Raw genomic sequence first — 72,089 nt, 5'->3', positions numbered from 1 at the left:
GAACACGGGGTATTTGAAGCCTTTGGGCTAATTGGGTGTCCATAAAACATCCACTGGCTCCTGAATCAATCATAACATTTAATCCATAAAACATCCACTGGCTCCTGAATCAATCATAACATTTAATTAAACTAAGTTCTTGTCCCACTGTAAAGAGAGAGATAAGGATAAATGAGCTTTTGAATATCTTGGTATTTGATTATGTCAGGAGGTTCACGCTGTTGCTTTAAATTAGGAGATTCACGCTGTTGCTTTAAATCTATCAACAATCCGATTGGTGGCTTTGCCTTTAAATATCCACCTCCTTCTCTAACCATTGCTTAGTAATTGTTTTCCATAATACTATTACTCGTGGTGTAAAGAACAGAACGAAATACTAAAGCCTCAAGACGTCAATTCTAAACATAAGATTTAACAAGATTCCTCCAAGCTTTACAGCCAATACATCTTCATACAGGAACCTGTGCATAACAAGCCTCTGCAGCTTCGCTGGGGATTACTGTGGCGACTCCACCTAAACCAAACTGACTTTCTATTGTTTTTCAGATCCCATTAACAGAACCATTGCGCTTTGTCTCACAACTAAAGCTCTTACCCTCAAAGGCCATCTGTGACAAGGAACCGTTCTAGGACCGGATTACGGTTAACGCTTACTCTCTCTCTCCTCCCTTCTCTGACGTCACACGCCACCGGACCGCGGGTAAGGAAACCTCTCTGTCATCTCTTTCCCACAGACTCGCACCTCTCACTAACTGTGATTCTGAAAAGAGATCCGATCAGCATAACTTCTCAGCCGCATCTCCACTGCTTGTTTTCCATCACCACAGGACTCTGAAACTGTCTCCAATCAAGGTAAAGAGTTACTTTGTTTCTATGAACTATCACTTTACTTTGCTAAATGAGTACTCACATAACATCAAGTTAAAAGGGGCTTTAAGTCTGCACAATTATTGCAAACTAAATAATAAAGGAATCAGAAAAAGCTTTGCATAACAAATTATTTCTCTTTATCCTACAACCTTACAAAGTCAAATTACGTATTGTTTGGTAATTAGAGTTTACCTCTGAAATAGGAGAGTAAATTTCACTTCGGTGTATGAAGTAATATACAGAATTCTCATGACTAACTCACTTAATAAGTATTGAACCCTTTCCTTTAATAAAGGGTTTTCACATTTATTCAGTTATACAAACTTAACTAAAGGTACAGCCGTTGTGTTCCTTAAAAGGAGTCCTTCCTTATAGATTAAGAGAAAAAAGAGGAGTAGGTTGCTTGCCCCTAGTGGTTTTGGGTTTAGTGGTACATTCTTGGACTACATGTCCAGGTTTTCCACAGTATAAACAGAGGTGTAAAGATCTTCTTCTTTGCTTTTCAGCATCAAAAGGGGACCCCTGAAACCTCCAATCTACATAGGTTCTTAAAGGGACATGAAACCCAAATGTTTTCTTTCATGATTCAGACAGAACATGCAAGTTTAAACAACTTTCCAATATACTTCTATTATTTAATTAGCGTCCATCTCTTGTTATCCTTTGCTGAAAGGTTTATATATGAAAGCTCAGGAGCAACAAAGAACCTAGGTTCTAGTTGCTGATTGGTTGCTGCATATATGTACAGATTGTCATTGGCTCACCCATGTGTTTAATTAGAAACCAGTAGTGCATTGCTGCTCCTTCAACAGATGATACCAAGACAATGGAGCAAATTTGATAATAGAAGTAAACTGGAAAGTTGTTTAAAATTGTATGTTCTACCTAAATCATGAAAAAAATGTTTTGGGTTTCATGTCCCTTAAAACAGAACTTGTTGGAGGAGATGAAGACAGAGAGGCATATTTATCAAGCTCTGAATGGAGCTTGATGCCCCGTGTTTCTGGCGAGCCTGCAGGCTCACCAGAAACAGCAGTTATGAAGCAGCGGACACAAAGACCACTGCTCCATAACCTGTCCGCCTGCTCTGAGCAGGTGGACAGACATCGCCGGAAATCAACTCGATCGAGTACGATCGGGTTGATTGACACCCCCCTGCTGGCGGCCCATTGGCCGCGAGTCTGCAGAGGGCGGCATTGCACCAGCAACTCTTGTGAGCTGATGGTGCAATGCTGAATACGGTGAGCGTATTACTCGCCGTATTCAGTGAGGTCTGTCAGACCTGATCCACACTGTTGGATCAGGTCCAACAGACCTTGATAAATAGAGGCCACTGGATGAACAAATTGTTTGTGTGGTGGAATATATGTAGCAGTCTTTTCCATACGTCTTTCCCTGAGATAACAGTTTATCTGGGTTGACAGGGAAATCAAGTCTTCCAGAGTTTTTGGGACTCCTACTCATGCTAACTCGTCCTTTAGAGTATCAGATAGGGCCAACCGAAACTGATCAAGAAGGGCTGCTTCATTACAGAATGTAAGAGTGGCAAGCTAGGGAAACTCTGTTGTATTCTTCTACATCTCTTAAGAACACGAATTCTTGCTTGAGCAGTGGAGGTCTTATAGGAATCTTTGTATTGTGTCTCAAGGGTTTTCAAGAACTGATCCCAAGACTCTAGGATGGGGCTATGATAAATATGGAATTGATGAGCCCATTATTGATATTTTCCAGTAAGGAGTGAAATGACAGTTTTGTACACTTATGAAATCTGAATGGTACGTATTTTGTTGGAGAGAAAATAATATTTGGCAAGAGGTGATAAAAGTTCAAAAGTGAGATCAATCTCCATCAAATTTTTCTGGTAATGCCACTCTTAATTCAGATACACTATTAGTGGCTGGTTCAGGTATGGATGCATTAGACATTGAGGTGGGGGAGCTAGGAACCTGTGGAGGTCTTTGAAATAGCTGCTCCAGTCTGTTCTGATTCTTTTGCAATGCTCTAACAGTCTGGGTTGCTGCGTTTAGTTGCTGAGTAAGGGCTTCAACTCCCGCGAGTTCCATGTTAAGACTGAATTATTCTGTGAGGGAGGTGTCTGGAACTCAATATGCAGGAATGGAAAAGCAAAACAAAGAAAGTCTTTTCTTGACAAACTTTACTGCAGAAATATTATGCAGAAACAAGTAAATTTTAACCATATAAAGATCAAACAAAATCTTTACAATGAAAACTTTAAGCACAAGTCTAGTTTTAGCTTTAGTGTAGTGTAGTAGACAACCCCAAGTATTGATCTAGGCTCATCTTGGTATATTTCATGCCACCATTTCACCGCCAAATGAGATCAAATGAAAAAAAAACATTAAATTTTTCACAATTTTAGGTTTCTCACTGAAATTATTTACAAACAGCTTGTGCAATTATGGCACAAATGGTTGTAAAAGCTTCTCTGTGACCCTCTTTGTTCAGAAATAGCAGACATATATGGCTTTGGCGTTGCTTCTTGGTAATTAGAAGGCCGCTAAATGCAGCTGCGCACCACACGTGTATTATGCCCAGCAGTGAAGGGGTTAATTAGGGAGCTTGTAGGGAGCTTGCAGGGTTAATTTTAGCTTTAATGTAGAGATCAGCCTCCCACCTGACATATCACACCCCCTGATCCCTCCCAAATAGTTCTCTTCCCTCCCCCACCCCACAGTTGTCCCTGCCATCTTAAGTACTGGCAGAAAGTCTGCCAGTACTAAAATAAAAGGTATTTAAAAAAAATATATATTTTTTTGCATATTTACATATGCTAATGTTTAGGATCCCCCCTTAGCCCCCAACCTCCCTGATCCCCCCTCAAACAGCTCTCTAACCCTCCCCCTCTAACGTATTAGTAGCCATCTTGGGTACTGGCAGCTGTCTGCCAGTACCCAGTTTACAATAAAATATATTTTTTTATTATGTTTTTTATAATTTTTCTGTAGTGTAGATTGCCCCCACCTCCCTCCCTCCGAGATCTCTTAGATCATTTTTAATATTTATTTTTTCCCCCACTTTCGGTTCTCATTTTTTCCGCAGTGTAGCGGCTCCCACCTGCTCCCTACCTGTTCCTGGCTCCCATGCGCGTGCCCTGTGCACGCGCGCGCTCCCGTGCGCACGCCCGGCGATCCCGCCCACAATCCCGCCCCCCTCCACATCACACGGCCCATCAATGGCCGCCCACCCGCCTCCCAGACTTGCTCCCACCCACCAACGATACCGGCCATCGATGTCCGGTGCAGAGAGGGCCACAGAGTGGCTCTCTCTGCATCGGATGGCCAAGGAGAGTTATTGCAGGATGCCTCAATGTCGAGGCATCACTGCAATAACCGGAAAGAGGCTGGAAGCGATAAGAAGCAATCAGGATTGCTTCCAGCCGCTTTAAACCCTAATGTTGTACAGGGTACGTCGCTGGTCTTTAAAGACCAGGTTGTGTGCGACGTACCCTGTACGACATGCATCGTTAAGGGGTTAAAGAGACATTCTAGTCAAAATTCAACTTTCATTATTCAGATAGGACATGTAATTTTAAACAATTTTCCAATTTTATTTTATCTTCAAATATGCTTTGTTCTCTTGATATTCTTAGTTGAAAGCTAGCAGGGAAGCGACCGGTTCTTTAGAGCGAGGCACAGTTAGATCATAGAAGCAAACGGCGACCACATTGCCAGTTAAAACAAAGGGAGTTCCTGCAAACAATGAGACAAAGAGGAGCTTAGATATCTGATTGCTGATATCGCCTGGAGACAGATCATTAACCCAGGTGCGGGACGGTTTGGATTTCTGTAAAGGTTACTTACATAATGACTACTCCCCACTTAATAGAGACACTATTATTCTATGACCCCTTTCATTCTTCTCTGTTCCTGTGAATGGAGGACAGATCATGAAGTCTCCCTTGTTCAAATGGATCAAAATACCATATAAAATAGGCGTAGGTTAAGAGGAGAACGATCAACTTTGCTTCACTTATCCATGCCTGCATCATAGAAATTCAGCAAGTCATGAAGACTGTATTGTTGGACATCTAGGGGATTTTCGGTTATGGACTCTGGTGTCCACAGAACTGTCCTATTCTATTATATGCTACAAAACTAAAATTATATTTTGTATGTGAGCCAGACTACATCTAACTAAAAAAATGAATACTATAATGTCCTATACAGAGCCTATCTTGTGAGTTGTTCTATCTTTCTTAAAATAAATGTCATGTAAATTAAATGATAGTATATTTGAGCTGAACAAGCTACATTGTGCCATATATATATTGCCAGACTCACAGGTGGACTCAATGGGGTAGATTTATCATAGTGCAAGCGGGCATAATACGATGTAGTGTATCATGTCCGCTGCACATCGATAAATGCTGGCAGCATACGCTGTCGGCATTTATCATTGCACCAGCAGTTCTTGTGAACTGCTTGTGCAATGTCGCCCCCTGCAGATTTGCAGCCAATCGGCCACTAGCAGGGGGTGTCAATCAGCCCGATCATATTCGATCGGGTTGATTTCTGTCTGTGGCCTCAGAGCAGACGGACATGTTATGGAGCAGTGGTCTTTTGACCGCTGCTTCATAACTTCTGTTTCCAGCGAGCCTGAAGGCTTGCTCGGAAACAGGAGCATCAAGCTTCATACGGAGCTTGATAAATTGGCCCCAATATCTTTTGCAGAAATCATTTTATCTTTGTTTTATATAATGGCAGATTTAAGATTTCACTAAGGTGTTTATTCATCTACCATAGCATTTGTGAATGCCATATCAATCATTGTTTGTGTGGCCACTTATTGTCCATATTGTCCAATACAAGTTGTTTGTCATGTGAGGTTATCCACAAGCCATTTTAATCTCTATATGAAATTATAGCTAATATACTTTAAGAGCCATATAACTCATATACAAACCCATAGACACATAATACATCCACATAGTATTTCCTTTTCCAGGTATACAACTGCTATAAAGAATAAAAATGAGTTTTGTTTAGGACAGAATCCATACCAGTTGGATTATGAAGCTCTAGACCTGAGAATTAAACTCCTTCACCTCATGTAGGTTCTCCTTTAACAGCAAAGAAATGTAATACTCTGTAATTTCAATAGTCTCCTATTTATAGTCCAGCTACCTTAACCAAACTATTCATATATACAATATGACAATATACTGGACCCTAGCATGTTGATAGAGAACTATAACATATTGTACACTAGTTATATATTATTTGCTTACTCTTTTTGACTTCTTTTTTTAAAATTCTAACATTTTATATAATATTAAGGTTACTGTACTGTTATTCTATCACTGGTCCATGAGTGACCGTTTATATCATTAGAATTCCTCTATGTGTACATTACGTTTGTATGGGTCCATGAGCGAGAGGAGTTAAAAATCTTAAAAAAAAGAGGTTCCAAAGCAGTTAATTAAGTGGCAGTTATTTTTACTGTGTACCACAGGTACTTGTTTCTTAAATCTTTGTTATTAGGATTATTGGCCATGTATAATGTCAAACTTACTATGCAACACTGTCTTATGTTGTTTCATGCTATATTACATCAAAACAACCTCAATAAAAATTGTGATTTTAAAAAACAAATGGTGGTAGAAAGTAAAAATAAAATAAAAATAGAGGGGTGGGGGGAAGAGCAGGAGAGAGACAAGTGACAAAAAAAAGATGAGTTCCTCAGAGGGTTGTAGTAGGACTTTAGAGTTTAAGGATCTTTAGATTAAGTTACCAGTGTATCCAAGTATCCCATACAGACCAGTAGGTTTCCATCTGGTGAATTGAATTATAAAATTATTTTGCCATTGTGGCCATGTAGTCAACTCTTGCGCTTATCTTGACTACTTGTGGGGGTTCTGGTCTTTTCCAAGCTCGGGCAATACATAATTTAGTAGCTGTGAGAATAAAGATCATCAGTCTCTTTGACGTGTTGGGTATACTGCCCTCTAGGACATGTAATAGGACATACAAAGGGGTCAAGGTTGAGGTAAGTTGTAGAGAATGTAGTAAAGATTTGATATGTGCAAGTCTGTCCCTATGGCACCACAGGTGCACCAGTATAAGGGTGAGGTGGTTGAAAACATTTTAACTAGCCGTGCCGGTGTTCTATGCCATTTTAGTAGCAGCTTTATATAGACTTCTAATATGGTAACGCAATGTACAGTTTTCTTTGTCAGAAGGATGGCTTTGTCAAAATCTTGATCAGATAAAACTGTCTCCAATTCTCTTCTCCACACTCTGAGCTGCCATGGCAGGCCAGTAGTGAGATCTGAAAGAAGAAGGTTGTAATGGACTGTAAGGGGTTTATAGCGTTTAGAGCCACTGTACCATCTGTTTTCCCATATTGTGCAGTTCCTGAGTGAATGCTTAGGGAAACCACAGTTCCTAATAAAACTAAGGACACAGAAACTTTCGAATTTGAACCAGGAAGTAACCAAATCAAACTGTTGAGCGAGGGAATTGGTGGTGGTTAGTGAAGTTTAATCATATAGATTAACTATAACTAGAAGGTCTTTCTCCTTCCAATCCCTGGCATGTGTATTGGTAAGGTCCCAGAACAAACCTGGTAAATGGTGGACTGGAGATAGCTGGGGGGCAATGATGCAGCGAGCTCGTAGCATTTGCCAGATTGAAAGGTTTTGTTTTATGATGGTGTTGGAAATACAAAGGGATAATTTCCGTGAGTTGGGGATCCATATAATATCAGCCAGGTCTTCACCTATGGATGTGGCAGAGTTTTCTAGGTGGTACCAGCCTGGTTTGTCACCTTTAAGGCTTCACTCAGAAATGTGTGATAGTCTGGCTGCTTCATAGTATGTAAAGATGTTAGTGAGTGCGGCTGTTTTGTTTTGATTGTGTTTCATTCTTTACATTATACTACACTTATTATTGCATAGTGAATTATATGTGCAGACATAGAGGGATATTTATCAAGCCTTCAACCGCAAATACACTGGAATTCCGCAGCATAATTGTGGCGAGCCTGATTCGCCCCATTGATCAAAGCCTACAGACTGACAAAAGTTGAAATTTGTGACGTATCATACGATCCGCCAGTCTCAATCCGACACAGATCGATGCTTACGTCATTACAGATGTTCCGAATATAAATTCGGCACTATCTGACAACTTTTGCCATTTATCAAATTTCTAACAGGTACGCTCGCCACTATTCCGGCCCAGCGTACCTGGTTTTCAATCCGCCACCCTGGAGGCCACAGATGCCATAGGAATCAATGAGAGTCTGAAAGCAGCGAAAGCTTATGTTCGATGCTGCCAGATACCCCATTGATTTCTATGCTAGAATAAAAGTTACGTTTATACCTAACACCCTAACATAAGCCTCGAATCTAAACACCCCTAATCTACTGCCCCAACATCGCTGCCACCTACATAATGTTATTAACCCCTATCTCGCCACTCCCCGACCCTGCCGCAACTAAATAAATGTATTAACCCCTATCCCGCTGCTCCCGGAGCCCACAGCAACTAAATAAATGTATTAATCCCTATTCCGCCGCTCCCGGAGCCCACCGCAACTCTAATAAAGTTATTAACCCCTATCCCGCCGCTCCCGGACCCGGCCGCAACTAAATAAATGTATTAACCATTAAACCCCTGGCCTCCCACATCATATCACATAATAAACTAAATTAAACTATTAACCCTAAACCTAACAACCCGCTAACTTTACATTAAATATTAACTCATCCCTATCTTATAATAAATTTAATCTTACCTTTAGAATTAAAATAAACTATATTAAACTACTAATTAACATACCCTAACTATTATACTAAAATACATTAAACTATATTAAACTATTCATTAACCTACCCTAACTATTATACTAAAATTACAATAAATTACATTAAACTATATTAAACTATTCATTAATCTACCCTAACTATTATACTAAAATTACATTAAATTACATTAAACTATATTAAACTATTCATTAACCTACCCTATTATACTAAAATTACATTAAATTTAGAATTAAATTAACTATATTACATATTTAAACACCTAACCATACACAAATTATTTAAATCTACTATTTAAAATTAGTAAATTACAAAAAATAACAACTAAGTTACACAAAATAAAAAACACTAAGTTACACAAAATAAAAAACACTAAGTTACACAAAATAAAAAATAAATGATCAAACATTTAAACTAATTACACCTAATCTAATAGCCCTATGAAAATAAAAAAGCCCCCCAAAATAAAAAAAAACGTAGCCTACACTAAACTACCAATGGCCCTTAAAAGAGCCTTTTGCGGGGCATTGCCCCAAAGAAATCAGCTCTTTACCTGTAAATAAAAATACAAATACCCACCAACAGTAAAACCCATCACCCACACAACCAACCCCCCAAATAAAAACCTTTCTAAAAAACCTAAGCTCCCCATTGCCCTGAAAAGGGCATTTGTATGGGCATTGCCCTTAAAAGGGCATTTAGCTCTTTTTCAGCCCAAAGTCCCTAACCTAAAATTAAAACCCACCCAATAAACACTTAAAAAAAACTAACACTAACCCCCCGAAGATCCACTTACAGTTTTTGAAGACCGGACATCCATCCTCAACTAAGTGGCAGAAGTCCTCAGCGAAGCCGGCAGAAGTCTTCATCCAAGCGGGCCGAAGTCTTCATCCAAGCTGGCAGAAATCTTCATCTAGATGGCATCTTCTACCTTCATCCATCCGACGTGGAGCGACTCAATCGTCAAGACATCCAGCGCAGAGCATCCTCTTCTTATGACGTCTTCTGAAGAATGAAGTTTCCCTTTAAATGACATCATCCAAGATGGCATCCCTTACATTCCGATTGGCTGATAGAATTCTATCAGCCAATAGGAATTAAGCTGGAAAAAATCCTATTGGCTGTTGCAATCAGCCAATTGGATTGAGCTCTCATCCTATTGGCTGATCCAATCAGCCAAAATGATTAAGCTTGCATTCTATTGGCTGATTGGAATAGCCAATAGAATGCGAGCTCAATCCTATTGGCTGATCCAATCAGCCAATAGGATAAAAACTCAATCCTATTGGCTGATTGCAAAAGCCAATAGGATTTTTTCCACCTTAATTCCTATTGGCTGATAGAATTCTATCAGCCAATCGGAATGTAAGGGACGCCATCTTGGATGACGTCATTTGAAGGGAAACTTCATTCTTCAGAAGACGTCGTAAGAAGAGGATGCTCTGATCCGGATGTCTTGAAGATGGAGCCACTCCGCGCCGGATGGATAAAGATAGAAGATGCCGTCTGGATGAAGACTTTTGCCGGCTTGGATGAAGACTTTGGCCCGCTTGGATGAAGACTTCTGCCGGCTTCGCTGAGGACTTCAGCCGCTTCATTGAGGATGTATGTCCGGTCTTCAAAAACTGTAAGTTGATCTTCGGGGGTTAGTGTTAGGTTTTTTTAAGGGTTTATTGGGTGGGTTTTAATTTTAGGTTAGGGTCTTTGGGCTGAAAAAGAGCTAAATGCCCTTTTAAGGGCAATGCCCATACAAATGCCCTTTTCAGGGCAATAGGAAACAGGTTTTTTTAGATAGGTTTTTTTTGGGGGGTTGGTTGTGTAGGTGGTGGGTTTTACTTTTGGGGGATATTTGTATTTTTATTTACAGGTAAAAAAGCTGATTTCTTTGGGGCAATGCCCCGCAAAAGGCCCTTTTAAGGCCATTGGTAGTTTAGTGTAGGTTAGGGTTTTTTATTTTGGGGGGGCTTTTTTATTTTCATAGGGCTATTAGATTAGGTTTAATTAGTTTAAATATTTGATAATTTATTTTTTATTTTGTGTAACTTAGTGTTTTTAATTTTGTGTAACTTAGTTGTTATTTTTTTGTAATTTAGTCATTTTTAATAGTAGATTTAAATAATTTGAGTAGGGTTAGGTGTTTAAAGGGACAGTTTACTCAAACATTTTCTCCCCTTTAATTTGTTCCCAATGATCCACTTTACCTGCTGGAGTGTATTAAATTGTTTACAAGTAGCTCCTTTACCCTTATATTGGCATTTGAAATTGTTAACTTAACATGTGGTATCCCCACCTATTCTGAAAGTTTGTGGCCGTGCGTACCAGCTATAGATAAGCTTTGTAAACACAGCCAGCAGAAGAAATTACACTCCCAGTGTGATAAAGCAGAGATAAGGTAGTAAAATGTTGATTTTCCATTGTTCTCTCAAAGTATTGGTGATTGTTTTATGGACAGATATACGATAAAGAAGCAGGTATATGTGCACAATGTGATACAGTAATGAGATCAGATTATACCTACAAGCTCAACCTATTTTATTAGGCTGTGGCTTCAAAACACAAAATCCGAGCTTTAATATCCAGAAATAAACCTTAAAAAGCTCATTTTCATACATTTTTTACTCTGCAGTTGGTAAAAAAAGCAATTGTAAACACATTAAGGGAAAAACTATTTTACAGTATACTGTCCCTTTAAATATGTAATATAGTTAATTTAATTGTTAGTTTAATGTAATTTTAGTATAATAGGGTAGGTTAATGAATAGTTTAATATAGTTTAATGTAATTTAATGTAAAGTTAGTATAATAGTTAGGGTAGATTAATGAATAGTTTAATATAGTTTAATGTAATTTAATGTAATTTTAGTATAATAGTTAGGGTAGATTAATGAATAGTTTAATATAGTTTAATGTAATTTAATGTAATTTTAGTATAATAGTTAGGGTAGATTAATGAATAATAGTTTAATATAGTTTAATGTAATTTTAGTATAATAGTTAGGGTAGGTTAATTAGTAGTTTAATATAGTTTATTTTAATTCTAAAGGTATGTTTAAATTTATTATAAGATAGGGATGAGTTATTATTTAAAGGGACAGTCTAGTATAAATTAAACTTTCATTATTCAGATAGGACTTTTAATTTTAATCAACTTTCCAATTTACTTTTATCATCAAATTTGCTTTTTTCTCTTGGTATTCTTAGTTTAAACTAAACATAGGCAGACTCATATGCTAATGTCTAAGCCTTTGAGGGCTGCCTCTTATCACATGCTTTTTAAATCTCTTTTCAACACAGAGACAGAAAGTACACGTGGGCCATATAGATAACACTGTGTTCAGGCACAGGGGGTTATTTAAGATTTAGCACAAACCAATGCTAAATTTAAGACAATCGATAGTAAGCAGTCACAGTCATGTGATCAGGGGGCTGGAAGAAGGTTCCTAGATACAAGGTAATCACTGAGGTAAAAAGTATATTAATATAACTGTGTTGGTTGTGCAAAACTGGGGAATGGGTAATAAACGGATTATCTATCTTTTAAAACAATAACAATTCTATTGTAGACTGTCCCTTTAATGTAAAGTTAGCAGGTTGTTAGGTTTAGGGGTTAATAGCTTAATTTAGTTTATGGCGATGTGGGGGGCTGGCGATTTAGGGATTAATAGGTTTAGTAAGTGGTAGTGATGTGGGAGGCCAGGGGTTTAGGGGTTAATACATTTATTTAGTTGCGGCGGGGTCCAGGAGTGGCAGGATAGGGGTTAATACATTTATTTAGTTGAGGCGGGGCCGGGGAGCAACGAGATAGGGGTTAATAACATTATGTAGGTGCCGGCGATGTCGGGGTAGCAGATTAGGGGTGTTTAGACTCGAGGCTTATGTTAGGGTGTTTGGTGTAAACGTAACTTTTATTCTAGCATAAAAATCAATGGGGTATCTGGCAGCATCGAACATAAGCTTTTGCTGCTTTCAGACTCCCATTGATTCCTATGGCATCTGTGGCCTCCAGAGTGGCGGATTGAAAACCAGGTATGCTGGGCCGGAATAGTGGCGAGCGTACCTGTTAGAAATTTGATAAATGCAAAAGTTGTCAGATAGTGCAGAATTTGTATTCGGAACATCTGTAATAACGTAAGCATCGAACTGTGTCGGATTGAGACCGGCGGATCGTATGTTACGTCACAAATTTCAACTTTTGGTGGTCTGTAGGCTTTGATAAATGGGGCGAATCAGGCTCGCCACAATTACGCTGCGGAATTCCAGTGTATTTGCGGTTGATGGCTTGATAAATATCCCTCATAGGATTGATTGTTTAAATATTAAATAATCTGCTCTTTAACCGTTCATGACTGTTAGATACTACTTAAGCTGCACACTGCAGCACACATTTATTTTATCTCCTTGTGGGAGTATCTGTGCATTTTGTCTTATTTAAAGGAATCCCTTTTTTTATACCTTTTTTTGCTTTTAGTATAATTTTTTACAGCGCTGATCACTTCACTTTTCTTTGCTATAATTAAAGAACTATGAGGTGTTTTTTCAATTTTTCCTTTTGAGGAATTAAGTCCCTATGAAGAGAACCTAATAAAGAACGTTTGAGTAAACCTTTATATTGGTTTGGTAACCATGTTTGTGCACTATGGGGTCAATTTATTAATGTGCGAGCGGAAATTATACGATGTAGCGTATCATGTCCGCCGCACATCGATAAATGCCGACAGCATACGCTGTTGGCATTTATCATTCCACCAGCAGTTCTTGTGAACTGCTGGTGTAATGCCGCCCCCTGCAGATTCGCAGCCAATCGACCGCTAGCAGGGGGTGTCAATCAACCCGATCGTATTCGATCCGATTGATTTCTGTCCGCCGCCTCAGAGTAGGCGGACAGGTTATGGAGCAGCGGTATTTAGACACGGGACATCAAGCTCCGTACAGAGCTTGATAAATTGACCCCTATGTGTATACTTTAACATTGTTTTTTGTTTTGTATTTAAAGGAAGCAATTCCTTGTGTTTTTTACTCAGAGGATGTGAAACAATTGATTATTTTATTATTAAATTAGTTAAATTGCAAGGCACAAAAAAATTTCAGAAAATATGAATTTCATGCATTTGAATCAGGTAAACACATTAAAAACTACTCTCTTTTGTTGGAGTTTTCATTGGGACTTTTTACAGACCTACATGGAAGCAAAATACAATAGATGAGGCAAAAGCAAAATATCACAACAAATTTATTCTGTGTTGATGATGACTGCCTAATATATTGCATTTTTTTTTCACTTAACCAATAATATAAATTTGTGACTACCTGGATTATATTTTGCTCTCATAACGCATAATTAGCCCTCTGTTTTTTAAAAGGCAGTTGTTGGTCTTCTTCCATTCCTCATTGAAATTGTTAACACAGCTGATTATATCCTCAGTGCCTCAGGGAGTGGTTGTCAAGTTGCATAATGTAAAAATTACTATATCCCTCTGCTGGTCCATTCAGTTCCCCAGAGTAAATTGCAGCACTTTATGTTCTAATAAAAATACACAAACAAATGGCTACAGCTGCTAAGATATTATAAGAATATATCTATACAGCTGTGCTATTAAAATTCTTTTGATCATTACTTCACTCTAAGTTAATCTGCATGTGAAACATGCATGTTTTCATATATTGCTGCTGCCTTCCATGTTGCTGGAGTTTCTGTGCTTCATGGAAGAGATACAGGAGAAAAGACTAGTTTGCTCTCTTAACCTCATTCCCTGCTTATAATAACATTACGTAATAGTAATTACCCAGGCAACAGAGCTGTTAATGTAGCTTGACCTGATGTAAGGTTTGTATATAAGTTTTAGGGCAGCCCATACCTCAAAAGAAGATGATCAAACATTCTTCTCAATATTGTGTTACCATGTTCCTTCAGTTAGTCCAATTTTTAACCCTAATAGTGGTTGAACCACCTCCCAAACTGCAACTGTTATTAATAACCAGCCAGATCTCTGTCCCTAGTGAACCTATCAGTGAACCAGTTCCACTAGTTTTGCCGGACTCCACTGCCAAATACCTCTCCCTGTGCAATCCCCCAACACTCAAGTGAACCTTTGTGCATTTATTCCACTGCCTTTCTGTCCTCTAATACCCCTTGAAACCCCTATGTGACCAACAAACAAGTGAATCCCCTCACATAAATCACCTCCTCTTTATGTAGGGGGTTAAACATAAGGGGAATTTTACAACAGTGTGGTTTGTGGAAGAGTCATCTTGCTAATCAATTGGGGTTTGATTAGTGAGGGTACTGTATAAAAGGGGTTGTTTTGATGTTATGGGGTGGTATTGTAGTGAAGAGGAGAATGTGTAGAGGGGTTTCTTGTGTTTTTGAGGTATTTAAGAGGTTGTCTGTAGTGGCTTAGAAACAGGCAGAAATGTAAAGTATATTAACCCCTTAATGACCGGACCATTTTTCAATTTTCTTACCCTTAATGACAATGGCTATTTTTACATTTCTGCAGTGTTTGTGTTTAGCTGTAATTTTCCTCTTACTCATTTACTTTACCCACACATATTATATACCGTTTTCTCGCCATTAAATGGACTTTCTAAAGACACCATTATTTTCATCATGTCTTATAATTTACTAAAAAAAAAATAATAAAATATGAGGAAAAAATGGAAAAAACACACTTTTTCTAACTTTGACCCCCAAAATATGTTACACATCTACAATCACCAAAAAACGCCCATGCTAAATAGTTTCTAAATTTTGTCCTGAGTTTAGAAATACCCAATGTTTACATGTTCTTTGCTTTTTTTGCAATTTATGGGGCAATAAATACAAGTAGCACTTCGCTATTTCCAAACCACTTTTTTTCAAAATTAGCGCTAGTTACATTGGAACCCTGATATCTGTTAGGAATACCTAAATATCCCTTGACATGTATATATTTTTTTTTAGAAGACAACCCAAAGTATTGATCTAGGCCCATTTTGGTATATTTCATGCCACCATTTCACCGCCAAATGCGATCAAAAAAAAAAAAAGTTCACTTTTTCACAAATTTTGTCACAAACTTTAGGTTTCCCACTGAAATTATTTACAAACAGCTTCTGCAATTATGGCACAAATGGTTGTAAATGCTTCTCTGGGATCCCCTTTTTTTCAGAAATAGCAGACTTATATGGCTTTTGGGTTGCTTTTTGGTAATTAGAATGCCGCTAAATGCCGCTGCGCACCACACGTGTTTTATACCCAGGAGTGAAGGGGTTAATTAGGGAGCTTGTAGGGAGCTTGTAGGGTTAATTTTAGCTTTAGTGTAGTGTAGTAGACAACCCCAAGTATTGATCTAGGCCCATTTTGGTATATTTTATGCCACCATTTCACCGCCAAATGCGAGCAAATAAAAAAAAAACCAACATTTTTCACAATTTTAGGTTTCTCACTGAAATTATTTACAAACAGCTTGTGCAATTATGGCAGAAATTGTTGTAAAAGCTTCTCTGGGATCCCCTTTGTTAAGAAATAGCAGACTTATATGGCTTTGGCGTTGCTTTTTGGTAATTAGAAGGCCGCTAAATGCTGCTGCGCACCACACGTTAATTATGCCCAGCAGTGAAGGGGTTAAATTAGGTAGCTTGTAGGGAGCTTGCAGGGTTAATTTTAGAGATCAGCCTCCCACCTGACACATCCCACCCCCTGATCCCTCCCAAACAGCTCTCTTCCCTCCCCCACCCCACAATTGTTCCCGCCATCTTAAGTACTGGCAGAAAGTCTGCCAGTACTAAATAAAAGAGGTTTTTTTTTTTTTTTAAATAAAAATAATAAAGTATTTTAGCTGTGATGGACCCCTGCCTTAGCCCCAACCTCCCTGATCCCCCCTCCAGCTCTCTAACCCTCTCCCCTACCTAATTACCACCATCTTGGGTACTGGCAGCTGTCTGCCAGTACCCAGTTTGGCCCCAAAAAACCCCCAAAAAGTATTTTTATTTTATTTTTACTTAAAAAAATATTTCTGTAGTGTAGCAGCCCCCCACAATACCCCCACCCCCACCCCCTCCCAGATCCTTTTATATTTTTTTTTTCCCCTTTCTGCCCTCATTCATTGGTGTCAGTGTGGCTAATGGGTGCACGTGCACGCGCGCACGTGCATGCTCACGTGCAAGCGCGCGCATGCGCACATGCATGCTCACGTGCATCGTGCACGTGCGCGCATCGTGCACGTGCACGCGCACCCTCACACCCGGCACTATCGCTACCGGTGCAGAGAGGGCCACAGAGTGGCTCTCTCTGCATCGGGGGCTTGTAAAGTGGTATTGCAGGATGCCTCCATATCGAGGCATCACTGCAATACCCTCAGAGCTGCTGGAAGCATTTGTGATCGCTTCCAGCACTCTGTTAGACAACTGACGTACCAGGTACGTCCATTGTCATTAACTGCTTGTTAATGCATGACGTACCTGGTACGTCAGTTGTCATTAAGGGGTTAATATAATAATGTTGGTTGTGCAAAGCTGGGGTATGGGTAGTAAACGTGTTATCTATCTTTTTTAAAAAAAATAACAATTTTGATATTGACTGTCCCTTTAAGTGACATGAACAAGGCATGTTGTCACCAGCAATGTAATTGTGACATAGCGGTACAATAGTTTTCTGTTACTAAACATTTGTGTGGCAGCTTCATTTCCATGGTTGGATTAGGATCTAGTCCTATTTACATACCCCATTGTTGCTAATAAAGTTGTCAGAAACAACGGCAGCAACGTAATATAAAACTCTCTATTATATTTAATCTTGAATGTACAATAGATCACATAGTGTATAGCTAATTGTTGCAAATTCACATGATATATACTTAAATATAATTCATAATATAAAACACAAAGGAAACAAGAGCGCCAAAATGGCCTAGCACAGTCTGTATCAAAACATTATGAAATAGTGTACAGAATACTCACAAAAGGAGAGCACCTCCAGGTGCTCTAATAACAAGCTGGAATGTCCCAACAACCCAGCTGACTGAGCACAGGTAGCAGGATACGAAGGTACTCCAAGTGACAGGATACACAGTAACGCCAATATTTATTCATCAGATGTCAACAATAAAATGGATCTTTGTCGCAAGGTGTAATTGCATAAAAATCTTTATTAAAAACTCAAATCTGACAAAATAATAACTACTACATAAAAACATCTATACATCCTACAAAAACGTTGTGTAAAATAACGATATTATTAATATAGGTGACTTGATTCACTATTAGACACAGTAGGGTGAACATTTCACTTGATATTTGATGCACTCTGTTCCAGTGTGCAGCTGATTTTGCACAGTTTTTACCAAGCAGTTGGCACAGTGAGTTTTCATTGTTAGAGTTATTATTCTCTGTACACTTTTTATTAATTTAAATTTATATTAACCTCACACTGATTGGTAGATGCTGTCTATGCTTAACTATGAACATTACCACATTAATGGTAGGTGTTGACTCTGCCATACTTGTAATACCGCTCACAATTTATATACATTTTTTAAATTATATGAAGCGTATAGATGTAAAAGTATATTAATATACTAATTATCATTTTTCATACAGTATCTAATTGTGAATCATGTCCCATATATTAATGATATGGTTATTTTAAGTTTTTAATAGGATATATAGATGTTTTTAGTTAGTAGTTATTGTTTTGTCAGACGTCATTTATACACTTCATAGCAAGTGTTATTTTTGTTATTTTTATATGCATATAGGACTAATAAAACAGCCCTGTGAGGCTGAGAAAAGCGTTGCCTTTTGAGATTTTAATACAGATTTTAATGCAATTACACCTTGCCTTAAAGATCCATTTTGTAGTTGACATCTGATGAATGAATATTGGAGTACTTGTGTATCTTGCCACTGCCTACTTGGGGTACTTTTGAATACTGTTACCTGTGATCAGTCAGCTGGATGGCTGGGAAGTTCCAGTTTGCTATTAGAGCACCTGGAGGGGATCTCTTTTTGTGAGTATTCTGTACACTATTTTATACCGTTTTGATACAGACTGTGCTAGGCCCTTTTGGTGCCCTTGTTTCCTTTATGTTTTAGATTTCTTTGCCATCAAGGTTCATCAAAAACCCTGACCAAGGAGCAGCTGGGGCAGAGAAGGATAAATGGTTGAACTTGTTGGACTTGTGCACTATTTATCCACTTTTGATTGATTGATTATTCACATTTATAACCTCTTTTTTTTTCTTCTCTTATTGGGCCAACCCTTTATTAATATTTGGTGTTTTGAATAATTCTTAATATGGTAAGAGAAAGAAAAATGTTTGTTAAAGTGTTATCCCACACTCCAAATAGCAGTTTGAAAACCTAGGTTATACAGTTTGCCTATTGGAGAGTGTCAGGTCTATGGAAGGTGGGACAATCACAGTTTTGTGCATGAAAGGAAGAGGTATTAAATGTCCCTTTAACTAATGTAAAGGTTTTATAATAAAAAAGGGCAAATTGAGCTGTTTCTGTGAAAAAGAGAGAAGAATAGGAACATTTTGACTCAGGAAAGGAATTTTCGTAAGGTAAAAGATGGAATTGGACATGTTGTGGGTGTACAAATATGTATAGGTGTGCATCTGAAATCTGAGGAAAGGCGCACATAACTCTTCTAAAGCCAGACCATATCATTCTAATCACTGAGAGGTAAAACAACTATCAGGCTTTCATCTTTCTAACATAAGTGAGTTGATCAGATTTACAGTAGTTAATTTCATTACTCACAAACAGAAAAAAAATACTCAGTCACTTGAGGACTGTATATGGACACCTCTGCTCTACAGACTGTATGACACAAGACCTGCATGGTATATATGAAAGATTAATGCAAACAAAAGACACACAAAAAAAGCATCAAGGTAAATATAACTATCTAAAAGTAGATATACTTCACTCTCAGGTAAGACCAAAGTAAGGTTGTAAACGTGGTCATCTGAGGCAACTGAGTAAGTAATGGCCAAAAATTTTGAAAATACATATGGCAAAGGTAATACTACTGAGTACTGATTTTACACAAAGATGTATGTTTTTTATTATGAAGGGATCAAACAGTGGGTATAGAAATTAATCAAATATGCAGGAATTGACAATCCAATAGGGAGGCTCAGTGCTGAAGATCTTATAAACAAGCTGACTATGGCTATATAGTGAATCATGTAAGTCAGTCTGGCAAAGCATTTGGAAATGTGGTTAAATATGCAGTAATGGCTGTAAAGTGAAAAAATGATAATCACATAGCATCATAATATGGCTTTTTGAAACCCTTATATTTATTGCCAGCAACCACATACAGTATGTCAGTATTTTTAGGTAGAAAACAATAAATCTGTTATCAATTACAGTCCTGCAAATAAAATATTGAGAAAGTCATGACTGGAATATCTTGAACACATAAAGTAAAATCAAACCTATTAAATGAAACCCATTTTAAAACAGTCACACATTTTATATTATATTTTTTTAGTAGATATTTTGGTGCACTTGGAATTTACAGCTAGCCCGTTTAGATACATTACAGCTGCTAAGGCCTCTCCAGTGTCTTCATTTTTTTCCACTTTCTGATGTCTTCACATCTGAGTAAGTTTTAGTGAATAGACTATACAACATTTTTAAACACACATAAATGTCCTAAAAGTAAGTGCTATCACTGTTGCCAAAATATCCATTCATACCTACATTTGTGAGGCAGGCGCTAAGATGAATAAACCATTTATTAGGAAATGCAGCACTTCAGGATAGGAGTATACAATTTAAAACTACTTAATATTTCTGGTCAGCATTAGATTTTTCATCAGTTTAATAGCTAGAGGGTTCGCTAAATTTCTAGGCTCCATTTAATAAGCTGCAGGAAGACAAGGGTCCCAGAATGGAAGCCTGACCACTCGAACCCACTGTAATTGATGCAAGCATCACTGGGGGAAGTTATGATTGCGCAAGACTGTTCTTCTGTTATCCTGCTCATTGCTCTCGCCCATCCAATCATGCAAGAGCAGGGGCTGTCAATCACCTTAGTTGCATTATAAATCAGTCCAAGGGATTTTAAGTCCCCACCTCTGAGGTGGCGGACAGCTTAGAAAGAATTGGTTTTATGACAGCTGATTCTTAACTTGCTTCTGCACTGAGTGTCACATGAATGAGCATGCATCTCAAGGGCTCTGAAGCTTCCTCCCCAACTTCATAGATGTATCATGACTATAATAGTCTCTTAAGGGTGTTGGTGTATGTATCAAAAAGACACTGGAAGCTTTTAAAGAAAACTGCATTAGGCTTTACTTGTACAGATGCATCAGCAATATCTGGAACATACCAAAAGACTTGTAAAACAATAGTCTGCACACACAGAGGAGGAAAAACACAATAGAGATTAAAGAACAACTTCCTTCCTGTATAAAAGAATGAACAAGATCACAGATATAAACAATCAGTAATCTAAACTGAACAGCGCCATCTACAGCATTAATGTTGTTCATACATATGGTATAGTACATGCTGTTGTATTTCCCAACACCCCTTCTCAACGGCATGTACATAATTACACTACATTCAGTTTCTTTTGAAGAAAACAATGCCGTTCCTTTGGCAACGGCATTGTGAATGCGTCTGCAGTCATCTCTTCCGATGGGCAGTATTGAATGTCAATAGTACCTTGTTCTTGCATGTCCCTGAGTAAATGATATTTTACATCAATGTGCTTGGTTCAAGGATTCACTCTTTCTGATTGTGTCAACTTTATACACCCTTGGTTGTCTTCAAGAATTGGTATGGGTTTAGACACATCCAGTCCCATGTCTTGAAAAAGTTGACAAATCCAAATTGCTTCTTGACATGCATGTGCTGCTGCTATATATTCTGCTTCCGTTGAAGAGAGTGCAACAGTCACTTGTTTTCGACTGGACCAACTTATTGTTCCTTCTCCATACTGGAAGATGTAACCACTTGTAGATTTGCGGTCAGTGGTATCTCCGGCCCAATCAGCATCAACATATCCAATTAGTTTTGGGTTTGATGTTGCTGGCAGTCGCAGCTTCATCCGAATTGTTCCTTTTAGGTACTGTATCACCCTCTTTACTGCATTCCAGTCGTGTTGACATGGTGTCGCAACTTTTCTACAGAGTATACCTATTGCTGCGGCAATGTCTGGTCTTGTCACTGTGGCAATGTATAGCAATTTTCCAATTGCCCTGCGGTAATTGTCATTATTGGGTAACAAGTTTTCTATTCCGTTGTTTTTCAGGTAATCTGGTTCCATAGGTGTTTTCACCTCTTTTGCATCTTGCATGTGAAACTGCTCTAATATTTCTGTAATTTTCTGACTTTGGTTAAGAAGATAGCTTCCATCCTCTTCCCTTTCTATTTGGATTCCTAAATAATAAGTGATGTTCCCTAGTTCTTTAATCTCAAAGTTCTGTTTTAATATATGAACTATTTGGTCACAGTCCCCTTCTTGTTCAAAACAAGTTATGATGTCATCAACATAAATTAGGATGTATATCCATTTGTTTTCTTGATGCCTTGAATATAGACATGGATCTGCTTTGCTTCTTGAGAATCCTTGTTTCATGAGTACTTCATTCACTTTTTCATTCCACATTCTCGCAGCTTGCTTTAGTCCATAGATGCTCTTTTGAAGTTTGCATACAAGGTTCTGTTCCCTCTCAAATCCAGGTGGCTGTTCCATGTAGAGATCCTCCTTGATGTTTCCATATAGGAAAGCAGTTTTGACGTCCAGGTGCCTCACTTGCATTCCCTTTCCGGCTGCAATGCTAAGGAGCGCTCTGATGGTGGAGTGTTTTACAACTGGAGCAAAAGTTTCATCATAATCTTCTCCAAATTACTGTGAGTATCCCTTTGCAACTAATCTTGCCTTGTATCTGTGGATATTTCCTTCTGCATCGTATTTTACTTTAAAAGTCCATTTGCTTCCTATAGCTTTGCGACCGGGGGGGAGCTTAGTGAGTGTCCAGGTTTTATTTTCCTGAAGTGATTTTATTTCTTCTTCGGCTGCTTTTCTCCATTGGTTGGCTTCCCTTTTTGGCAATTTTTCTATATCTTCCCAGGATGTTGGTTCGAGTGTTTCATGTGTCTTAGCGATGTATGACAGCTTGCGGGGTGGTAAACCTTTCGTCACCCGAGTCGATTTTCTGATTTCTGGTTGTTCAGTGGGTTCTATTGGTTTGTGAGTAGCTGTTTTTTCTATTGTGAGCTCCACTTCTTGCTCTGTCTCCTGTACAGCTTCACTTTGGTCAGCATCTCTTGCTGATTCAGTGGAGAGGTTCTCTTTATGGCTTTCGAGGGACATTTTTTCTGATGTTTGACTTTCATCAAAATAAACACTGCGGCTTATTGTGTTCTTGTTGGTCTTTGGATGAAGAATTCTATAGCCTTTACTCTGTTCACTGTAGCCCATAAGAATGCCTTCTATGGCTGTGTTCTCTAATTTGGAGCGTTTCTCACTTGGAACATGGGCATATGCTTTACATCCAAACACTCTAATATGCCCCATACTAGGTTTTGATCCATTCCACATTTCATATGGGGTGCTCTCAATAGTTTTTGATGGTAGCCTGTTCTGTAAGTATGTTGCAGTCATTATTGCTTCACCCCAGTACTGGTTAGGTAAATTGGCGTCTGAAAGCATGCATCTTGCCATTTCTATGAGGGTGCGATTTTTCCTTTCTGCAACACCATTTTGCTCAGGAGTGTATGGTACAGTTGTTTGGTGTATAATGCCTTGTCTCTTCATGTATGACTCCACTTCCTTACTCATATATTCCCCTCCGTTGTCGGTACGTAATGTTCCTGGTTTCCGTTGAAATTTATTGCTGAATGTAGCTATAAATTCTTGAAGTTTCTCTGATGTCTCACTTTTGTGCTTCATCAGATATGTTGTTGTGTACCTGGAATAATTGTCAATGAAAGTCAGTAAATATCTGTTCCTGCCGGGTGTGGGGGTTTTCATTGGTCCACACACGTCACTGTGTATGAGTTCCATGGGGTGAGTGGTTTTTCTTTGACTGGCTTGTGGAAGTGGGGTACGTGTGGCCTTTGCTTTGATACAACATGTGCACTTCATGAGCATGTCACAAGGCAAAATTATCATGTCTTCTGATAAACCTTCCTTTGCAAGTTCCTTTATGGCCTCTGGGTTTCAATGCCCTAATCGCCTGTGCCACAGGTGGATACATTTGTTGTGTGGATTATGAATGGCTGTTTTGGCTTGCTTCCTTTCAGTGATAAGTTTGTACAGGTGTTCGTTCAATCTTCCTTTTGCTAGGATTTGTTTCCTGTTTCGAATTGTGCATTCATTGCCTTGGAACTGAACTGTGAGTCCATTGTTAGCAAGAGTTTTCACTGATAGGAGACTTCCTTCTAAACTTGGGACGTACAGAACATTCTTTACTAGAATGCTTTGCTTACCTCCTGATGGTGTGATGCAAGTCAGGAACCCTTGACCATTACCTTCAGCTGTAATACTTTTCCGATTTGCTAGGAACACTTTATCTTTAGTATTGAAATCAATTTCTGTGAAGAATGTCTCATCACTTGTCATGTGACTAGTTGCCCCTGAGTCAATGCACCAACTGTGTGGTGTACTATTCTGAGTCACTTTAAAGCTGCCGCTCCATGATGCAGCTGCAGTTTGCTTTGTGGCTGCCTTAGCTCTCTCTCTTGTAGGTGGTTCCAACCTTCGCTGCTCAGCTTTCCAGATTGAGCAGTTCTTTTTCACGTGACCGACCTTTTTGCAGCGAAAACACATTCTGGTTTCTTTGTTTTGTTTTGTGCCTTCTTGCGCCTTCAGAGCTACCTCTGATCTCTCATTTTCTTCACTATGCATGTTTTCCTTTCTTCTATTATATTCATCAATTAGTTTTCCCTTAGCATATTCTAGTGTTAGTTCTTGTTCAGGTCTGGTTTCTAGAGCATTGATAATGGCACTATATGACTCTGGAAGGCTGCATAGTAACAATGCTACTATATGATTGTCTTTAATTTCTTCTCCAATTGCACATAGCTGTTCCACAATTTCTAGCATAGCATTCACATGTTCACACATTTCCTGGCCTTTTTCCAGTCTCATCTTATATAGTTTGCGCAGAAAATATAGTTTACTATTTAAGTTTGAACGCTCATGCAGTTTTTGTAGTGCAGTCCACATACCTTTAGCTGTGTTTTCTTTTCTTATGTGAATGAGTTTATCATCCTCCACTAACAGGCTTATAACGACTTTTGCTTGCCTGTTTTTCTTGTCCCATTCCCCTGGATTATCAGTGGGTCTGTTTGTATCCAGCACCTCCCATAAATCATCTTGGGATAACAGCATTTCAAGCTTAAACTTCCACAGCTGGTAGTTGGTATTGTTTAACTTCGCTATTGCATATTTCACATCTGAACCACTTGCCATCTTTCAGTAAATTGGATGCAGCTCTTGTTTCCTCACACAGTATTTGCTTGGATCATAGATGCAACACTAACTGACTTGTAGTTTTTTTTTCTTTTCAGTGCCTGGGCCCATAACCTGTTGGTGTATGTATCAAAAAGACACTGGAAGCTTTTAAAGAAAACTGCATTAGGCTTTACTTGTACAGATGCATCAGCAATATCTGGAACATACCAAAAGACTTGTAAAACAATAGTCTGCACACACAGAGGAGGAAAAACACAATAGAGATTAAAGAACAACTTCCTTCCTGTATAAAAGAATGAACAAGATCACAGATATAAACAATCAGCAATCTAAACTGAACAGCGCCATCTACAGCATTAATGTTGTTCATACATATGGTATAGTACATGCTGTTGTATTTCCCAACAAAGGGGTTATTAAAATCAACATTTCCATCTCAATTGGCTACTTAAAATAAAACAGCATAATACATTTATTATTTTTTGCATGCTTTTTCTGTAAAACACCTATGAAAACTATTCTTCTTCTACTTCCTCCCAGAGATGATGGAGTACCTATATCATATTTAAATATTATAAATTTACCTAAGCCTTCAACATTCTACACAATGATTGGTTAGTTCAGATCACTAACTCAATTACATCAATCTTTAAATGGACACAGCACAGGAGACCAGGAACATAGATTCCACTAGGGTTTTTAATAAGTATACTTGAACTACTTTGGATTTGCAAAACTTTGTAAATAGTGCTAACAAAAGGACATTGTTAAATGATTTCAAAACATTTACCTTATTGCTGACATATTTTGTAAGTTTAATGTCCCCTTTTCTTGTTTCTATGTTCTATTAGATTAATTCACTAAGTATTGTGCAAGCTTTAGTGACTGGGCTATATTGAATAACATAGGAATGAACAAACTGGAGATGCTAGTGTGCACTTATATTGAATCTAGTTAGGTATCTGGCAACCCCCAAATAAGGCATGTAAGATAAATTTAGCATTTATAAAAGTTGTACGATAAATGTAGCATTTATAAAACTTTATTTTAAAATGTGACTTTTTAATGGTTGTCCATATAGTTCTCAAGAAGAGTAAAATACACAGCGGTTTATCACAATCTTGCGCTTGTTTTTGGCAGGCAACAATTTCTGAAAATAACTGGTTTTGTTATTGTGTTATTTTCAGTAATCACAATCATAAAATGGATTTTGATGGTTAGTGATTAAATCACAGACTGAAGAACCTTTAAGTTTATTGATTCCTTTCAATAGTGTATAGTAACTCTAAAAGGAGACTTGTGCAATGAACCTGTTCTACTTCAAAACCATAGAGAGATGTGAGTATGTCTCTCTAAGGGAAGTACAGGGGCATCATCAATATAACCTGCATGGGTTTACTGAGTCCTTTTAGCCGTGGTATTTGGTAAGTGAAAAATGGCCCTTTATTTGCACAATTCATTATCGAGAATTTGGATTGTGATCAAATAAAAAGAGGTGTCACATGTCAGTAGTATAAGATCGTTTTTCACGAAAACAATTTTGAAAAAATGTGCTGTTGATAAACAATAAAAATCGCTAAAAAAAGGAGTGCTTGGCATTGCATTAACATCAAAAATAGCTCATTGGCAGCTGTTAATAAGACAAAAATTCTCAAACGATAGATTGAAATCAACCCCTGAAGGCTCGCGTGGAAACAGCTGCATTCGTAGCTACGTAATTCGGCCCCTTATTATTGTGAGTTGAATACATTCTGAAGTAAAATATCTTACATTTTTACATAGATATGTTCATGTGATATTTTCTTTTCAGCATTTTACAGTTATGCTGCATAATTTTTAAGTGATTTAGCATATGGGCATTATGTCCCTTTAACTCAGTGAGAAGCAGAAAAAAAACCATGTTTTAAATAGTTTGGCTAATTTATTCAGTATTAATGGTGACATGATGACTGACTAATGTGTTTGAAAGCAGGTCCAAACTTCCTGTGAAAATCTATCTGCTTGAAAAGTGTTTTCTGACGGACTGGAATACAGCTGTCAAATTCAAAACTCTACCTCTATCTTGCATGTTTTCAGAGTAAACATACTTAACCTGAGGTGGAAAAGACTGTGAATCTGGCCGTGCATGCTATATATTATTTCCCTTGCTTATCCCAGAACAAGCATTCTGATTGGATGCTTAAAGGGACATGAAACCCAAGTTTTTTCTTTCATGATTCAGATAGAGCATGTGATTTTAATAAACTTTTCATTTTATTTCCATTATCTTTATTAATCTTAAATAAAGTGTTTTACTGTGTATTTACTATAAATATTTCATATACTATACCAATGTTCTGCACATAGCAGAAAGTGTTCTAAGTTTTTTTAAATAGATATTCCTGTTAATATCTGTATATATCTATACCTATACAGTATATAAATAGAACATATTCTTCTATATGAAAAACATTGGAATGTGAAATACAGTATTCATATTTTCATGTCGGGTTATCGCACATTAGAATATGCAATTGGATTTGCGTGCGAGTAGGGTGTTTTATTTCTTCTACTTTTTTTACTCCATTGACTTCTACGAGGGAATGGGTTATCAGGCACGCAACATTCTAAGTTCACCTTTTTGTGCTCGTTGGCTTAGCGCGTGTGCGTAAACAGGTTACTTTCAACATAATACAAGCACAAGCCGACATGCGAAAAAAGCGTACTTTTAGTGCAGTTAACGTTCGAGTGGGAGCTTTAATTAGCGATCCACTTGTAATCAGGCCCAAAATAGGATTTATAAGCCTGGGTCTGCTAGGCTCTTTCACACCACTAATATTCTGGCTTATTGTCAGCCATATAAACCATCTCTCGATAGATGTAGATACTAATTTTTTGTGCTCCTTTGTTGTGGATCTTTTCTGCCTTCCCGACCTTTAGATTTTAGTACTCTGCTCTGTGCCTGCTGATGTGGATATCTCACTGTTGGATAGCCTCTGTGCATTATTCCACCACATTGAAGTTCTCCTACTGCACAGTTTTCAGCTGTGCAGGGGAGCACTTTTTCTACATCTTGATTCTAGCTTTTAATATCTATCTAATAGTAATATTTACATGCAGCACTTCTTATTGACTAAAATGGGAGTCACCAGGGCCTCTCTTAGCATTTGAGGGGTCCTGGGCAAGATACATTTGTGAGGCCCCTAAGCTCAGTCCTCTTATTACCCTCCCCCTGTCCTGCCTATATGGCCCACCACTGTCCCTACATTCAGTGTATCCTATATAAGGAATAACACTATATTTTACACGTCCTGATGTCACTTCTTCATAAACTAAATACATGCATATTGCACTTTCTCATACCCTCATACCTAATGATAATATGGGACCCCTATAGTGTGGGAACCAGGGCAAGTAGTGCCCCTTTTGTCCTGCCCAAAGGGCATTCCTGGATATAGTATAGTGTGATGTATTTGACCAATTTATTAGTAGGAAACAAAATATTAAGATGAATTGATGGACAGCCCCTCAATAATTTGACCAAACCAATATAGGACAAACTACAAATAAAATAAATAACTAAGATATTTTATGATGTTGCATTAACCAACTTTTAATGGGCAGTTTAACAAAATGATAAAAAATACTAATTTTTATAGCTTGACCATGATAATGGGCATTTTAAATTTTAAAGAAGCCATAATTTGTAAGATAGTGGGAGATATTTAGTAAAACCTCAACTTTGTTGCATTCGCCGGCACCAATGCGCTCGCCTAACATCGCTTAACATCGCGGCCGCGTATCTCAATACTCCCTCCTTAGTTATGAAATAAGCCGGCAAAAAGACGCGCACCAAGTACGGGACAATGAGCATCGGACTGTAGTTAACTATCAGTCATCGATCTCGCGTTTATTTGGCTTTTTCCAAACTTTATCTATACCCTGTCACTAAACGCCGCCACTATATTAAAATGTTTAACCCCTATCCCGCCGCCCCAACCCTGCCGCAACCTAAATAAAGTTATTAACCCCTATCCTGCCACTTCCCGACCCCACCGCAACCTAAATAAATTTATTAACCCCTATCCCTCTGCTCCCCGACCCCGCCGCAACTAAATAAACGTATTAACCCCTAAACCTCTGGCCTCCCACATCACTACCACTAACTAAGCCTATTATCCCCTAAACTGTCAGCCCCCTACATCACCAAAAAATAAATTAAGCTATTAACCCCTAAACCTAACAACCCGCTAACTTTACAATATCCCTATTTTCAAATAAATGTAAACTTACCTGTAGAATTAAAATAAAGTATATTAATCTATTAATTAACCTACCCCAACTACCAATTAAAAATAAATTACATATTAAAAAACCCTAACCCTACTCAAATTATTTAAATATACTATTAAACCTTATTACAAATTACTAAATTAGAGAAAACCCCCCACTAAGTTACAAAACCCCCCCCCACTAAATTACGAAAAATAAAAAAAAACATTATCAAAAATAAAAAAGAATTACACCTAATCTAATATCCCTATCAAAATAAAAAGCCCCACCAAAATACCCCCCCCCAGCCTACAATAAACTACCAATGACCCTTAAAAGGGCCTTTTGTGGGGCATTGCCCCAAAGAAATCAGCTCTTTTACCTGTAAAAAAAATACAAACACCCCCAACAGTAAAACCCACCACCCAACCAACCAACCCCCTAAATAAAAAAACCTAAGCTTCCCTTTGCCCTGAAAAGGGCATTTTTTATGGGCATTGCCCTTAAAAGGGCATTTAGCTCTTTTACATGCCCAGACCCTAATCTAAAAATAAAACCTACCCAAAGAACACTTAAATAAACCTAACACTAACCCCCGACGATCCACTTACAGTTATTGAAGTCCCACTTGAAGGATCCATCCAGCCGGCAAGAAGTCTTCATCCAGGCAGCCTCTTCGATTTTCATCCAGCTACAAAGTTCTCATCCAGGCGGCAAGAAGTCTTCATCCAGACGGTATCTTCTATCTAAATCCATCCGGCACGGAGCGGGTCCATCCTGAAGACATCCGGCGCGGAGCATCCTCTTCATACGGTCACTGTCATAAAATTGGAACTTCAATGCAAGTGATGTCATCCAAGATGGCATCCCTTGCATTCCTATTGGCTGAAAGATTTCAAACAGCCAATAGGATTTGAGCAGCTCTCATTCTATTGGCTGTTGCAATCAGCCAATAGGATGAGAGCTCAATCCTAGGCTAGGGTGGGTTTATTTTGGGGGGGCTTTTAGATAGGGCTATTAGATTAGGTGTAATTCTTTTTTAGTTTTGATAATGTGGTTTTTTATTTTTCGTAATTTAGTGGGGGGGGGGTTGTAACTTAGTGGGGGTTTTTTCTGTAATTTAGTAATTTGTAATAAGGTTTAATAGTATATTTAAATAATTTGAGTAGGGTTAGGGTTTTTTAATATGTACTTTAGTTAATTATATTGGTAGTTTAATTTGTTTGTAGTATAATAGTTAGGGTAGGTTAATTAATATTTTAAAATGGTTTATTTTAATTCTACAGGTAAGTTTAAATTTATTTGAAGATAGGAATGTTGTAATTTTAATTTAAAGTTAGTGGGTTTTTAGATTTAGGGGTTAATAGCTTAATTTAGTTTATGGTGATGTGGGGGGCTGATGGTTTAGGGTTTAATATATTTAGTTAGTGGTGGTGATGTGGGAGGCCAGAGGTTTAGGGGTTAAAATGTTTATTTAGTGGCGGCGGTGTAGGGGAGCGGCGGAATAGGGGTTAATGCATTTTATTTAGGTTGCGGCAATGTCGGGGGCGGCAGATTAGGGGTGTTTAGACTCAGGGTTTATGTTAGGGTGTAAACGTAACTTGCTTTCTACCACATAAATCAATAGGATATCTGGCAGCATCAAACATAAGCTTTCGCTGCTTTCAGACTCCCATTGATTTCTATGGCATCTGCGGTCTCCAGGGTGGCGGATAGAAAAACAGGTACGCTGAGCCGGAAAAGCCGCGAGCGTACCTGTTAACTATTTGGTAAATGGGAAAAAGTGTCAGATAGAGCCGAATGTGTATTCGGAGCATCTGTAATGACGTAAGCATCAATCTGCGTCGGATTGAGACCGGCGGATCGTATGTTATGTCACAAATTTCAACATTTGCCAGTCTGTAGACTTTGATAACTAGGTTGGATCAAGCTCGCAACAATTACGCTGCGGAATTCCGGTTGAGGCTTTGATAAATATCCCCCATTATGTCCTTTCCAAAATATCTCTCAGTTCAGAATATACATAATATCAAGTGTATATGGAAAAGTTATAATAATGAAAAAGCATGAATCTAGTAATCTTTGTAAGTCCTCAGTCTACTGATTGTCTAAACACAAGACTACAGCTCTAGAAAACACTAATAACACATTTAAACACATGTAAACAGATCAAGTTGGAGAAGATGACAGAATAAAGCAATAGATGATACTAATATATAAACAAACATCATCTGCTTAGAGGCGGAGCTACCATTGGTAAAGCAGGGGCCCAAGTTCTGGGGTGGCCCCATAGCAGTTATTCTATACATAGGCTTGTGCAAAATGTGTACAATCCTCATACAGGTGAACCTTTTATTAGTGCAGGTTGCAGGTGTAGCTGTCTGTAGCTGTCTATCTATCCTCAAAATCATTATACAGTTACCTATTGGGGGCCCAAATAGTTTTTTTGCACTAGGGCCCTCTGTTGAATAGGTCCACTACTGCATCTACTAATGCCTGTATTTATCAGTATGGTATATTTCACAGGTGCCCTTAGCCCTTCTGTACCATTTCAAAGGCTTTCCTAAGACTCTGATGAGCATGTGTGATGTTATACACCCTTGATGTCCTGCGGGATGTACTCCAACTCATTAAGAGAAATTCTGGACAAAGTGAATTATTGCCTACCCATGGGGATTAAGAAGGGACACATAACTATTATATCAAACATAATATAAAACAAATTTACATTATACAAATGTTAAAGGGACATCGAGACCAACATTTTTCTTTCATTGTTCAGATAGAGAATACAATTTATAAAAAGTTTGTAAATTACTTCTATTATCAAATTTGCTTTGTTCTTATTTTATTCTTTGTTGAAGAGATATCTAGGTAGGTAGCGTGCACATTTCTGAAGCACTACATGACAGGAAATAGTGCTGCCATCTAGTGTTCTTGCTAATGTATAACATTGTCGCTAAACTGCTGCCATATAGGACTGCAGAGATGTGCACACTCCTGAACTTGCCTTACTGCTTTTCAACAAAGGATATCAAGAAAAAACATTTTGATAATAGAAGTAAATTGGAAAGTTGTTTAAAATTGCATGTTCTAGCTGGATCACAAAAGAAAAAAAAATGTGTTTTTATGTCCCTTTAATCAAAAGTTAAAAAGGAAGAAAAATGCTATGTGATTTAAAGGGACTCTTTGCTCAAAATGTTATGAAAGGGGCAGTATTTATACATGCGAAAAAATACCTATCAGCCAATAAACAAGGATTTACCTACCAGCTAATCAAGATTAGTAGAAGTACCTTGTTGTGTGCTTAATTATGCTCATTGGATGATAGGTACTTTTGGATTCTTTTGGATACTCATTGGATGATAGGTACTTCTACTAATGCATTATTTCCAATGAAATGTAAACATTTTTATTTTTACATTTTTTTCCCAGAAAAATAAACATTTTTCATACAAGTAATAGAAAATGCCTTAGTACCTTTTAAAGGGATAGAAAAGTAAAAAATTAAATGTGCATGAGTGCATTTCAATTTGAAATAGAAGCATTTTTGAAATATACTTCCATTATAAAAAATGCTTCTAGTGCATTGAAACAGTTAATTGGAGCAATTAGCAAACACTACACAAAGTAGACTGCAAAGTGTGGTTCCCTTATTAACTGTTTCACTGCTGGGCTGCTAAAAAAAACTAGCCTTCTAAAGCATACTGCTGCTGCTACTTAACTATTGTTTCAAGTCAGCCTGAAACGATGGGCCTCTGAAGCAGCAATCGCTACTTGGTAAATATAGCTCATAATGGGCCAGATTATAAGTGAAGCACAAAATATCACTTTCGCTAAAGGGATATTTTTGGCCTCCACTTTGTAATACCAGCACGTATTACAGGTGAGGTGCAATGTAAATGAGACCTCGCGTTCACATTGCATGGAACCATTGCGCTCATGAGAAAGTGCTTCCATAGGCTCCAATGGGAGCCTCACTTAATTTTGGGGGCAATTGGGGGACATCTAGAAAATTAACTACAGGTCTGACCTCTTGTAATGGCTGGATATTCATTGCGTGCACGGCGCCCACAAACAATAAATTAGCGCTCCACTTGTAATCTAGCCCAATATGAGCACCCTACACTATCCATTCATAGTATAGGGCACGCTAAATAAATCTGTCTGTGTTTAGATTCTCTGATAAACCGTATTTACTAGCCACTTCTAAAACAAGATTGTTCTTTGTTCTTAGCTTAGGGATGCGCTAAGGCTAACACACCCTGCGCTATCAGTTGGGCTCTACTTATAATCTAGCGCTATTTGAGGCAATGTGCAAAGTAAGATGCTGCTTGCAATCATTAGTGATCAACTTGTAATCTGACCTTATGGGGAATATTTATCAAGCTCAGTATGGAGCTTGATGCCCCGTGTTTCTGGCGAGCTTTAAGGCTTGCCGCGGAAACAGAAGTTATGTAGCAGCGGTCTAAAGACTGCTGCACCATAACCTGTCCGCCTGCTCTAAGGCGGCGGACAGAAATCAACCCGATCGAATACGATCGGGTTGATTGACACTCCCTGCTAGCGGGCGATTGGCCGTGAATCTACAGGGGGCGGTATTGCACCAGCAGTTCACAAGAACTACTGGTGCAATGATAAATGCCGAGTGCGTATGCTGTCGACATTTATCAATGTGCAGCGGACATAATCTGCAATATCGGATCATGTCCGCTCGCACATTAATAAATAGATACATAAATACAATAATTGTAATTAAGTGATACGGTTAAAGAAAAATCCAACCAATTTTACCTGCATTTGCAAAACACCTATTTTAAATTCTAGGGTACTTTAAGGCAATTTTATTTCAAGTACAAACATATTCATGCACTAACATCGTTTTTTGGCGCTGACCACATCTGTATTTCTGGAAAGTAAGTCCTTGAAGAATAAATTACTTTTTGGAAAGTAAATCTAGTAGCTTTTAAAAAGTTTGCCAGAACCTAAAACATTTATAAAAGAGGGAAAAAAATTATTCCTGATGGCTGCTTTGAGATTCCTTAGGTTTATTTCTGATTATTTAAAGGTCTAGCTTCCTTTGGTATTACCCATTTGCTGTTTATTTGACTTTAACTTTTGATCTCTCCTGTGCTGACACATCATAAAAATATATTTCTGTTCAAGTTGCACGCTGTACAGTTTGTTTCTGTGTGCTGGATTCTCAAGGTTTTCTGAGTTTGCAGAATAAGACGTTCTTTGTTTTTGATAGAGTCCAGGTGTTTATCGCTGTATATTATTAATGGGTTTAACCACAAGATATGCAAGCGAGAAGTGAATTGAACAACTAATGGTAAAATTACAGGTTTGATAACTTGCTAGGTTTAGCATCCGTTTAACCACACACAGCTTGAAAATGACACACATAATAGTGGATTATAATACTTGGATTTATTTTCCTTGTTTTTTTCTATTGAGAGAAACGTAAATAAGCTGTGAGTATATGAGACTATGGGGCCTATTTATTAAAGGTCTTGCGGACCTGATCCGACAGTGCGGATCAGGTCCGCAAGACCTCGCTGAATGCGGAGAGCAATACGCTCTCCACATTTAACATTGCACCAGCAGCTCACAAGAGCTGCTGGTGCAACGCCGCCCCCTGCTGACTCGCGGCCAATCGGCCGTCAGCAGGGAGGTGTCAATCTCCCGACCGGGTTGATTTCCGGCGATTCCTGTCCGCCTCATCAGAGCAGGCGGACAGGGTTATGGAGCAGCGGTCTTTAGACCGCTGCTTCATAACTGGTGTTTCTGGCGAGTCTTAAGACTTGCCAGAAACACGGGCCCACAAGCTCCGTTCGGAGCTTCATAAATGGGCCCCAAAGTTTAAACAAACTTATGTAGAAAGGGTGTGAAGGGCTAATAAATTACTTAATAAGTTATTAGCAACACTAAACAATGAAAACATGTGTGCAATCACAAGTATGGATCAATTGCTCTCATCATTTAAGTTAACAGATCGACAAATGCAAACTCCAAACTGGATCAGTTGTTGTAATTATAAATTTAACAGACAGTATTTATATGCTGCCTTTCTTTGGTCAGAAATTTAACAGGTATCCAGAATTCTTCCCTCTTTCTGTACTGGGTTACCTGTAATCTAATTTTTTTTCCAATGACAGTTTAGAAAATATATTAAGCAATCACATCTATATGTAATAATTATTTTGTATTTGCTAATTACATGAATAATGGCCCTGAAACACTGTACCCCTTCTATGGTGTCATGTCTGTATTATTTACTGGAATACTGTCAATTGAATACTGTGTGTCAAACCCTTCATTAATCGTATGTTAAATAATGGCTTTGCAAGGTCTTTGGTTTTCATAAGAGACAATTAGAATATTTAGGCAATACTACAGCCAAAACTACATTATCAATCTATGAAAATTGTCAAGGAGATGTACCTTATTCTTGGATGTTTTTGTAATGTTATGTGGTTAAAATGCACTTTGGAAGCCTGAATATATAAAATCCTACATTTGTATTAAAGTAATTTTGATTGCCTGTGTAAAATTAAAATAAAAATTGGAATGTCCTTAGTTGTATAGTGTATCACATACATTTTATTTCAATTTAAAATATTATGACAATTTAAAAACGATATGAATCATAGGAAGAATTCGAATACTATTGTAATCTGAATTAATTTTATTTGTACAATAATGGAACCTGAAATAGCTAAATTAAAGGGATACTAAAGTCAAAACCAAACATTTGTAATTCAGATAGCGCTTGCAAGTTTAGGAAACTTTCCAATTTACTTATATTGTCAAATTTGCTTCATTACATTGGTATTCTTTGTTGAAGAATAAAACTATGTAAACTTAGGAGCAGCAATGCAAAAAATGCAAAGTTGTTTAAACTTGCTTGCTCTGTCTGAATCATGAAACTTTAGTTGACACAAGAATGAAGTGTAATAATAGCAGTGTTTTATATGAACTTATTACAGTAAGCACTAGCAGGGATCAACTTATAGACAAAGTGATGATTAAAGTATAAATTGTACTTAACTTTAGATTTTGAATAAGGCATTAATATCAGTATAGAAGAGTAGACAGAATAACGGCTAAAGCCAGGTACAGCATCACCACCCAGTAGATGTGATGTTACAGGTGTTTTCTCTCTCAGATGTTCACAAACCTTTGATCTAGTCTGCCCCCCTTTAGCAATATAATAATTAAACAGTTAGTGTAGCAGGCATGTGTTTTGTCAATCATATTTTGTAGCAATTGTGTTGATAAAGAGCTTTTATAAAAATAAAAAAAATATATCTCCCATACAGACAGGTTCCCACACTCCTCATTGGAATGTGGCCCCCCTTCTCCTTTAAGATAAGCACACCCTCTGAGAACAAGATAACAGAGTGAAAACAATATGAAATAGTGTAACATTTCTTAAAGGAATTTTCTCTTAAAGTATGTGGTTTTTACTAAATACATGTATCAATCTATTTTTATATGTTCTCTAATAAGCAAAGTTGTAATATAAACTGTTAATACATCAACTATTGATTAATTATTTGTGTATGGAATCATGAAAAGTTTCCCATCCCTTACACTGTCATTTTAATTTTGAAAGATGTTTTCATGTTTCATGTTTACAAGAGATGTTTCGCCCAGAGTGTGTAACTACAGGGGTCTCAGGGGACTCCACTGCTACCGGCCAATTCTTTTAGGATCAGAATCAGATTTCAGAGCAGCTTGTGTATTGGCATTTTTTTCTAATTACCACTAGAGGTTACTATTATTGTGGTGACTGAAAAACAACCATGAAAAGTAAGCTCTAGACAGAAAGCAATCAGTTTGCTGTGGTAAATGTTTTTCTTAGTGCTTAGTGTTTGTTAGGGGTGTTTGCTAGTCTGTTCATCAAATCCCTCTTGTGTATGTGTGTGCATTATTTGTATGTGTGTGTGTGTATATATATTTATATAAATATACATGTGTGTGTTTGTGTGTATATGTGTGTATATTTTTTGTGTTTGTGTGTATATACAGTATGTGTATAAGTGTATGTATGTGTAAATGTATGTGTGTGTGGATGTGTATATGTTGAAAACTGTTGTGCTGATTAAAGAAGCAATACAATTGACCTTCATTAGACTAGTTGAATATCTAGAGCATCAGCAATTGTGGGTTCGATTACAGGATCAACATGGCGAGAAACAAAGAACTGTCTTTGTAAACTCATCAGTTTATTCTTGTTCTGAGAAATGAAGATTATTCCATGTGAGAATTGTGTACAAGTCTCTTCAAAAAACTCTCTAGTCTCTAACCAGAACAGAAAGATAAGTGGGAGGCCTCTGTGCACAACTGACCAAGAGGACAAATACATTGAGTCTAGTTTGAGAAGCAGATGCCTCACAGGTCCTCAACTGGCAGCTTCATCAAACAGTCCCCCCAAAACATCAGTCTAAGGGGCTGATTTACTAAAGTGCAGACGGAGATGATACGCTGTAGCGTATCATGTCCGTCGCACATCAATAACTGCCAACAGCATACACTTGTGAACTGCTTGTGCAATACCGCCTCCTGCAGATTCACGGCCAATCTAGCAGGGGGTGTCAATCAGCCCAATCATATAGGATCGGGCAGATTGAAGACCACAGCCTCAGAGGCAACTGACCAGTTATGGAGCAGTGGTCTTTAGACCGCTGCTTCATAACTGCTGTTTCCGACGAGCCTGAAGACTTGCGCGGAAACAGGGGCATCAAGCTCCATTCAGAGCTTGATAATTCAGCCCCTAAATGTCAACAGTGAAGAGGCGACCCCGGATGCTGGCCTTCTAGGCAGAGTTGCAAAGAAAAAGCCATATCTCAGACTGGCCAATAAAAAGAAAAGATTAAGATGGGCAAATGAACACAGACACTGGAAAGAGAAGGATTAGTAAAAAGTGTTATGGACAGACAAATCTGAGAGTTTCAGAAGAATATTTGTGAGGCACAGACCAAATGAAAAGATGCTGGAGGAGTGTTTGATGCCATCTGTCAAGCATGGTGGAGGCAATGTGATGGTATGGGGTGCTTTGGTTTTGGTAAAGTGGGAGATTTATAAAGCGTAAAAGGGACTTTGAATAAGAAAGGCTATCACTCCATTTTGCAATACCATGTGGATGACACTTGAGTGGAGCCAACTATTTAAGGAAGAGACAGTCATCTGGTATTCTGCATTTAATGGAGTGGCCAGCACAGTCACCAGATATCAAAGTTATTGAGCTGTTGTGGGAGTAGCTTGACCATATAGTACATAAGAAGTGCCCATCAAGTCAATCCAACTTGTGGGAGGAGCTTCAGGAAGCATGCTGTGAAATCTCTCCAGATTACTTCAACAAATTGACAAGTAGAATGCCAAAGGTCTGCAAGGCTGTAATTTCTGCATGTGGAGGATTCTTTGACAAAAGCAATTAATATTGAGTGCACTAAAGCATTTTGGTTTGGGAAATAGGGTCTGTTGACATGAATGTTTGATGCCCTTGGTGGGGTTTGAGTGACCTAAGGCAGAATGTGGGTAGTACAGGATAAGGTTTTAAAATCCCAGAAACAGCATGTTTTATGTCATCTGTATGCAGGGTTTTCACAGTATGGGGATTGGGCTCATGTACAGCACAATGAAAATCTGGAATACGATTACCATTCCAAACAGTCTATTAAAAGCCAGGACACATAGTCATAAGGGCTGGATTGCAGGTCAGAGATTTCAGTTTGGTTCTTGCAAGACTCAAGACTCTTCGGAATTCTGTTTAGAATTACAGTAAGGCTAGCACTGTGGATGCGTTCCCAAGAATGGAGGGTTACAGCTCTAAACAGTGTCATTGTATTGTATTAGATAGGGAAAAATAAAAAATACAGTAGAACAATGAATGTTTACTGAGCAATTTTTGTTTATGAAAGACACTAATTATGTTTTTTTTTTTTTCTTCTGGCTAGACATAGCTGCAAATGTATATGTAGGTTCTTACAAGGATTTCAAAGTTTCATGGAATAACCATTTAAACTGATCCTGTACAAGAACTCTACATTAAAAATGTTTCATATAAAGTGTTTTTAGATTGCTCAAAAAAGCAAAACATTTTTTCCGTAGGTCCAAGTTGTAGAATTACATTTTAAAAAAATCTTAGAAAAACATTTGAAGATGAGTTTGCTAATAGATTAGAACAGCATTGTTGTATTTTTTCCAAGCAAGGTATAGGGGAATTTTCATGGGCTGAATTTGAAAACCATTAGATTAACGAGGTAGCAAATGGATTAGAAAGAGTTTGAATTTTAAAACCATGTGATAACTCATTTGATAATTATCAGACAGGCATTTAGGTTGATTGGATTCTAGATAGTTGAATTTGGAAGACATGAGACCCGTGTTAAAGATCTTACAATGTGCAAGGTGGATATGGAATGAGTAGCAATAGTTACTGTTTAGTCATGTTTTTAAGAGTTCACAACAAGCTGCAGAAATATATTAAAGAAACATTATACTTATGTTGAAATATATATAATATGCTAAATCTGATGAAAGGAATGCAGTATAACTGTACAAAGCTAGCTACAAAATAACACTAAACATCTCTATGTGAAAAAAGGAGATATTTTACCTTAAACTTTCTTCAGCTCACAATAGTAAGCACTCTGTGGACAGTTATCCTTCAGCTACTGTCAGCTGCATTTTGAAAAAAAAAAAAAGAAAAACAGCCAATCAGCTTCATCAGTGCTAATGTCATATTTTGCTTTACTATGATCTTATGAGATTTCACTGAAGTCTTGTGAGATTTCATAGTAAACATCCTTAAACTGAGGAGGTAAATAACATAACTATGCCTTCACATGCCAAATGCCTGCTTCCTTTGCAAGTCCTGGGACTAGCATCCCTTTAAAATGGGTTGTGGCTACTGAGGACATTTTGAGATAAAATATCTTCCTTTTTAACATAAAGAGGTTTAGGTGATGTTTTCTAGTCAGCTGTATCACTTTCAAGTACTTAAATATTTAGGTATCATGCCCTTTTAACAATATTATTTAAATTTCTAAACTACTAGACATGTTTACAGTGCAAGACATTTAGGAGGATATTTATCAAAGCGTCAACTGATAATATGCTGGAATCCCACGTCATATTTGACGCGAGATTGATCCGCCGTAGTTAAGAAAGCATCAAAATTGTCAAATGTTGAAATGTCAAATGTTGAAATGTGTGACAAAATATATGCTCCCGCTATCTCAATCCGTCGCAGATTGATGCTTGCATCATTACAGATGTTTTGAATTCACATTCAACTCTATTTTCCCTTTTCCCAATTTATTAAACATTTAACAGGTACGCTCCCGTCTATTCAGACGCAGCGTACCTAGTTTTCAAACCCCCACCCTTGAGGCGGCGGATGCCATAGAAATCAATGGGAGTATGAAAACACAGAAAGCTTATGTTTGATGCTGCAAGAGAATGAAGCATATTACATAATAAAAGTAAATGAGAAACTTTATTAAAATTGTATACCCTTTCTAAAGCAAACAATATTATTGCTCCACATTCGGTGCACTAGTAGATATTGGGATACAAATGAAAAATACATTACTACTTATGGATTATGTTACAACTTTGTCTCTCAATACAAAGCAAATGCAATATTATTTTTCCAAATTTGGTGCAAAGTTTTGCCCCAAACTTGTTGCACTAATAGATATAGAGGAAACAATTGCACGTCTGGCAAATCTGCCAAACGCTTATGCAGCAAAATAGACAAAGCCGAGATCTGACACTTCAGAGTACTGGCTGATAAACCCTTCTCCAGACCGTCCTGGAGAAAAGACAAAATCCTATGAATCCTGACTCTACTCTAAGAGTAACCTTTGGATTCACACCAATGCAAATGGTAGATCCTACGCATTACAGGCTTGGGAACCTGAACCAAGGCCTTGATGACCGCCTCAGAAAAACCACGTTTAGATAAAATTAAGCGTTCAATCTCCAAGCAGACAGCTTCAGAGAAACGAGATTTAGATGAAGGAAGGGATCCTGAAGTAGAAGGTCCTTCCTTAGAGGTAGTCTCCAAGGTGGAAGAGATGACATTTCCACTAAGTCCACATACCAGATCCTGCGAGGCAATGCCGGGGCTATGAGAATTACAGTTGCCCTTTCCTGCTTGATCCCAGCAATGACCCTTGGAAGAAGAGCAAATGGAGGAAACAGGTATGCTAGACTGAAGTTCCAAGGAACTGCCAAAGCATCTATCAGAGCTGCCTGCGGATCCCTTGACCTTGAGCCATACCTCGGGAGCTTGGCATTCTGCCGAGAAGCCATGAGATACAGTTCTGGCTGCCCCCATTTGAGAGTCAAACTGGAAAACACCTCCGGATGAAGTTCCCACTCCCCGGGTGAAAGGTCTGTCTGCTCAGAAAATCCGCTTCCCAAATGTCCACTCCTGGGATGTGGATCGCAGAAAGACAGCAGTTGTGAGTCTCTGCCCATTGAATAATTTGGGCTAACTGTCATGGCTAAGGAACTCTGAGTTCCCCCCTGGTAGTTGATGTAGCCACCAATGTTATATTCTCCAACTGGAACCTGATAAACCGGGCTAAAGCTAACCGGCCAGGCCAGAAAAACATTGAAGATTGCTCTCAGCTCCCGAGTCCAAAAGCCCTGAGCCTTCAACGAACCCCAGACTGCTCCCCAACCCAAAAGGCTGGCATCCGTGGTCACAATCACCCAGGAGGGTCTGCAGAAGCAAATCCCCTGGGAGAGATGTTTCTGAGACAACCACCATGGCAGAGAGTCTCTTGTCATCTGATCAAGGACTATTTGTGGGGACAGATCCGCATAGTCCCCATTCCACTGTCATAGCATGCATAACTGCACAGGTCTGAAATGGAACCGAGCAAATGGAATGATGTCCATAAAAGCCACCATCAGACCAATTACCTCCATACATTGAGCCACTGACAGCCGCGGAGAGGCCTGAAGGGCTAGGCAAGTCTTGAGGATCTTTAACTTTCTGAACCTCTGTCAGAAAACTCTTTATTAGAAGAGAGTATATTATGGTCCCTTAAAACTGCACTCTTGTGCCTGGAATCAGTGAGCTTTTTTCTAAATTCACCTTCCAACTGTGGGAGCGAAGAAAAGACAACAAGATCTCCGTATGAGATTTTGCTTGTTGAAAAGATGGCACCTGAACCAGAATGTCGTCCGGGACCGGATAACTGCCAACAGAGCTCCCAGAACCTTTGAGAAAATTCTCGGGACTGTGGCAAGGCCGAATGGAAGTGATACAAACTGAAAGTGATTGTCCAAGAAGGCGAACCTCAGAAACTTGTGATGATCCCTGTGTATGGGAACATGAAGGTATGCATCCTTTAGGTCTATGGTTGTCATGAATTGACCTTCTTGAACCAAGGGAAGAATGGAGCAAATAGTCTCCATCTTGAAGGAAGGAACCCTGAGGAACTTGTTTAGGCATTTTAAATCTAAGATTGGCCTGAACATTCCCTCCTTTTTGGGAACTACGAACAGATTTGAGTAAAATCCCAGACCCTGTTCCTGAACAGGAACTGGAACTATAATTCCCAGAGTGGCAAGGTCTTTGACACAATGTAAGAACGCTTCTCTTTTTATCTGGTCTACAGATAATCTGGAGAGAAGAAACCTTCCCCTGGGAGGGAAGGTCTTGAAATCTATTTAGTACCCCTGGGGTTACGATTTCCACCGCCCAGGGATCTGGGACATCTCATATCCAGGCTTGAGCAAAGAAGGAGAGTCTGCCCCCTACTAGATCCGCTCCCAGACCAGGTGCCGACCCTTCATGCTTACTTGGAGTCAGCTGCAAGCTTCTTAGACTGCTTCCCCTTATTCCTATAAGACTGGCTAGGTTTCCAGGAAGCAATGTTGTAAAGGAGCACCAGGCAATTTTTTAGAATAAAGCATAACTTTTATTCCAGCTTGCAGCAGCATGTATCACAATACACTTTAAAAATCAACATAATATTTCTTTCCATCTTATGACATGGGTAGCGTTCCTGCTTACGCGTTTCGGTTATTGCCATACTCATAGCATAAGGAACTCTGTCGCTACTCACCTTTTCAAGATCTCAAAATCTTCTCATTGGTTAATAACAATTAAAACCAAACCCTCTACCTTGTCACTGAGTCTATATAACGAGCGGTCCTAAACTCCTCACAAACCAATTCAACTGTATTTTTGCTTAACTTCTTATTTGCTAGCACATTGTTTTAAGCTTTAGTATCTCTCTATCTGGAATATATTGTGTTTCTGTTACAGCTATATTTGCAAGTAAATCTAAACCATATCCATTTTTCATTTGCTCTTAATACTCAGTATTCTTATGTTCAACATATAAATATACATAAATGTATATATAATATGGAAATGTATAGGGAATATATAAACATATAAACATAACTCAGTTGTTTTTCTTGGATTATAAAATTCTGCCAACTTTTCTTTAATTTGATACATCTGATATCCAAACCTTATTCTTAACCTAAACTTTAAATAAAGTCCTAATATGCCCAAGATATAGGATAGATTTCATTAGATTATTCTTGCTACTTTATTATATAAATACCCTGCTTTTTTTACTTTATTTTACGAAACAAAATTGTCATGAACCAAATATTGAACTTACTACTTCTCATCTAATTCACTATTTCATAAATTTAAAATGTAGTCTAATATAAGGGTAGATGTTGTCCGAGTAATCCCATGTTGGTTAATATTCTATGTACACATGTAAACTCAACTGTGTGATCTAACAGCCTACATACACTTATTTCCTCCTAAATTCATGACAAACTTATTCATTGCCAGAAATTGATCACATCATATTCTGAATTAAATCCTAGAGTTATTCTGGATTTAAATTTATGAATCCAGAATACCTCTCTTAAAGCCAATTCTGACTCTTTTGTTTGTCCCCCTTTGGGTTTCTGTACTTTTTCAATTATTGTCCACCTTAGAGACATAGGGCACTTTTGATGTTTTTCTTTGAAATGTTCCACAAGAGGTGTGGTAAGAGAACCAGATTTGATATTATTAATATGTTCTCTAATTCTCTCACGGACCTCCCTTGCCGTGAGTCTGACATACTGCAAATCACATGATATACATGTAAGTAGGTTACGTATGTGTCTCTGCAATTTAAACATGTCTTGTGAATAATTTCTTCACCAGTTACTGTACTCTTAAAGATACTTCCTTCTTGAAGAAAATCACAAGCTTTACATGTTAAATTGCTACAATTGAAGGTCCCCCTGAATGTCAACCACAAACTTTGATTGGTTGATTTCTTTTTTCTCAATCTGGTTGGAGCTACATAGTTAGCTATGGACATGCCTTTTTTGTAGGAAACCCTGCAACCTTGCATTGCAATGTCAATCAACTTTTCATCTGCTTGTAGCAGTGGGAGATGTTTTCGTATAATAGAACAAATTTTGTGATACTGTTTGCTATATTTAGTGACGAAAGTTACTCTGTTGTCTTTCTCTTTGTAACTACTTTTTTTATGATCTTTAAGTAAATCAGTTCTATCCAGTGCTGCTACTGAAATTCTAGCAAATTCTATAGTCTTTCTGTGATAGCCTCTATCCCGTAATTTCCCAGATAACAATTTTGCATGTTTATTATATGCTGTATCTGTATTGCAATTTGTTTTCAGTCTGATAAACTGACCCTTAGCTACAGACCTAAATACCTGCTTTGGGTGACTGCTCTGGGTGTGCAGCAAGGTATTGCCTGCAATAGGCTTGCTGTAAACTTCAGTTTGAATGTAACCTTCTTTGGTACCCTTTAGTTTGACATCCAAATAATGGATTTCTTCATTTTCAAATTCAGATGTAAATTTTATGCCAATCTCATCAGTAGTGCCACAAAATCCTGTGCACTATGTTTGTCACCTTTCCAGATACAGATGAGGTCATCAATATATCTGCAATAATACACAATATTTCTCCTGAGAGGGCTTCTACATCCATAGATGTGGGACAGCTCCCACCACTCCATGAAGAGGTTAGCGTAGGAGGGGGCAAACTTTGCCCCCATAGCTGTCCCACATCTCTGGAGGTAGAAAACCCCCTCAAAGACAAAATAATTGTGTGTGAGCAAATATTTAGTGAAACGTACGATATATTTGGCCAAATTAGCACTGTATTCTTCTGTTCTATTTACAAAAGACTAAATTGCTTCTAAACCCATCTCATGAGGTATTGAAGAGTAAAGACATTGAACATCTATAGTTAGCCAGCCACAATCTTCTTCCCAACTGATATGTTCAATCTCCTTCAATAATTGCTTAGTATCACGTAGATAACCTCAAATTTGCTACCATAGGTTGTAAGATGCCATCTAACCACTGTGACAAACGTTCATTTAATGAGCCTATGCCACTGATTATTAGTCTCCCTGTCAAATTTTCTATTCCCTTGTGTACCTTTGGGAGCATGTTGAATACTGGAATCTCTGGATTCCTGACAGTCAGAAATTCCCTTGTGTTTATATCAAGGAAACCTTCCTCAAAACCATCATCTATAAGATGTGATAATTCCCTCTTAAATTTGATAGTAGGGTCAGATTCTAATCATATATATTGCTCTGTGTCCTTATCTGCCTATTTGCTTCTTGGATGAAATGCAATTTGTCCAATACTACAATCGAGCCCCCCTTATCTGCATTTCTTATCACTATGTCTGGGTTGTTACTGAGGTGTCTCATGGCTTCTTTCATGTCTCTACAGAGATTGTTACCCCTATTTTTCATACATGTGTATGACAATGTTTTAATTGTTATTAACCAATGAGAAGATTTTGAAATCTTGAAAAGGTGAGTAGCGACAGAGTTCCTTATGCTATGAGTACGGCAATAACCGAAACGCGTAAGCAGGAATGCTACCCATGTCATAAGATGGAAAGAAATATTATGTCGATTTTTAAAGTGTATTGTGATACATGCGGCTGCAAGTTGGAATAAAAGTTACGTTTTATTTTAAATAATTGCCTGGTGCTCCTTTACAACATTGCTTTTTGGATTTATATTTAGGGAGAAGTGAGCACAGGCGAATAAGGCCATTCAGAGAAGGCAATAACTCTCAGACCCTGGGTACCGGCGGAACTTTCAAGTTACAGTGTGTCACGGAGTATCGTGAGTGAGAGAGACAAAGTGGATTTCAATAGATGACATAATCAGCTACGGACCACGGTTGATGGAGGGAGCAGTTACAAGTCTGAAGCAGTGGTAAAGAAGAGGGCGTGAGTTATTAAACCCAGCGCACTGCTATCCAGACAGCTCCTGTGGACCAACCGGAGGGAGATAAGAGCTGTGAGAGGTATTGTAGTAATTGCCAGTAATTGGTAAGACCAGATACCGTATGAGAAATCTCTGTCATTGTGATCCTACATATATATATATATACACATGAGTCGACATTTTGCTGAAAGTTTACCTACACTTGTATAAGGTGAAGGACTTTGCAAAAGTTTTTGAAAAAGTGACTGATTATAAACCGGATCCCAGGTTGATTTGTATGCATGTGTTCCAATTGGTGCTTAGGCTAAAGGACTGTGTCTGTTTGATAGGTTTCCAGGAAGACTTGGCTTGATCTTGTTTGGAGGAGGGAGAGGTGGGTTTACCTCTAAAGTTACGAAAGGAACAAAAAATACTCTAATGTCCTTTCTGCTTATTCTTCTTATCTTGAGGAAGAAAGGATCCCTTCGCTCCTGTAATGTCTGAGATAATCTCAGCCAAACCAGGCCCAAACAAGGTTATACCCTTGTAGGGAATCGCCAAAAGTTTGGACTTCAACGAAACATCCGCAGACCAGGACTTAAACCATAAGGCTCTGCAGTTCTTGTGAACTGCTGGTGCAGTGCTGCCCCCTGCAGATTTGCGGCCAATCGGCTGCTAGCAGGGGGTGTCAATCAACCCTATCGTATTCAATCGGGTTGATTTCTGTCCGTGGCCTCAGAGCAGGCGAACAAGTTAAGGAGCAGCGGTCTTTAGACCTCTGCTTCATAACTTCTTGATAACTTCTGTTTCCGGCGAGTCTTCAAGGGGCCTCAAGCTCCATACGCAGCTTTATAAATATGCCCTTGTGTTTCAGAGGTTTTGTTAAAAAATGAAAAATAGTTATTCATTTTTTAAATTTCTTGCCATTTTTCTTGACACTGCCAAGTCTTAAAGCAAACACTGATTAATTCCCTTCAGTATCAATAATAAACAAGTTACATTAAAAGTACTAGTAGTTTTCTTGTATGTCGTTTTGTTTGCTTATAGCATTTCAATGGGGCATATGTATCAAGCTCTGAAGGCTCGCCAGAAACAGCAGTTATAAAGCAGCGGTCACAAAGACCGCTGCTCCATAGCCCTGTCCGCCTGCTCTGAGCAGGCGGACAGACATCGCCGGAAATCAACTCTATCGAGTACAATCGGGTTGATTGACACCTCCCTGCTGGCGGGTGATTGGCTTCGAGTCTGCAGGGGGCGGCGTTGCACCAGCAGCTCTTGTGAGCTGCTGGTGCAATGCTGAATACGGCGAGCGTATTGCTCGCCGTATTTAGCGAGGTCTGTCGGACCTGATCTGCACTGTCGGATCAGGTCCGAAAGACTTTGATAACTAGAGGCCATTGTCTTCACATTTAATCCTCTTTTGTTAAAAAAATCTCAAAATCTTGCACACATACATACGTACACACAGCAATGATTTACTTTTTAACCATTACAACTCTTTTCACATTTTTAATATTAAAATCAAGCAGCTTATATTTTAATTTGAAACTATGACACATTAATTAAGAATCGGATGTGCTTTTTATATTTAATTAGTTACATAAATTGGATGCACATAGAGTATGCTTAAAGTGCTTACTTTGTGGTTAAAGCTGTCAGGATTGAAAAAAAAAATGTTTGTTCAAACTTTTAAAGCATTTGAAGATAAAATAGAAATGCTCAATCTTTTTGGTCTTGTGCGGCCAAATAATGTAGAAATAGCAGCTTCTGTAGATTTTGATGGAAACCACATCTACAGTTAAATAATTGAATTCTTGGACTTAATGTTACCATTCAATACTATTACTGACAGAAATGGTTGCCCACAGTATTTATATTTGCTCCATATTAAAGAATGTTGCCTATAATTTATGTCTATCAGCTTTATGGGATAATTTGAGTGTCCTAAATCTGCATTAAAATGCTCTACAACAAATCAAAACATACATCTATAATTTATGTTACATGGTATGGACAGAGCATACAATTTTAAGATACTTTTCAACTTATTACTGTCATCAAATTTACTTCTGGTGGTGGGTGACTACACATATGTCTCTTGTCATTGGCTCAACAGATGTGTTCAGCTAGTTCTAGTAGCGCATTGCTGCTTTTGAGCTGACTTTGTTGGGGGGTTAAACAAATAGGTGTCAATTCCAATCTTTTTGATCCCATTTATCCTTGTTTTTTTGGGTCCTGATAAGTGGGTTTTTTTTTTCCAAACGATAACACCTTCGGATCCAAGCCGATAGCAGAAAATCGCTCATATATGGACATCCATGGTTTCAAAAATCACAATCCAGCCAACCACAGGTATTGTGCTTTATTTTGGCAACAAAATGGACACATCAAATTCAACACATAGGCCCCAAGTTATCAAGGTCTGTCGGACCTGATCCGACAGTGCGGAACAGGTCCGACAGACCTCACTGAATACGGCGAGCAATACGGCGAGCTTGTTAAATAGAGGCCCTAAAGTGCAAAACGGTCCTTTTTCATTTTTGGCAGTATTCTAAGACAAATTGGAATATTTATATTAGGTTACACATGTGCAACATACTCTGAAAAGGTTGCATATGTCATTTTAGATTTATATATCAATATACAGCCTAGATTCATTCAATGCTCAGGTTTTTACATTGAACATGAGTCTCATAAAATTGTATTTTGACAAAAAAGCAATTTACAGTATCTAGAACCTTGTGTTGTTATCCTCTTACAGAATCAGATATTTGGCAAATGCAACCCTCATTAAGTACATTGAGGTTTGGAACTTTTGGCGATATTTTAAACCTAATCACTTAGGGGTTTCATGATTTACAGTGGGATTAACTGCTGAAATCCCATTTTAGAAGATGATATAAGCTTCAGACACTTTATTCTTCTGGAAAAGAATATCCCTCACTGTTTTTCTTGACTTTAGATGAAAATTCCAGAAAACAAATTTTCATTATTCATACTAAGCCCAATTTTTTTTCTTTCATGATTCAGATAGGCCATGCAATTTTAAGCAACTTGCTTCAGCACCGGGCTAGCACTTGCTGATTTCTGGCTTTTAATCAACTTTCTAATATACTCCTATTATCAATTTGTCTTTGTTCTCTTGCTATCTTTATTTGAAAAAGCAGGAATGTAAGGTTAGGAGACGGCCCATTTTTGGTTTAGCACCTGGTTAGCGCTTGCTAATTGGTGGCTACATTATGCATAAATACAAATGGCATTCATCACTTTCATTGCCTCTCAGAACAACTATATATTTTTTTTTAAAACAGTATAAAGGTTAATATGATAAAGTGGGTATTGAAAAGAATCCCCCCCTTGAAAATAATCACATTTTGTTGCTTTGCAGCCTGAAATAAAGACAGACACAGTTTCTGTTTATCCAGTTGTAATTACTTAGTGCAACTTATAACATCCAAGTGAAAGATATAACACCAAAATGTCAGGCAAAAATAAAGACCATTCAAAAACAGAATCACTGAGTTGGAAAAAGGATCACCCCCGTGCATCAGTATTTTGTTGAACCACCTTTTGCTTTAATTACAGCCTTTAGTCTGTTGGGATATGTCTCTACTAACTTTGCACATCTAGACTGTGCAATATTTGCCCACTCTTCTTTGCAGAACTGCTCCAGTTCCGTTACATTTGATGGTGACCATTTGTGGACTGCAGTTTTCAAGTCATGCCACAGATATTCAAGGGGGTTTTAGTCTGGGCTCTCACTAGACCCTGCAAGGACATTCATCTTTTTCTCCTTCAACCACTGTGTAGTCATTTTTGCTGTGTGCTTTGGGTCATTGTCATGTTGCCCCATCCATGATTCCTTCTATTCTGACAACTGTTCCAGTGCCTGCTACAGAGAAACACCCCCATAACAGGATATTACCACCTCCATGCTTTACTGTAGGTATGATGTTATTTGGATGGTGAGCTGTATTGGATTTCCTCCAGACATATCGTTTGGTGTTGAGGCCAAATAATTCAATTTTATTTTTGTCTGACCATAACACCTTTTTCCACATGGCCTCAGAATCTCCTAGGTGTGTTATGGCAATGCTCAGTCATGACTGCATGTGGCCTTTCTTGAGGAATGGCTTTTTTCTTGCAACCCTCCCATACAAGCCACATTTCTGGAGAATTTGTGATATTGTTGTTATATGCACACAATGACCACTCTTTGTCATATATTTCTGCAACTGCTTCAGAGTTACTGTGGGCCTCTTGGTAGCCTCTTTGACCAGTTTCCTCCTGGCTCTTTCATCCAGTTTGGAGCGACAACCTGATCCAGAGAGGGTCTGTGTTGTACCAAATACCTTTCACTTCTTAATAATAGACTTCACTGTGCTTCTAGTTATTGATAAAGCCTTTGATATTTTCTTGTATCCATCTCCTGACTTGTGCCTGTCCACAACATTATCCCGGAGATCTTTTGACAGTGCCTTGCCACCCATAGTTGATTGTTTGCTTCAGTTGCACTACCAGGGACTGAGATGCTCCAGGAAAGCTATTTTTATGCTGAGCTAATCAATATGCTCACAGCTTTTCACAGTTGAAGGTCAACTGGCTTTGTGTGTGCCGTTGAGAAGGTGATTAGCTACACCTGATTGAGTTAACAAATAATTTTAGACGGGGATGATCCTTTTTCCAACTCAGTGATTCTGTTTTCAATTGTCTTTATTTTTGCCTGACATGTTGGTGTTATATCTTTCACTTAGATGTTATAAGTTGCATTGAGTAATTACAACTGGATAAACAAAAACTGTTTCTGTCTTTATTTCAGACTACAAAGCAACAAAATGTGATTATTTTCAAGGGGGTGATTATTTTCAATACCCACTGTATAGGTCTTATACACAGAATATTACATATAGAGTTAAAATTTCATTCCTGCAATTAAAACTTTACATAATAGACATGTTTGTTTTAGTGGAGGCAAACCTGTCATTTTGCTATGCTTCTGAAAAAAATAAAATAAAATGGTTAAACAAAAACTTGACAAAAATGCATGTGCTTTCCATTTCCTTGGTTTGAGGCACTGTTTACTCTGGCAAGTCTTACTTCACGAGAAACATTGTTTAATGTTTTTTTTACGGTAGAATGATGCTGGCTGACCCTCAAGCGAAATCTGAAAACAGTACATTTATTTTTACCATAATTTTGAACATGCAGGTTGTAAAATTCTTATTTGTACTCCTAAACCCTGACTAGTAAGCAGAAAATGGACAATAATTACATTAGTGATGGGATTTATTTTTTATGGTAATACAAAGCCAAGGGTGTGTCTTTTATAAAATACTAGAAAAATTATAAAATACTAGAAATTGTTTGTTAGCTACTTCGTAGCAATAAAAGGGAAATGAAACCCAAAAATGTTCTTTCATTATTCAGATAGAGAATACAATTTTAATTAAACAACATTCCAATTGACTCATAGTGTCTAATTTTCTTCATTCTTTAGATATCTTTTGTTGAAGAAGTAGAAATGCACATGGGTGAGCCAATCACACGAGGCATCTATGTGCAGGCTATTTATATATGCTTTCAAACAAAGTATATCAAGAGAATGAAGCAAATTAGATAATCCTCTTTCTAAATCATGAAAGAAAAATATTGTGTTTCATGTCCCTTAAAGTCTGCTGAATTCAGTTTTATCAAGCTTTACAGACCTCACCGACTTCTCAGTCTCACTAGTTTCTGTTATTATTTTCAGCTGATTTACTAAAGCTCTTTTAAAACGCTCCTGATCCCTTAGCGTTCTTCGGATACTGTTTAGCGCACTCTGTGTCATAGCAACCTTGATTGTTATTTTCCTTACATTAAATAGCACGCTTCGGATTTGTTAACGCGGCTAGCGTCCTTAGCAACATTGTTCCTATTTTCTATCTGTACTGGTGTCGGCTTCCCTGCTGTTTTCCCCTTGCTGTTAGGCATAAATAGTGCTCTCTCCCTTACATTTTCCTGCCTGGCTTGTTTCTCTCCCGGCTTGGCGACCATTTTTTTTATGACCATTCAGTGCTGTTTTCTGCTGTACTATAGTTTATTGCTGCCACAACCTGCCACTGGGTCCTTGTGCTATAATTTTGGCTAAGAGATTTCCTTTCTGCCTTACCACCTGATGCTGGGATAAGAAGACTACCGGCCAGGTAACTGGTTTGATAGTAGTTCTTCTGCATAGGCCATTGAAAGCTCACTCATCTGTCCTTTCATCTGTCTAAGATAGTGGTGTTGTTAACGTTCTAGCTAGAAAGCATGAAACAAGTCTTTGGTTAACATTTTTAGCCAATAACTTGTAATACAAAATCAAGTGCTACTGAGGCCGAGAGCAAAATAACGCTCCTTGTGCCGTCAGTAACACTCCACTTGTAATCTAGTCCAGAATTCTTATATTTGTTGTCACTCTACCAATTTTGTAACCAAAAAGCTAAATGCACAGGATTAAAATAGTGACTTTGGAATTTAGCATTTTCATCACTGGTTGAAGGTTCCCTATGTTGATTGATCTGTTTAAATAGCGTATATAGTGCTGCTAACAGGTGACACGTGTGTAATTAGAATTTGTGCGCCAAAACCAAAGAGATGTGTAAATGTTCCTCTAAGGGATTTGAACAGGCGCATTATCATATCAGTGTACTGGGCATGTGTGTTTATTGGGTAATTGATTTTACTGTAAAAGAGCTTTACTTTTTTTAACTTTGGTTGAGCAAGTAAAGTTTGTATCAGTTTGGTGGAGTTGATTCCTAGGGGTATGTTTATTAAGCAGCGAAAGCTGCTTATTCCGCTCGAGCCTTCCGGCTTGCCGGAATCAGGATTTAAGAAGCAGCGGACTTAAGATCGCTGCTCCTTAACTCGTTCGGCACCTGAGGTGGCGGACTGCAATCATCCCGATCAGATACAATCTGGATGATTGACACACCCTGCTAGCAGCCGATTGGCCGCAAATGTGCAGGGGGCTGCTTTGCATTAGCATTTCACCAGAAATTAAAGAAAAAACAGAATAAACGATGGCACTACTGGTGTTGTTGCCTAAAAGCTTATATCAGTTTAAGTCCAGTACTATTGTATGTAGGACTATCTCAAAATATAACGTAAGGCTGGTGTTGTACACAGGAAGAGATAAATTACGTGAAAAAACAGTAAATTACTGGAAAATGTGTACATACATAGCACTCAACAACACTCGGAAGGAATCAATACCATATTACTGGTGGAGAAAAAGTTAAATGAATTGGCTTCCGGATAGAAGGGGTTAAAACTTAACTTTTATTGGGTAAAAATAAAAAGGAAAAATAAAATTTAAAAACACAGTGTCACACTTTCCTGTACAACTACAAACTAGTTGGGCTTAAGTTGATCACTGATATTGGACTGGTGCTCAGGATAGATAAAGTAGTGAAACACTGGCACTATAATTGCAACTACTGGAATGAATGGGTTACTAGGGGGTAATAGCCTTGAGTGAGGAGGAGTACTGACCACAATATTGTGCTCACATATAGTGATGACTCAAATTGAGTAAAATTAATTAATCTAATAGTATAGTATGACACTTCAAGTTACAGTATGTGATGAGCGCTTGTTTAGCAGAATTCCTCATTACAGTATAATCGGAGTTAGACCGGATTGCAAACTAGCACAGTACTCTCATGAGGGTTATATCGTTGCTGATGTTATATTAGACCCACAATATGATAGTGGTCCCCAAGGAATATCAAAAAAGATTATATCACAGGGGGTGTTTTATAATAGTAATGGGCGCTAAAAAGGTAGGTTATAGAGAGACACGGCAGGATTCCGTGAATGGAATATAACCAGTGGGCTGGATAGGGGTCAATCTAGCTGACTATTCGCTTGTGTGCGTGTCAATGCAAATGTTCGTGACAAGCTACATATGATATATTGTTCCCCCACATAGTACATATAATAGTGCTGTTCTTGGTTCTATAAACTACTTTAGTGGTTCCACTGCTAGTCTAACACTATGTTCTGGGTTATGTTTCCAGCATAGGGGTAGTAGTGAGACTAAGTTATAGTATTACACGACCGATCCGCTCTACAAAGGGAAATAAACCCCTAGACAAGGATCTGTCAGTGCTGGAGATTGCACACAATTAAAGTATTCCCCCTTGCAAAAATATTATGTGTGCAAGGGGGCACCATTGACAGTGCAACACTCAGTTGGTTATGGGGTATTGAACATAAGGATGGTCTTTGTATCAAAGTGTACATAAACTTATTAATTTAATAATTAGTCGGCTACAAAGAGAGATGAGTTCCAGAGGGAAATCGGTCACTACTAATAATAATTGCGCACATACACACTTAGAGTATAGATAATAACCCGGTGTATAAGGACACCATAAATCAGCTGGCATAGAATTATTACTGGTTGGGTTGGTACCATACGGGATATCGGAGCCCAGCAGTTTCAACTAATAAATGAGACTATCACTACGGCGACACCATTTGTCAGCCAAAATCACATTATCATTATTATTTACAAAAGCTGAGTAATAGCTGAGTAAAATAAAGTTTGGAGAGAGACTGTTACGTCCCTACGACCCTAGGGACGTAACAGTTTCTCTCCAAACGTTATTTTAAATACCAGTTTTCGTCCTCTTATACCACCACCCATATTACTCAGCTTTTGTAAAGCAAAGTGGGACATTAGCACTGATGAAGCTGATTTGCTGTTGTGTTTTTTTTTAACATGCAGCTGACAGTAGCTAAAGGATAACTGTTCACAGAGCACTTACTATTGGAAGCTGAAGAAATTTTGTGGTAAAATATTTTCCTTGCTTTTTTTTATAGAGATAATCAGGTGATATTTTCTTGTCTGTTTTTTACATAATATGAGTATTATGTCCCTTTAAGGCAAGACAATGTTGGCTTCACCTATATTTTCTAGCATTTTGTAAGTGGGTGTTCCTGCCATTAACATATATAAATTTATTAAAAGGACATAAAAACCAACATTTTTCTTTCATGATTCAGAAAATACAATTTTAAACAACTTTCCAATTTACTTCTATTATCAAATTTTCTTTGTTTTCTTGCTATCCTTGTTGAAAAGCAGTGCTGGAAGCTCAGGAATGTGCACGTGTCTGCAGCACTATACAGCTACAGTTTTGCAACAATGTTATACATTAGCAAGAACATTAGACGGCTGCACTATTTCCTGTCATGTAGTGCTTCAGGCATGTGCACGCTGCCTACCTAGATATCTCTTCAACAAAAAAATAACTTGAGAATAAAGCAAATCTGATAATATAAATGAACTGGAAACTTTTTTGAAATTGTATTCTCTATCTGAGTCATGAAATAAAAATGTTGGGTTTTATGTCTAGTACATGATATCTGGCAAGCAAACGAGATCATGTCAACATGTAATAATTAAAACCTCAACACAAACAAACACGCTTGCAAGAAAGGTTTTGTGAATGTTCGGAATTGTAAAATATTCCCATCTGTTTTATTAGAGTGAAGTAGTCTTGCTGGACACAACAAGAACCACCATTGAAACCTTGCAGAGTTAACAAGGAGCTGGCTGTGGGTGTACTGGGGTATTCTAGAGACATGGCCAGGTGTTTTTGCCGAAAACACAGAATTCATAAAGACCTTGTGACGTTTCCATCTCGCTGTTGACTCTCACTACTTAAAGGGATAGGAAAATCAAAATTAAACTTGCCTGCTTCAGATAGAGCATGTCATTTTAAGACACTTTTAAATTTACTTCTATTTTCAAATGTGCTTCGTTCTATTAGTATCCCTTGTTAAAAAATGAATACGCACATATCATACACTAGTGGGAGCTGCTGCTAATTGGTGCCTGTACACATTTGTCTCTTGTGATTGGCTAAATAGATATTTTCAGCTTCCTGTCAGTAGTGCAATGCTGTCCCTTCAGCAATGGATAACAAGAAAGAAAATGAAGAACATTTGATAATAGAATTAAATTGGAAAGTTGTTTAAAATTGTATGTTCTATCAGAATAATAAAATAACATTGTGGGGTTTACTATCCCTTTAACTCCTTCTATGTGGTGTGAAGTTAATGGTTGTGAAATAGATGTCGCTGATAATGTAACTGATCTCACAAACTGTAATGAGATGCACTGACAAATCTCTTTGAATTCTGCAAATTTTGGCCTAGATTTGGAGTTTGGCGGTAGCCGTGAAAACCAGCGTTAGAGGCTCCTAACGCTGGTTTTAGGCTACCTCCGATATTTGGAGTCAGTCAAAAAAGGGTCTAATGCTCACTTTTCAGCCGCGACTTTTCCATACCGCAGATCCCCTTACGTCAATTGCGTATCCTATCTTTTCAATGGGATTTTTCTAACTCCGGTATTTAGAGTCGTTTCTGAAGTGAGCGTTAGAATTCTAACGACAAAACTCCAGCCGCAGAAAAAAGTCAGTAGTTAAGAGCTTTCTGGGCTAACGCCGGTTCATAAAGCACTTAACTACTGTACTCTAAAGTACACTAACACCCATAAACTACCTATGTACCCCTAAACCGAGGACCCCCACATCGCCGCAACTCGATTAAATTTTTTTAACCCCTAATCTGCCGACCGCCACCTACGTTATCCTTATGTACCCCTAATCTGCTGCCCCTAACACCGCCGACCCCTATATTATATTTATTAACCCCTAATCTGCCCCCCACAACGTCGCCGCCAGCTACCTACACTTATTAACCCCTAATCTGCCGTCCGCACGCCGCCGCCAGCTACATTATAGCTCTGTACCCCTAATCTGCTGCCCTAACATTGCCGACCCTTATATTATATTTATTAACCCCTAACCTGCCCCCCACAACGTCGCCGCCACCTACCTACAATAATTAACCCCTAATCTGCCGACCGCAAAGAGCCGCCAGCTACATTATAGCTATGTACCCCTAATCTGCTGCCCCTAACACCGCCGACCCCTATATTATAGTTATTAACCCCTAACCTGCCCTCCCTAACATCGCCGACACCTAACTTCAATTATTAACCCCTAATCTGCCGACCGAATCTCGCCGCTATTCTAATAAATGTATTAACCCCTAAAGCTAAGTCTAACCCTAACACTAACACCCCCCTAAGTTAAATATAATTTTAATCTAACGAAATTAATTATCTCTTATTAAATAAATTATTCCTATTTAAAGCTAAATACTTACCTGTAAAATAAATCCTAATATAGCTACAACATAAATTATAATTATATTATAGCTATTTTAGGATTAATATTTATTTTACAGGTAACTTTGTATTTATTTTAACCAGGTACAATAGCTATTAAATAGTTAAGAACTATTTAATAGCTAAAATAGTTAAAATAATTACAAATTTACCTGTAAAATAAATCCTAACCTAAGTTACAATTAAACCTAACACTACACTATCAATAAATTAATTAAATAAAATACCTACAATTACCTACAATTAAACCTAACACTACATTATCAATAAATAAATTAAATACAATACCTACAAATAACTACAATGAAATAAACTAACTAAAGTACCAAAAATAAAAAAGAACTAAGTTACTAAAAATAAAAAAATATTTACAAACATAAGAAAAATATTACAACAATTTTAAACTAATTACACCTACTCTAAGCCCCCTAATAAAATAACAAAGTCCCCCAAAATAAAAAAATGCCCTACCCTATTCTAAATTACTAAAGTTCAAAGCTCTTTTACCTTACCAGCCCTGAACAGGGCCCTTTGCGGGGCATGCCCCAAGAAGTTCAGCTCTTTTGCCTGTAAAAAAAAACCATACAATACCCCCCACCCCCCAACATTACAACCCACCACCCACATACCCCTAATCTAACCCAAACCCCCCTTAAATAAACCTAACACTAAGCCCCTGAAGATCATCCTACCTTGTCTTCACCATACCAGGTTCACCGATCCGTCCTGGCTCCAAAATCTTCATCCAACCCAAGCGGGGGCTGGCGATCCATCATCCGGCGGATGAAGAGGTCCAGAAGAGGCTCCAAAGTCTTCATCCTATCCGGGAAGAAGAGTAGATCCAGACCGGCAACCATCTTCTTCCAAGCGGCATCTTCTATATTCATCCGATGAGGACCGGCTCCATCCTGAAGACCTCCACCGCGGACCCATCTTCATCCGGCGACATCCAACTGAAGAATGACGGTTCCTTTAAGGGACTTTCTTCAGTTGGACGTCGCCGGATGAAGATGGGTCCGTGGTGGAGGTCTTCAGGATGGAGCCGGTCCTCATCGGATGAAGACAGAAGATGCCGCTTGTAAGATGATGGTTGCCGGTCCGGATCTACTCTTCTTCCCGGATAGGATGAAGACTTTGGAGCCTCTTCTGGACCTCTTCAGCCGCCGGATGATGGATCGCCAGCCCCCGCTTGTAGGTAATTGTAGATATTTTATTTAATTAATTTAATGATAGTGTAGTGTTAGGTTTAATTGTAACTTAGGTTAGGATTTATTTTACAGGTAATTTTGTTATTATTTTAACTAGGTAACTATTAAATAGTTATTAACTATTTAATAGCTATTGTACCTGGTTAAAATAATTACAAAGTTGCCTGTAAAATAAATATTAATCCTAAAATAGCTATAATATAATTATAATTTATAGTGTAGCTATATTAGGATTTATTTTACAGGTAAGTATTTAGCTTTAAATAGGAATAATTTATTTAATAAGAGATAATTAATTTCGTTAGATGTAAATTATATTTAATTTAGGGGGGTGTTACTGTTAGGGTTAGAGTTAGCTTTAGGGGTTAATACATTTATTAGAATAGCGGTGAGCTCCAGTCGGCAGATTAGGGGTTAATAATTGAAGTTAGGTGTCGGCGATGTTAGGGAGGGCAGATTAGGGGTTAATACTATTTATTATAGGGTTAGTGAGGCGGATTAGGGGTTAATAACTTTATTATAGTAGCGCTCAGGTCCGGTCGGCAGATTAGGGGTTAATAAGTGTAGGCAGGTGGAGGCGACGTTGTGGGGGGCAGATTAGGGGTTAATAAATATAATATAGGTGTCGGCGGTGTTAGGGGCAGCAGATTAGGGGTACATAGGGATAATGTAAGTAGCGGTGGTTTACGGAGCGGCAGATTAGGGGTTAATAATAATATGTAGGGGTCGGCGATAGCGGGGGCTGCAGATTAGGGGTTAATAAGTGTAAGGTTAGGGGTGTTTAGACTCGGGGTACATGTTAGAGTGTTAGGTGCAGACGTAGGAAGTGTTTCCCCATAGCAAACAATGGGGCTGCGTTAGGAGCTGAACGCGGCTTTTTTGCAGGTTTTAGTTTTTTTTCAGCTCAAACAGCCCCATTGTTTCCTATGGGGGTATCGTGCACGAGTGCGTTTGTGAGGCTGGCCGCGTCCGTAAGCAACTCTGGTATCGAGAGTTGCAGTTGCGTTAAATATGCTCTACGCTCCTTTTTTGGAGCCTAGCGCAGCCTTTATGTGGACTCTCAATACCAGAGTTATTTTTATGCGGCTAGATTTAGAGTTTTGTCGGTAACGACCCGCGTAGCTAACGCAGGCTTTTTTCTGGCCGCACCATAAAAATAACTCTGGTATTGAGAGTCCACATAAAGGCTGCGTTAGGCTCCAAAAAAGGAGCGTAGAGCATATTTAACGCAACTGCAACTCTCGATACCAGAGTTGCTTACGGACGCGGCCAGCCTAAAAAACGTGCTCGTGCACGATTCCCCCATAGGAAACAATGGGGCTGTTTGAGCTGAAAAAAAAACTAACACCTGCAAAAAAGCCGCGTTCAGCTCCTAACGCAGCCCCATTGTTTCCTATGGGGAAACACTTCCTACGTCTGCACCTAACACCATAACATGTACCCCGAGTCTAAACACCCCTAACCTTACACTTATTAACCCCTATTCTGCCGCCCCCGCTATTGCTGACCCCTGCATATTATTATTAACCCCTAATCTGCCGCTCCTTAAACCGCCGCTACTTACATTATCCCTATGTACCCCTAATCTGCTGCCCCTAACACCGCCGACCCCTATATTATATTTATTAACCCCTAATCTGCCCCCCTCAACGTCGCCTCCACCTGCCTACACTTATTAACCCCTAATCTGCCGACCGGACCTGAGCGCTACTATAATAAAGTTATTAACCCCTAATCCGCCTCACTAACCCTATAATAAATAGTATTAACCCCTAATCTGCCCTCCCTAACATCGCCGACACCTAACTTCAATTATTAACCCCTAATCTGCCGACTAGAGATCACCGCTATTCTAATAAATGTATTAACCCCTAAAGCTAAGTCTAACCCTAACACTAACACCCCCCTAAATTAAATATAATTTTAATCTAACGAAATTAATTATCTCTTATTAAATAAATTATTCCTATTTAAAGCTAAATACTTACCTGTAAAATAAATCCTAATATAGCTACAATATAAATTATAATTATATTATAGCTATTTTAGGATTAATATTTATTTTACAGGTAACTTTGTAATTATTTTAACCAGGTACAATAGCTATTAAATAGTTAAGAACTATTTAATAGTTACCTAGTTAAAATAATAACAAAATTACCTGTAAAATAAATCCTAACCTAAGTTACAAACACTACACTATCATTAAATTAATTAAATAAAATATCTACAATTACCTACAATTAAACCTAACACTACACTATCAATACATTAATTAAATACAATACCTAAAAATAACTACAATGAAATAAACTAACTAAAGTACAAAAAATAAAAAAGAACTAAGTTACAAAAAATAAAAAAATATTTACAGACATAAGAAAAATCTTACAACAATTTTAAACTAATTACACCTACTCTAAGCCCCCTAATAAAATAACAAAGCCCCCCAAAATAAAAAATGCCCTACCCTATTCTAAATTACTAAAGTTCAAAGCTCTTTTACCTTACCAGCCCTGAACAGGGCCCTTTGCGGGGCATGCCCCAAAGAATTCAGCTCTTTTGCCTGTAAAAAAAAACATACAATACCCCCCCACAACATTACAATCCACCACCCACATACCCCTAATCTAACCCAACCCCCCCTTAAATAAACCTAACACTAAGCCCCTGAAGATCTTCCTACCTTGTCTTCACCTCACCGGGTATCACACCGATCCGTCCTGGCTCCGATATCTTCATCTAACCCAAGAGGGGGCTAGACATCCATCATCCGATGGCTGAAGAAGTCCAGAAGAGGGTCCAAAGTCTTCTTCCTATCCGGGAAGAAGAGTAGATCCGGACCGGCAACCATCTTCTTCCAAGCGGCATCTTCTATCTTCATCCGATGAGGACCGGCTCCATCCTGAAGACCTCCACCGCGGACCCATCTTCATCCGGCGACGTCCAACTGAATCAGCCAATCAGATTGAGCTTGCATTCTATTGGCTGTTCCGATCAGCCAATAGAATGCGAGCTCAATCTGATTGGCTGATTGGATCAGCCAATCGGATTGATCTTGATTCTGATTGGCTGATTCCATCAGCCAATCAGAATATTCCTACCTTAATTCCGATTGGCTGATAGAATCCTATCAGCAAATCGGTATTCGAGGGACGCCATCTTGAATGACGTCCCTTAAAGGAACCGTCATTCTTCAGTTGGACGTCGCCGGATGAAGATGGGTCCGCGGTGGAGGTCTTCAGGATGGAGCCGGTCCTCATCGGATGAAGATGGAAGATGCCGCTTGGAAGAAGATGGTTGCCGGTCCGGATCTACTCTTTTTCCCGGATAGGATGAAGACTTTGGACCCTCTTCTGGACTTCTTCAGCCATCGGATGATGGATGTCTAGCCCCCTCTTGGGTTGGATGAAGATATCGGAGCCAGGACGGATCGGTGTGATACCCGGTGAGGTGAAGACAAGGTAGGAAGATCTTCAGGGGCTTAGTGTTAGGTTTATTTAAGGGGGGTTTGGGTTAGATTAGGGGTATGTGGGTGGTGGGTTGTAATGTTGGGGGGGGTATTGTATGTTTTTTTTTACAGGCAAAAGAGCTGAATTCTTTGGGGCATGCCCCGCCAAGGGCCCAGTTCAGGTCTGGTAAGGTAAAAGAGCTTTGAACTTTAGTAATTTAGAATAGGGTAGGGCATTTTTTATTTTGGGGGGCTTTGTTATTTTATTAGGGGGCTTAGAGTAGGTGTAATTAGTTTAAAATTGTTGTAAGATTTTTCTTATGTTTGTAAATATTTTTTTATTTTTTGTAACTTAGTTCTTTTTTATTTTTTGTACTTTAGTTAGTTTATTTCATTGTAGTTATTTTTAGGTATTGTATTTAATTAATGTATTGATAGTGTAGTGTTAGGTTTAATTGTAGGTAATTGTAGGTATTTTATTTAATTTATTTATTGATAGTGTAGTGTTAGGTTTAATTGTAACTTAGGTTAGGATTTATTTTACAGGTAATTTTGTAATTATTTTAACTATTTTAGCTATTAAATAGTTCTTAACTATTTAATAGCTATTGTACCTGGTTAAAATAAATACAAAGTTACCTGTAAAATAAATTTTAATCCTAAAATAGCTATAATATAATTATAATTTATATTGTAGCTATATTAGGATTTATTTTACAGGTAAGTATTTAGCTTTAAATAGGAATAATTTATTTAATAAGAGTTAATTTATTTTGTTAGATTTAAATTATATTTAAGTTAGGGGGGTGTTAGTGTTAGGGTTAGACTTAGCTTTAGGGGTTAATACATTTATTAGAATAGCGGTGAGCTCCAGTCGGCAGATTAGGGGTTAATGTTTGAAGTTAGGTGTCGGCGATGTTAGGGAGGGCAGATTAGGGGTTAATACTATTTATTATAGGGTTAGTGAGGCGGATTAGGGGTTAATAACTTTATTATAGTAGCGGTGCGGTCCGGTCGGCAGATTAGGGGTTAATTATTGTAGGTAGGTGGAGGCGACGTTGTGGGGGGCAGATTAGGGGTTAATAAATATAATATAGGGGTCGGCGGTGTTAGGGGCAGCAGATTAGGGGTACATAGCTATAATGTAGGTGGCGGCTCTTTGCGGTCGGCAGATTAGGGGTTAATTATTGTAGGTAGCTGGCTGCGACGTTGTGGGGGGCAGGTTAGGGGTTAATAAATATAATATAGGGGTCGGCGGTGTTAGGGACAGCAGATTAGGGGTACATAAGGATAACGTAGGTGGCGGTCGGCAGATTAGGGGTTAAAAAATTTAAATCGAGTGGCGGCGATATGGGGGGGCCTCGGTTTAGGGGTACATAGGTAGTTTATGGGTGTTAGTGTACTTTAGAGTACAGTAGTTAAGAGCTTTATGAACCGGCGTTAGCCCAGAAAGCTCTTAACTACTGACTTTTTTCTGCGGCTGGAGTTTTGTCGTTAGATTTCTAACGCTCACTTCAGCCACGACTCTAAATACCGGAGTTAGAAAAATCCCATTGAAAAGATAGGATACGCAATTGACGTAAGGGGATCTGCGGTATGGAAAAGTCGCGGCTGAAAAGTGAGCGTTAGACCCTTTTTTGAGTGACTCCAAATACCGGAGGTAGCCTAAAACCAGCGTTAGGAGCCTCTAACGCTGGTTTTCACGGCTACCGCCAAACTCCAAATCTAGGCCATGGTGCGGCCAGAAAAAAGCCAGCGTTAGCTACGCGGGTCCTTACCGACAAAACTCTAAATCTAGCCGTTTGAGTTTCAGAGTTGCAACAAGATTTTTCAGCAAGATCTTAGCTTCACTATTGAGTTTCAGTGAATCATTGTCTGTGCATTGCAGCAAAGGTTAAAAACTGAGATTGTACTCAAGAGATTTCTACCTTGCATAAGAAAGATATTAAAGAGACATGAAATCCAAATTTTTTTCTTTTATGATTCAGATATACATACAATTTTAAACAAATTTCTATTATAAATTCGCTGTATCCTTTATAGAAAGAGCAACAATGTGCTACTGGGACCTTGCTGAACACTTCAAGGCCCTGATGATCAAAACATCCTCAATGTGGCGATATATTCAAAAGGGGTCTGCAGCGGGATCAAGATTGTGGTGAAATATTCAAACCTGCTGACATCAGTGCTTGAATCATTCTTGCCAAGAGGCGTTTTTCTAAACATCTCAGTGGTTGACCATGCTTTTCTGATACTGGCGATACATTCAAAACAGCATCACCACCTACATTTAAGATGTCATGTAAATGACCCCTTTATTTTATGGCAATACAATTTACATGTTGCAACAGAAACACAACCTGTTTTTTACAAGAGTCGAATTATGACATCAATAATACACCTATAGGAGCTGGGGAATTTTGGGTATATGATAGATGTATATGCATAATTTTATTTATCTGTATTTTATTATATAATATGTATGTAAAGTCTATCACCAGATGTTTTGAATATCGGGCCCAAGTAAGCAGAATGTGACAATGTGCTGGGACCAATCAGCAGCTAGTCATCAGAAGTGCATTGCTGCCCTTTAGCCTACCTAGGTATGCTTTTCAGCAAAAAATACCAAGAAAACAAGCAACTTAGATAATAGAAGTACATACATACATATTTAGCCACAAAACACCAGGTGAAGTGTTGTGCAGCATGAAAAGAGTGTTGTGCAGCATGTTGTGCAGCATGAAAAGATTTCTTATGTAGAAGGTTTTAGGGTAGAAGTGAGGATAAATTAGTATTAGGGCATTGAATCTGCTGAACAAACAAGTATTCTGTGAGCAATTTTGTCTTTCAGCTTGCAGTGGATAATTCATTTGTATAGCATCACAAAATTCCGTAGTGTTGGGTACAAAAATAGGGGTATACAATAACATAGATTTGTAGTAAGATACAAATTCATAATAACATACTAAACAAAACAAATTTGTCTAGGAGTGGGAGGACCCTGCTCCAAAGAGCTTACAGTCTACATGTTGATAGTGCGGAGACATACGTTTTGAGGAAATTTTTCATGTGGATTGTAGTTGCAGCAGCAAGGTATTTGAATTTGGTTAGGATGAAAAACAGTTAGATGAGAGATGTAAATCCTCTATAAATAGGTGTGTGTGTGCGCATTATACATAGATGCAACACCCAATGATATATTCATTTAGCAAAATGTTATATGAGATTGTGGTGGGAATAAGATTGAAGTAGGCCATATACAGTTGCAGATCTTATGGGTTATATCTTGAGTATGTTGCATTTCTCACATTATTGTACTATGTTCACATTATTTGTAGAAATATGTCATTACTTAAAGGGCCATGATACCCAAATGTTTAAACACTTGAAAGTGATGCAGCATAGCTGTAAAAAGCTGACTAGAAAATATCATCTGAATATCTCTATGTAAAAAAGAAAGATATTTTACCTCAAAATGTCCTAAGTATTCACACCCCATTGTAAAGGACTTTAAGCAGCAAATCAGTATGTCTGTCCCGGGACAGGCAAGGGAGTGAGCCTCATGCACACTCATGTTATTTCCCTATTCAGTTTAAGGACTATGAAATCTCATGAGATCACAGTAAAAGAGTTCACTGTTGATGCTGATTGGCTGCAGTTCATTTCTTCCTTTTTTCTTTTTTTTTTTTAACCTGCAGCTGGGCTGCAGCTGAGTATAATTTTTTACACAGAACTTACTCTGCTGAGCTGAGGAGATTGTGAGGTAAAATATCTTCTTTTTTTTACATAGAGATGCTCAGGTGATATTTTCCTGTCAGCTTTTTACAGTTATACTGCATCAGTTTCAAGTGATTTAGCATATGAGTATTATGTCCCTTTAATGGAAGCTGTTATAGGATGTAAGCATCTGAGTAGAGATTTTATTATAATCTATCAAATCAATTGCACTTTTTTGTTTACTTTAATTAGTTTATTAATTTGTGGTATGTTTTAGATATGCTGAGTAACATTGAATGCTCTGTTATTGCTTTAGAGTTGAAAACTGCATGTTTTATTTACTTCCATTTAGCTTAACAAGGGAAACAGAATTACTTGTTTGTCATTGGTTATTGAAAGCACTTTTCATAATTGGTTCAGGGATAAATGACCCTATACTTAAAATTGGCCAATACTGTTTTTTTCAATACTTAACACATTTATGGAGCAATTATGGAATTGAACAGCTAAAATGACTTTATAAACCCTGGACAACACTTTCAAACTATTAATGAATACCCCAAACCCTTTTCTACGTAGTACTGGTTCTGGAGATATAAATGTTGATTGCTCAATAAATTAAAGTTAAACATTAAAGGGACAAGAAACCCAAAAATTTTCTTTCATGATTCATATAGAGATTACAATTTTAAACAACTTTCTAATTTATTTCTATTATCTAATTTGTTTTGTTCTCTTGGTATCATTTGCTGAAGGAGCAACAATGCACTACTGGTTTCTAACTGAACACATGGGTAAGCCAATGACAATCAGTTTATACATGCAGCCACCAATCAGCAGCTAGAACCTAGGTTCTTTGCTGCTCCTGAACTTGCCTTGATAAACTTTTCAGCAAAGGATAACAAGAGAAGGAAGCAAATGTAATAATAGAAGAAAATTGGAAAGTTGTTTAAAATTGTATGCTCTGTCTAAATCATGAAAGAAAACTTTTGGGTTTCATGTCCCTTTATTAATAAGCACTTTTACACAATTAAAAATAAGTCAGATCCTAAATCTAACAAACACACATAACCACTAAAACATAGAAAAAGCAATGTCACTATGTTGTATAATTAACCCTTATTGTCCTTAGTATACAAATTTTTAATAGTTGGTCTGTAATGTGGATGAAGTTGCTATGTAGTATGTTACAAATGGCAAAGAAATAAAGATAGGTAAAGAAACCTGCTCTTTAAAGTGAAGGTCAATTTAGATGAATCAGTGCCCGGTTTTTAATAATCCTATTAAAAACAAGGGCACTTTAATTTATCAAAATTGACATTTCACTCGTTTTCTTAAAAAATTTACCTTTTAATTCTGACAGCCGCTCCAGCGATTCCGTCGGAATCCTCTTCATACGTCAGAAATGAAGAATCCGGCTTCCTCCAATCACGGCTTCCCCCCCCCCCCTGAGGCAACCCCGTGATTGTAGGAGTCCGAATTTGTCATTTTGGACCCACAAAGAGGGCTTGCGATGGGCAGAGAAATCGATGCACCGGCTGTCAGGATTAAAAGGTAAGATTTTGAAGAAGTGAAATGTCAATTTGTGATGAATTAAAGTGCCCTAGTATTTAATAAGATTATTAAAAACTGGGCACCAATTCATCTAAATCGACCTTCACTTTAAGGAAGACTACATGTACAGAACTCAAGGGGTTATTTTTATTTTATTTTAACAGTTTTGATACTGATGGTGTAACACACATACACTTTAACTTTGTGATACTGGCTTGTACCAAGAAGAAATTGACAGCAATGTGAAATACGGAGGGATTGTGCTAATTTAAAACATAACTTTTATTATCAAAAAAACACACAGGTTTAAAATAGGAAAGTGTATTAAATGCATTAGGCGTAATAAGCAAAGTGAATATTCCAAGTACTTGTGTCATTCTGTCCGCTTATTACGCTTAATACATTTACTTAAATAACCTAAGTGTGATTTTATTTACACTTTCCTATTTTAAACCTGTGTGTTTTTATTTATCATTGCTGTCAATTTCTTCCTGGTACAAGCCAGTATCACAATGTCAAAAGTGTATGTGTGTTACACCATCAGTATCAAAACTGTTAAACTAAAATTAAAGGGACAGTCTAGTCAAAATTAAACTTTCATTATTCAGATAGGACTTGTCATTTTAATCAAGTTTCCAATTTACTTTTATTCTCAAATTTGCTTTGTTTTCTTGTTATTCTTAGTTGAAACTAAACCTAGGTAGGCTCATGTGCTAATTTCTAAGCCCTTGAGAGCTGCCTCTTATCACAGGCTTTTTTAAATTGCTTTTCACAACAAGAGACTGTGGGCCATATAGATAACACTGTGTTCAGGCACAGGGAGTTATTTAAGATTTAGCACAACACAATGCTAAATGCAAATTAAGGGGTTAACCCCTTGAGTGCTGTACATGTAGTCTTCCTTAAAGAGCAGGTTTCTTTACCTATCTTTATTTCTTTGCCACACATTACCACTATACAGATGATTTCCCTGTTCAAATCCCTTAAAAAGACATACACATACAGTATATCTCATTTGCTTTTGAGCACAACAGGTAAATTGCACACGTCACCTTTTATCACCACTAGTACACACTATAAAAGGGATCATTAAACATTACAGCCCTTCAGCCTGTGATGTAATCACTAAATCCATAAAATTTACTATTTTGTTGTTAATTGTGCACATTTAGTTTTATAATTATCAAGCTAAGAGATTTACAAAGCAGGTGATGGTTTTAAAGGGACAGTCTACGCTTTAGACATCTTAAAGTCTTACCTTAGATTAAGCTGCAAATAGCTTCCTGCACCCCTTTCTATTATAATGCAGCAGTAACAGTAAAAAAGTTATTTTAAAATGACTATTGTTTCTGGCCACTTTAAAATGGCTGCCAAGCTCTGCCCACTGATGGCATCATGATCTGTGGTGCATTTAAAGGGACAGACAGTCTAGTCAAAATTAAACTTTCATGATTCAGATTGGACATGCAATTTTAAACAACTTTCCAATTTACTTTTATCATCAAATTTGCTTTGTTCCCTTGGTGGTTTTTTTGAAAAGCTAAACCTAGGTAGGCTCAAACTGATTTCTAAACCGTTGAAAACCACCTCTTAGCTCAGAGTATTTTGAAAGTTTTTACACATGTCATATAGATAACACTGTGCTCACTCCCGTGGAGTTATTTAGGAGTCTGCACTGATTGGCTAAACTGTATGTCTGTCAAAAACACTGAGATAAGGGGGCAATCTGCAAAGGCTTAGATACAAGGTAATCACAGAGGTAAAACATATTGTGTTGGTTATGCAAAACTGGGAATGTGTAATAAAAGCATTATCTATCTTTTTAAACAATAATAATTCTGGTGTAGACTGTCCCTTTAAGGTTCGCTAGTTACAAAAGTCTCACTAGTTGGATACAACAGACTAAATAACAGCCAATGCTATTTAGCAGTGTGCCTAGATGCAGCCCAGATTGTGATGTCATCAGTGGGCGGAGCTTGGCAGCAATTTCAAAGTAGCCAGAAACAATATTAATTTTAAAATAACTTTTTTACTATTCTTGCTGCATTATATAGAAAGGGTTGCAGGGAGCTATTTGCAGCTTAATCTAAGGTAAGACTTTAAAATGACTATTGTAATTATCCCCTATATTAGTTTAATAGTAACAAAGATTTACACCATCTACTGTATTTTTTGCCAAATGTATTTTATTATGAGATTGTTTAAATACCAATGTATGTTGGATGTGTTAGGAGCGCCTAAAAAAGGCCAGGTCTAATAAGGAGTACTGACTAACAATACTTAGAATTTACACATTTAGAATCCTTAGATTTTACAAATTTAATATCACATATAGTAACAAATGATCACAAATTTAATATCACATATAATATCAGATGAATAACATATGTTAAAAAAGCATAAAAGTACATGGATCCATAGTACTTAATAAAAACAATATAACAGTTGCAATGATAAAAAATGGTACAAAAATATAACAGTTGCAATGGTAAAAAATGGTACAAAATTGTAAATAGTATAAGGGAATAAAAACAATTGAACAATACGTTCAGGAAAATACACGTGTATAAGCTCCTGGGGGGCCAGGGCACATAGACAAGATGAAGGATTAGTAATGTGTGCAATAACAAGTGATGGTTAGGATTGTGTTATAAACAGAAAATATTGAATAAAAGAAACATCAGTGTAAAAGAAACATCAGTGTTAAAAATTGAATATAAACCAAATAATAAAAGTGTTAAAAGTCCAGTGAAAAATATATATATATATGTTAGATGTCCAGTGGAAAAGATATATAATATAAGTCAATTAGTCAAAAAATCCTTGTGATCCAAATAACAGTCCAAAAAATATAAGTTGATCCAAATAGATGATGCCAATAAGTGAAAAGAGATCCAATAGTGAGAAGATTCCAATGTTAAAAACAAAAATAAAAACAAACAAAAAATCAAAGTTCAAAACTACACCAAAAATGAAAAATATATAAAAATATACTAACAATCCAAGATCAATCAAAAAGGTGATCGCTAGATATCAAAAAATATATGTATATTTGCAATAAACTCCATATAAGAAAAAATCCAATCCCTGTGAAAAAAGAAGAAATACAACATAGAGCAGTATTGTTTAAAATAAACTTGCAGTATTAGGAATAAAGCTCACCATATATGCCAACGCGTTTCGGCCCACCAATAGGGCCTTTTTCAAGCCAAATGTATTTTATTATGAGATTGTTTAAATACCAATGTATGTCTGATTTTGCAATGTTAAATAGAATAATTTGCACAATGTGTTTGCATCTATGCCACCCTTTACATTAAATGAATATGAAACTCATCAATTTTGTGATTCAGACAGAACGTACCATTAAAAAAGTTCATTTTACTTCTAGTATTCAATTTTGCTTCGTTCCCCATGGTATATTTTGTTGAATAGATACCTAGGTAGCATCTGTAAGATTACATGGCAAGAAATAGTTCTACCATCTAGTGATCTTGCACATGGATTACACTCTTGCAAAACTGCTGCCATATAGTGTGCCACAGCATATGCCCTTGCTTTAAAAAAAAAAAAAATACCAAGAGAATGAAGAAAATTTGAAAATCGAAGTAAATTAGAAAGTTGTTTAAAATCACATGCTCTGTCTGAATCATGAAAGAAAAAAAAATGGGTTTCATGTCCCTTTACTGATCTCATGATTTTTTTAAATTTTTTTTTACATTTTCATGTAATATATCTTAACAGAAAATCTTTAAATGTGTAAATAAATCATATTGTATTTAACTTTCATTCTTTAGCTCTATGATTCTGCAATTCATTTTAAAAAATAAATGTCATTTAATCGATAAGATGAAACAGATAATTATATTCTAGCAGTATTGCTTTTGAAAATCACATTGCAATTGATTTTAGTGGCTAAAATGATATTTCTAATAGGATATTAGTGCTTTTAGTTGTTGACAATCATTTCAGCAGTTACTAATTAATAAGTGACACATTATTATGTCTATATATAAACTGCCTAGAAAAGAAACAGGATGCCTTAAATTACCTGTGAAAGAGTTAAACAGAAATGAAAGACTCTTTTTAATCAGATAAGTGACACACCAGTTGGCAGGTACACAGCAATAGAAGATTTGGCCTTCCTCCCTCCCTCCTCCCCGTGGGACAGTATCCTAGCCTTTGTGGCTTATTGGTCTCTTGGGACTGTCCCTAAACATTTTGAAGTTCTATAAATGCGGACCAGCTGTTAGAAGTAATGGCTGCAAGTATGGACAGGCAGATGGTTGACAAAGGTGCTCATACAATATGTCATATACCTGAAGTAAGGTCTATCACTGAACAGCTGTTT

The sequence above is a fragment of the Bombina bombina genome, chromosome 4, assembly GCF_027579735.1.
Source record: "Bombina bombina isolate aBomBom1 chromosome 4, aBomBom1.pri, whole genome shotgun sequence".
NCBI classification, from domain to species: domain Eukaryota; kingdom Metazoa; phylum Chordata; class Amphibia; order Anura; family Bombinatoridae; genus Bombina; species Bombina bombina.
This window is presented reverse-complemented; position numbering follows the sequence as displayed.